A 72089-nucleotide genomic window follows, 5' to 3' on the forward strand; every position below is an offset into this window, starting at 1 on the left:
TAATGCCCATTTGAAAAATGTCCACATTCTATTTCTCAGAACCTGGGAATAGGATGGTTTGCATGGCAAAGGTGAATTAAATTTGCAGATGGAAACAAAGATGCATACCAACCGACCTTAAAATAGGAACATTACCTTGGATTACCCAAGTAAGAGTATCCTTAAAAGGGAAGGAGAGAGGTGGATGAGACCCAGAGGGATGGCAGCATAAAGAAGACCGAGCTTGAATTTGCTGGCTTAGAAGGTAGAAGAAGGGGACTGAGCCAAGGGAAGCAGACAGCATGTAGAAGCTGGAAAAGGCAAGGAAATAAATTCTCCCCTGAATCTTCCAGAAGGAACACAGCCCTGCCTGCACCTTAATTTTAGCCCAGTGAGACTGTTGGAATTTGGTTCTGTAGAAGACAATAAACTTGTGTTGTTTTAAACCCTTATGTTTCTCATCATTTTTCACAGCAGCAATAAAAAACTAATACCATCTCCATGTGGTTTGGCTAGAAATCAGAAGCCGTTTTAGAGAAGTCAGTTTAAAGGCCTCTGTAGAGGAGCTAGAACACATGGATTTATATTGGCTCCGAGGAAGATAACACTAAGGACACTTTCCCACTCCTCCCTATGTTTACTGCAGCTTCTTCCCCTAAAGAAGCAGTTTATTGATCTTTGACTTTAGAGCTGACTGACAGTGTGACTTGCTTTAGCCAATACGATGTAGCAGAAGTGAGAGGATGCTTGTTCAGACCAGGGCTTCAGAAGCCACGGATGTTTCCCTTGCACCCTGATATCACTGTGAGAAAGGTATGCCCCAGCTAGCCTGCTGGTCCCCAGGGGAGGACAAATGTCACAAGGATAAGAGGCAAAGAGCCTGAGCCAAGCTCAGCCTAAATCAGCCAACCCCAGCTGACCATCAAATGTGAGAAAAAACAAAATGATTATTGTTTTAAGCCACTGAATTATGGAGTACTGTGTTAGGCTGCAGTAGGAAATTCATAGAGCTCCAATCTAAGCCTTTTTGTTTTTGAGTGATAAAGCATCATTAGCCACTCTCATGCTGTAATGGCCACTTGGAGACCTAAATCTGGAAGCTTTTGAAGCTCAGTTTTTCCCACCAAGAATCTTCCCTCTGAACTGACAGTCTCCAGGGTCTTCTCATTTTCCTACTTTAGAAAGGTTAAAAAACAATTAAACATAACTGCCCTCCAACATACCCTGAGGATCTTAGATCTTATTTTCTGAGTTTTGGCAGAAAGGATGCTATTTTAGTCAGTATTTAAATGTCATATTTGTACCATAATCCTCTCTGCTGATATCCTGGATGTCAGCCTATGTTATATATACTCTTTCTGATAAGGTCTCTGAAATGAACTGGTGCCAGCAGAGGAGCAAATGCTTTGGCAATCACTGAGGTAAGCACTAGGAATTGAGGAACATTTTAAACAATTGCAAAGTTTCTTTTTAACAAGGGAGGAAAGAAAAGCCCATTACCATCAGTTTTTCTTCCTTCCAATGTTTTGCTCAGCTCTCAATCCACTAAAAGATATTTTTCATAAAGCCTGCTAAGTCACAGCTTCACCCCCAAATTTTGTAGTGTATCTGTAGTGCTGATGTTCTCCTGTTTCATTTGAGAAGGATGAAGAGAATGAAAAGTGAACAAGTAGATTGCAGAAAACTGAAAGTTTCTACATTTTCCTACTGTACTCATATATTCAAAGTTTAAAGGTTTGGCATGCTCTAAAACTGGTCTTATTAAATTACTAAACACTTTCCAAATTATACATAGAAACAGCAGAAATTGGGATGCATATAATGAGAAATGTGGCCAGGTTAGATTAACTATGAGGTTTTGAACTCCTATGCTTCTCTTCTACTAGACCATAAAATCCATGAAGACAGGATCAGATTTGTGTTGTTAGGTTGTTTTGTCCACAGTGACTAGAACAGGGCTTAAAGCTTGTATCAGTTATCAATAAGCATTTGGTGAATTAAACTTAGTGAATGATTGAGTTGTCCTTTAGGTACCATGACCTATTTATGTGTGATGCAAGACTATTTCCACCAAAATGGAGGTTTTTCTAACCATAATTTGTATATGTTTCTTTATTTTTTACTCAAGAAGAATAAAATGTGGCTGTATGAATGGAAAAGCTGAAAAATATATCAGAAAAGGATTTTGAATCAGACTTAAACCCTGGGAAGTGTTAAGCTACTCTCAACCTTTGCCCAAATTGTCCCTTTGAGGAACCATATCAAACAAAGTCACAGTTGCCAAGAGAGTTAGACACATAGTTGGGAATGGGTAAGATTCCATTTTTAGGGGTGAGCAGAGGTTTGCTATTTATGAGTTCAATGACAATAATTTTATAGAATGTTTTAAAAGTTCCTGGTTCTTTTTAAATGTAAAACTGGTTGGCAGTTATACCATATCATTTTAAACTCGAAGCTACAGATTATAGAGAAACAATAACAGAGAAGTTGGTATTTTTCTTTGACATTTTCTCTTCTAACACATAAAGAGACTCTCTCTGTGTATAGGATCCAATGATAAAATTGAGGCTTTTCTCATTGTCTATGGAGGGAAGATGAGATATCCTGAAAGACAGAGCCAGTGCATGGGCATTGCACCGGCTGACTGTGCATTAGATCAGACAGCAAATTAGATATTGATAGAACTATTTTGAACAGTCAATAAGCTTTCTGATGATTGATATCTTTATGCTGCCTGGTAATATCAATGCTGACATTTAGAACCTAGAGAAAGAAACTGTAATATAATATTCTCTTTGTGAAATCTTTAAGTGTAACCCAAGCTCACAAGTCTCATTACACAGATAGCAGGATTTACAGAGTTGACTTTCACAGCAACAAGGGAAAGAAAATTAAAATATCACCTTTTCCTTTTGTACAAAACTGTCCTTCCAACCACCCTTCAATCTAAATTAGAGGAGAGGATAAAGGAGTCAAGTTTGTTAAAGTTCTGGTATGAGGAAAACAAACAAACGAAAAAAATGATTCACAGAAGCAGTCAGAAAAAAGTATATCTTAGAGAATAAAAATAAACTAGATGTGGAGCAAATGGCACATTTCATTAGGTAACTGTGTCTACTAGGACATTCAGCTTAAAACTAAGTGCTCAGAAAACCACAAAATATATCACTGTCCACTTGTGAATAATATTTTCTGAAATGTAATCAGGAGAGTGGAAGATGAAAAGAAAGCACTCTGATTTACACAACAGACTCTGCTTAACCTTCTCCTATCTCCTCTCATCCTCCATTTTCTCTTTCAAAAAAAAACTTTCCTCCAAGGTTAATTAGACAATCAATTAATTAATTAAATGCTTGTTTATTCATTTAGTAAATATTTAGAAAATGCCAGTGTGTATTGGTATTGTTATAGGCACTGCAATACAGCAGTGGGAAAAACAGATGCAAATCTTCTCTCTTCTGGTGGGAGAAGACAGATTATTAGTGAATAAATAAAGTATTTATGAGGATGTCGATTGCTGATCAGTGCTATGTAAGTAAATAAAGTTGGTAAAGAGGTTAGGAAATGTCATGATATGTCAGGTTTGCTATTAAGAATGCAGAAAAAATATAGGATGCTCAGTTAATTTTGAATTTCCATTTTAAAAAATAATTATTTCAGTATAAGTATATCCCAAATATTACTAGGTGAACAAAGAAGAAAGTAACTGAAGATGAGGTTATGATGGATTTGGTGAGCAAATGATGTTGTGGCTGGTGTGGGTGTTGAAGAGCTAGAGGAAATATTGAACAAATTGAGACATAAGAGGATATAAAAATGCAAGTTAAATATTTCGACATGAAAAATAAAATGTCTGAGATTAAAAATACACTAGATGGGATTAATGACAGATAAGACATTTTGAAAAAAAGAGTAATGAACTTGAAGACACAACAGTAGAAAACATCCAAAATAAAACACAAATAGAACAAAAATAAATAAATGAATGAATCGAGAGCATTAGTGAGCTGTGGGAGAAATTCAAGTGACCTAACATAAATATAATTGGAGTCCTCTAAGGATAGTAGAGCAATTAAATTAAATTACATTAAATTAAAAAATGAGAAGAAACAATCAATGAACACTTTCCAAATATGATGAAAATTATTAATCTACAAATATTAAGGTTCTCAACAAAACCCAAGCACAAGAATCAGGAAAGGCCATTGTCATCAAAGTACTTAAAACTGGTAATAAAGAGAATATTTTTAAAGCACATGGAATAAAAACTACAGATTACATCCTTTGGGATAATGAAAAGAATTATAGCAGATTTTAAATCAGTAGTAATGCAGGCCAGAAGACACTGCATTGCATTGTTTCTGAATAGAAATCCTCTTTGTTAAGAGAAAATCAAAACAAAAGAAAATAAAAGAAAAATAACCTGACAACCTATAAATCTATACTCAGGAGAATACTTTTCAAAATATAAAGGAGAAATAAAGGTATTTTCAAACATACAAAAGCTTAAAGAACTCACCAGCAGCCAAACAAGCACTACCAAAAATATTGAATGAAGTAAGGAAAAAAAGGACATCAGAGGGAAATATGAGTATACATAAAGAAATAAAGATTACTGGAAATGGTAGCTATGTACATAAATATAAAGGCTTATTTTTTTTTATTTAAACCTCTTGGAAATGTTATTTTTAAGTGGAAATAATAACCATATTGTAAAACTCAACATTCCCCGTATAATTCATGTAGAAATAAAGTGTATGGCAAACATAGTACAAAGGCCAGGAGAGTAGAACACAAAGTATCCTATTGGAAGAGTCTTATGTTATACCTGAAGTGGTATAATGTCCTTTGAATTTTGATTGTGATAACAAGATAGGTTCCATGATAGCCCTAAAATAATCTACTATTTCTAGTAGACACAGGGATGATATTGCTGGAAAACAAACACAATTTTCAATCATGGAAGATGCTATATTACAATGACAGTTGAATTCAACCTCTCCTAGTTTCTCATGGGAAAATGATGGTATTAATCAGGAAAAAATTCTCAAACTTGCAATGGGGCCATCTCATTGGACCCAGGTGAAACTGTCAATCTTGAATCTCCTATTCATGCTGAAACTGCCTTAGACATAGAAGAAACTTTCCCTCCAAGGACCCAGGAGACTAGATATCCTCAAGTTGAAAACTGTGGTAAACATGAAAGGCAATGCTTGTTTTCCACAAGACCTAGTGCAACCATCCTGTTGCCACTATACCTGTAACTAGGGTTAAATGTCAGCACACTCCAGTAGCACAGGTACTCTTTTCCTTCACACTCCAGGAGGAAATGGAAATGGCTTATACCTGGAGAAGTGCGAGACCCTGCTAATATATATCAGCAGGAAAGTGGGAAACATATGTGCAAATACATTTTAAGGGTGTTAAAGCAAAGAGGGCATAATATAACACTAGATTGGGCTGGATTCATTGACATAGGTGCACTTAACAGAGATTCCAGGTTTAATGATTAGTTTGTGCAGCTGGGTGTGGCTCTTCATTGGTTAAGTGAATATGAACTCTATAGCATCCATTTAATAAGACTGAGAGGCCAGAGCTTCACTAACATGAAATGACAAGACAATCCAAAAACTTAGGGAGATAGACATGGACTAGATTTGTAAGACATGACCTGCACAGTCATCCCATAATCATATTCCATGAAAAGACATAGAAATACTCTCTTCACTCAGGTTTTAATAAATATATTTGTGACAGGAACATCTCTGAAAGGCTCTGTGGTTGCTCTCCACTGTAGGTCAGATGTGTCTGTAGGTCATGGCACCATTCAGATGGGACCCCTGATTTCAAAAAAGAATACTGGAATCCCAGAATAGCAGAGGCCAACCAGCAGCACTTAATCATCAAAGGCAAGGTGGCCACATCAACCATAAAGGGAAGCAGGGATGTTCCAGTAATTAGAATGCATTGACCTGCAGAGATCTTTAGTGGTGGCAAATTGATCACAGTGTCTCTAGGAATGAAATAAATGGACAGCCTACTAGTATATTGCTTGATTTACATAATAGGAAAAACTCTAAGTCTAGGAACAAGAAACCTGACTTGGGTTGCTAAAGTGGAGAATTATGGCCTCTCACTGTTTCCATTTGTAAGACAGTTCACAGACCCAGGGACCCTGACTGTCAGAATTCTGATCCCTTTTAGGGAGCGCACTGCACTATTGCTGCAAGAACACACTGTAAATCTTCCCTCAAGCCTTCCTCAGAGAGATCTTCAGCCATTTACTAGAATGTCTTTGTATTGGGGAAAAGGAAATACCTAGACCTTTCAGGGATTACTAGACACTGGCTCTGAACTGAGGCTTATTCTTGGTGACTTGAAATGCCGCTGTGGCCCACCAGTCACAATAGGGGCCTAACACTGGTAAGTAGAGTTTTTAAGTCTGAATCACAGAGGTCTCTGTAGGTTTGCAAACAACTTGTGGTTATTTTCCCAGCTCCCAAATTTATAATTAGAACAAACAAGCTTGACAACTGGCAGAATACCCACACTGACTCTTTAACCCATATGATGAGGGCCATTATGGCGATAGTTGTTGAATGGAAGCCCTTTGAACTTCCTACCAAGACAGAATAGTAAACCAGAAGCAATAACAAATCACTGGTGGAACTGAAGAAATTAATACCATCATGAGGACTTGAAAGAAGTAGGAGTGGTAATATTTATTACATCTGCATCTAATTTACCAGTTTTACCTGTGCAGCAGTCAAATGGACAATGACTGTGGACTACTATAAACTTAATCAAGTGGTGATGCCAGTTGTAGCTGCTGTACCAGATGTGGTGTATTTGCTGAAGCAAATCAATATAGCCCCTGGTACTTGGTATGCCACTACTGACTTGGCTCATGCCTTTGTCTCCATACAAATTTTTAAGTACAACCAAAACCAGTTTATTTTCACCTGCCAGGGTCAACAGTCTAATCGCACAGTACATTTGACATTTGAATAGCATAGGTTTGAACAGCACAAATCCACTTATAGATTTTTAAAAAGTAAACAGATCCTCTGTATCCCTGTGTTTTCACATCCATGGATTCAGTCAACTGTGGGTTAAAAATCGTATTTTTGATCAACAGTTGGGAATTTGCAGATATGGAGGTTCAACTATATGCATAGTCCTATGTTATTTTATACAAAGGGCTTGAGCATCAGCAAATTTTGATATCTGCACGGGTTCTTAAACAAATCTGCCATGGATACTGAGGGATGACTTCAGTTTCTTGGGGGTCAAAAATTATATGTGGATTTTTGATGGTACAAGGGTCGGTGACACTGACCCCCACATTTTCAAGGGTTGACTGTACTGCACCAGAGTTAAAGAGTTCCACTGCTTTGTACCATAATATTTTCTGCTGACATCTTAATCCTCTGGACATTCCACAAGCCCTCATACTGGTTTAATATATTGACACCATTATACTGATTGAACCTAATGAGCAAGATACAAGTAAGTTGCATGAGTAGGTGCTTTTGACAGCTTTGACACCAATTACTGCTGCATTGGCTCTGTTTCCTCAGAGCCTTTGGACTTATGGAGTGTTCCTTAGGACAAACAACTGGGGAAGGACAAAATTGAGCCTGTTTTGGGAGTGAGTTACATGATAAGCTGCTACCGTCCCAAAATGGAATGCTGTAGCACTATTAACCCATTCAAGGATGACCCTGAAAATTAGTGATAAAGAAAAATTTTCCCAATGAGTGAAACTTTAAGCAGTACATTTTGTTGTCCACTATGTATTGAATGATAATTGGAGAAAAGGACAGATACATAATAATTCATAGACAATTGATAATGGTTTGGGTCATTAATCATGAACTTGTGAGGAACAAGATTGGAAGATTGGTGAAAAGTAAATTTGGGAAAGAAGTATGTGGATGGACCTTTTAGTATAGACACTGATTGTAAAATTATCTGTGTCTTGTGTGAGTGCCTGCCAAAGGTTATCCACTGCAGAAGAAAATTTAATTTAATTATGGTGGAGAAAATAATAATCAGTGGACAAAATAATGTGATCTGTAGCTGTCAGTCAGTTTTGCCCAGCCATCCCAGTTCTTGCTCAATGGGCCCATGGACAAAATGGTCGTGATGGTGTAGACAGAGGTTCAACAGCATGGACATCCCCTCATCAAGGCTGATCTGGCTACTGCTATTGACAAGTAACAAATCTATCAACACAGAAACCAACATTGAATTCCTGATATGGCACAATATCATGGGGGTAAATGGGGAGCAAGCCCACCATCTGGTGGCAGATTGATTATATTTTACTTCTTCCGTAAAGGAGAGGGCAAAGATTTTGACCTCAGTGGAGTAGACACATATTCTGGATATAGAAATGCCTTCTTTTCTCATAATACTTCTGCAAGCACCACTATTCACACAGTCAGAAAGACTTATTTAACAGCATGACATTCCATATAGCATTGTGTCAAGTCAATAAATAATTTGAAGCTAAGGTAGTACTGTAATGGACTCATGTCCATGAATGAACTATCTTATCATGTAACCCATCATACAGAAATGGCTGCCCTTACTGAATGGTAAATGGCATACCTCAGAGATATTGCAAGTTTGATTCCAGACCACCACACTAAAGAAAATATTGCAATAAAGTGAGTCACATCAGTTTTTTGGTTGACTAAAGCATATACAACTTGTTTATACTATACTGTAGATTATTAAGTAGTAATAACATTATGTCTAAAAATTTACACACCTTAATTAAAAACAAAAATTTCATTCTTTAAAAATGCTAACCATTGTGACGTCATAAAAATGGCAGCATGAGGTGAGCCTCTTGAAATTTCCCCTAGAATTTGCAACAAATTGAACAACTATAGTTCCACAAAGGACTCCCTGCGCAGCAGAGAGGCAAGACTAAGAGGCGCACTACTTAAATCATCTAAAGGTGGGCAAATAGTGTGAGTAGGGGAGGAGGGAAAGGAGAAGTGAGGAAATAGGGCAGAATGGTCATGGGATGCAGACCTAGCTCAGTACTCTGAGCTCGCTGCATGTGGGAGAGGGAAGAACTCAGACTGCTAGGGCTCCACTTATGGTCCACAGGGCTGAGGGGACAGCATATGACATGGCTGAACCCAACGCTCACAGCAGAGACGTTGGAGCAAAGACTAAAGAAAGAAGACTGAAAACGGTGGTTTAAGCCCTTACTATGGAGCAGAGAACAGAAGCCTTAGGCACTAAGCCTAGCCGCCTCCTCACTACCCTCCCAGAGGTCACCCCATCCCCAGCTGCCCAGTGCTAGAAGCAGAACAGTAGCAGTGTCAGATCAGAAGAACAGAATATTTGCATTCTGAGAACTGTAGTCCACAGACACAGATTCACAGCCCAACTAGTTCCAGCAAAAGGGAGGGAACTGTGGAAGCAGGACTGGCTGTGTTGGTGGTCACCGCCATTGCTCTGGGCCACCTCTTACAACCCGCCCGCCCTGGCCCCACCTATCTGGGCAGATCCTTGCAAAAATAAACAGAGCTGCTGAAACACATGGACTCTGAATCTGGTGCAGGAAGAGCTTTGGAATTTCAGAAGCTCTCTGCATCCCCAAACGGAGGTGGCGTTCTGTGACCCAGGCGAACTGTTCAAAGAGGAGAAGCCCACCTTTTAGGAAATACCACCATTGTATTAGAAGCCAGAATAGTGCAGAGGAAACGTAACACTAAAGTATGGAAGAGAATAAAAGGCTGCAGTCAGAGGGAACATAAAACATTCTACCAACACTTACTGGAAAACAAAAGAAAGACCTCTATCTATCAACCTGTTGCATAACCCACTTGTGTCTAGGGAGAAAAATAGTAAATCATTATTTGCCATGAATAAACAAGGCAACAAGACAGCTCAGAAAGAAAATGAGAAGTCTCCACAAACTGAAACACGTGACTTAAATGACAGAGAATTCAAGATTGCAGTTCTGAAAATACTCAACAAGATGCAAGAAAACACAGACAGGCAGCTTAATGAACTCAGAAACACAATCAAAGAACAAAATCAACATTTTACCAAAAGACTGAAATTTTAAAAAAGAACCAAGTAGAATTTCTGGAGACTTAGAACTCAATAAAAGAAATGAAGAATGAAATAGCCAGCTTAGGTAGTAGAGTTGACCAGATAGAAGAAAAATCAGTGACATTGAAGGTAGAAATCTGGAAATGACACAGATGGAAGAAGAAAGAGACTTGAGACTTAAAAGAAATGAAAAAAACTCTATAAGAACTTTCTGACTCCATCAGAAAGAGCAATTTAAGAATAATGGGCATTCCAGAAGGAGAAGGTAGAACAGAGAGTATATCCAAACAAATAGTCGATGAGAACTTTCCAACCTGTGGAAAGAACTGGATCCTTGAATCTCAGAAGCAAATAGAACACCTAATTACCTCAACCCCAACAGGTCTTCTCCAAGGCACATTGTATTGAAGCTGTCAATAATCAACAACAAAGAAATAATCCTCAAGGCAGCCAGGAAAAAGAAGACAACCTACAACGAGAATATCAGCAGATTTTTCAGCAGAAACTCTACAAGCCAGGAGTGACTGGAATGAAATACTCAAACTATTGAAAGAGAGAAATTATGAGCCAAGAATAATATGTACAGCAAAGATATCCTTTAGATATGAAGGAGGAATAAAGACCTCTCATGACATACAGAAGCTGAGGGAATTTTCTAACACATGATCTGTGCTACAAGAAATACTGAAGGAGGCTATTCGACCAGCATCGATAGGGATAACTTGTAGCAACCAAAATACAAAAGGGGGGAGAGTAAAGGCCTGAACCCGAATATGGGAATGGAGAAAGTATGCATGCTGAAGAAAACGGAATACTCTAAATATCAAACTTTCTTTTCCATAAGCTTAATAGTAACGAATCAAAAACAACAACAAAAACAGAACTGAAATATACATTGTAATAAGAGAAGAAATAGAGGGGAAACACATAGAATACCACCACAGAGAAATAATAGACAACAACAAAGAGGCAAAGAAACAATGGAGATACAGTCTTACCAGAAAACTAAATATAGAATGATAGGAAATCCTCAAATATCAATAATCACCCTAAATGTAAATGGCCTGAACTCACCAATAAACAGGAACAGAGTAGCAGATTGGATAAAAAAACTAAATCCAACCATATGCTGCCTCCAAGAGACAAATCTCAGCTACAAGGACAAACATAGACTCAAAGTGAAAGGGTGGAAACTGACACTCCAAGCAAATGGTATCCAGAGAAAATCAGGTATAGCCATACTAATATCAGATGAAACAGACTTCAGGATAAAAAAGTACCAAGAGACAAAGGTGGACATTTCATAATGATAAAGGGGACTATACAACAAGAAGACATAACAGTCATTAATATTTATGCCCCCAATCAGGGAGCACCAAAATATACCAAGCAACTACTAACAGAACTAAAGGGAGAAATTGACCAAAAGACAGTTATATTAGGAGACCTAAACACAGCATTGACCACTATGGAGAGATCATCCAAACAGAAAATAAATAAGTCTTCAATATTTATGCCCCCAATAAGGGAGCACCAAAATATACCAAGCAACTACTAACAGAACTAAAGGGAGAAACTGACCAAAAGACAGTTATAGTAGGGGACCTAAATACAGCATTGACTGCTATGGAGAGATCATCCAAACAGAAAATAAATAAAGAAAAAGCAGCCCTAAATGACACATTAAATGAAATGGACATAATTGACATTTATATAGCACTTCATCCTAAAACATCAGACTATACATTTTTTTTTCTAGTGTACATGGAACATTCTCAAGGATAGACCACATATTGGGACATAAAACTAGCCTCGGCAAATTTAAGAAGATTGAAACCATACCAAGCATATTCTCTGATCACAAGACTTTGAATTTGGATATTAACTGCAAAAAGAAAGCAGGCAAAACCACAAATATGTGGCTACTAAACAACAGACTTTGAAGAAATAAGAAGAAATAAGAGGAGACATCAAAGAAGAAATAAGAGGAGACATCAAGAAATACATAGAAACAAACGAGAATGAAAATGCACCCTACCAAAATTTTTGGGATACAGCAAAAGCAGTTTTAAGAGGGAAATTTATATCATTACAGGCCTATCCCAAGAAACAAGAAAAATCCCGAATAATAACCTCACGTTACACCTTAAAGAACTAGGAAAAGAAGAACAACTGAAACCCAAGGTCAGCAGAAGAAGGGAAATAATAAAAATCAGAGCAAAGCTAAATGAAATAGAGAACAAAAAGACAATAGAAAAAAACAATGTGACAAAAAAGTTGGTTCATTGAAAAGATTGATAAAACTGGTAAACCTTTGGCTAGACTCACTAAGATAAAAAGAGAAAAGACACTAACAAACACAGTCAGAAATGAAAGAGGGGAAGTTATCACGGATGCCACAGAAATACAAATGATAATCCAAGAATACTATGAAGGATTATATGTCACCAAATTCAATAACTTAGAAGAAATGGACAAGTCCTTAGAAACATATTGACTTCGTAAGCTGCATCATGAAGAATTGGAAAATCTAAATAGACCCATCAGCAGTAAGGAAATTGAATCAGTTGTCCAAAACTTTCCCAAAAACAAAGTCTGAGACCAGATGGCTTCACTAGTGAATTCTACCAAACCTTCAAAGAGGATCTAATACCAGTCCTACTCAAACTCTTCCAAAAAACTTGAAGGAGTGACAATACTCTCTAATTCATTTTATGAGGCTAACATTACCCTGATACCAAAACGTGGCAAGGATAACACAAGAAAGAATATTACAGACCAGTATATCTGATGAATACTGATGCAAAAATCCTAAGCAAAATGCTAGCAAATCGAATGCAACAATACATTAAAAAGATTATTCATCACGATCAAGTGGGGTTCATCCCAGGGGCACAAGGATGGTCCAACATATGCAAATCCATCAATGTGATACATCACATAAACAAAATAAAGGACAAAAATCATATGATTCTATCAATTGATGCAGAAAAAGTGTTTGACAAGATACATCCATTTATGATTAAAACACTTAATAAAATAGGTATAGAAGGAAAATACCTTAACATAGTAAAGGCCATATATGACAAGCCCTCTGCTAATATCATAATTAATGGTGAAAAACAGAAGCCCTTTGCTCTACATTCAGGAACACAACAGGGATTTCCCCTCTCACCTCTGCTTTTCAACATAGGGTTGAAAGTCCTCGCCAGAGCAATCAGGCAAGACAAAGAGAAGGCATACAAATTGGGAATGAAGAAGTTAAATTGTCACTCTTTGCAGATGGCATGATGCTATATATAGAAAACCCTAAAGACTCCACCAAAAAGCTATTAGAAATAATAAACGAATGCAGTAAAGTTGCCAGCTACAAAATCAACATACAAAAGTCCAATGCATTCCTATATACTAACAATGAAATCTCAGAAAAAGAAATAAAAAATAATAATAAAACAATTTCTTGTGCAATTGCAACAAAAAGAATAAAATACCTAGGAATAAACTTAACCAAGGATGTGAAAGACCTTAAAACTGTAAGACATTTTTAAAAGAAATTGAAGAAGACACAAAAGAATGGAAAGACATTCCTTGCTCATGGTTTGGAAGAATCAACATAGTTAAAATGGCCATATTACCCAAAGCAATATACAGATTTAATGCAATCCCCATCAAAATCCTAATGGCATTTTTGAAAGAAATGGAACAGACTTGTAAAAAAAATCATCAGACTTGTATGGAACTACAAAAGACCCCTAATAGCCAAAGGAATTCTAAGAAAAAAGAACAATGCTGGACGTATCACACTCCCTGACTTTAGCTTGTCCTACAGGGCAACAATACTCAGAACAGCATGGTATTGGCAGAAAAATAGATACATAGACAATAGAATAGAATTGAGAATGCAGAAATAAAACCACATAAATATGGACAGATGATTTTTGACAAAGAAGCAAAAAAGATACAATGGAGAAAGGACAGCTTCTTCAATAAAATGGTGCTGGCAGAATTGGAAAGCAATGTGCAAAAGAATGAAACTGGACTCTTATCTGTCACCATGTACCAAAAGTAACTCAAAATGTTTCAAAGACCTAAGCATAAGACCTGAAACAATAAACTGCATAGAAGAAAACATAGGTACTAAACTTATGGGCCTGGGTTCAAAGAGCATTGTATGAATTTGACTCCAAAGGCAAGGGAAGTAAAAGCTAAAATAAATGAATGGGTCTATATCAAACTTAAAGCTTCTGCATAGCAAAAGAAACCATCGACAGAATAAACAACCAACTGAATGGGAGAAGATTTTTGCAAACGCTTTTGCAAACAGCATCTCTGATAAGGGGTAATATCCAAAATATGCAAGGAACTGATACAACTCAATACCAAAAAACAACCCAATTGAAAAATGGGCAGAGGACCTGAAAAGGCATTTCTCCAAAGAGGACAAACAAATGGCAAATAGACATATGAAAAAATGCTCAACATCACTAATCATCAGAGAAATGCAAATAAAAACAACAATGAGATATCACCTCACCCCCATTAGAATGGCTATCATCAACAAGACAAAAAGTAACAAGTGTTGGAGAGGCTGTGGAGAGAAAGGAACCCTCATACACTGTTGGTGGGGATGCAGATTGGTGCAGCCTCTATGGAAGGCAGTGTGGAGGTTCCTCAAAAAATTATGAATAGAATTACCATATGACCCAGTAATCCCTCTCCTGGGTATCTACCCAAAAAATCTGAAAACATTTATACATAAAGACACGTGTGCTCCAATGTTCATTGCAGCTTTATTTACGGTGGCCACGGCATGGAAACAATGAAAATGTCCTTCGACAGATGAATAGATAAAGAAGTAACATTACGCTAAGTTAAATAAGTCAGACAGAGAAAGACAGATACCATATAATCTCACTTATATGTGGAATCTAAAGAAGAGAATAAGTGAATGACCTAATCAGAAACAGTTTCAGAGACATAGAGGAAAACTTAGGGTTGCTAGATGGGGGTGGGGAGGGGATAGGGGAGAAGGTGAGGGGATTAGAAAGCAGTCAGTAACCACAAGATTGCCACTGGGTTACGAAAGTTAATTTGGGGAATGTAATCAATAATGTTGTAAAGATTTTGTAGGGTATCCGATGGAAAGTTGTCTCATTAGGGAGACCACCTCAGGGATGATGTAGATGCCTGATCACTGCACTTTACATGTGAAGCTGAAGCTGAACAATAATGAATGTCAACTACAGTTTTATATATATTTCTATTTCTATTTCTATTTCTATTTCTATTTCTATTTCTATTTCTATTTCTATTTCTATTTCTATTTCTATTTCTATTTCTATTTCTATTTCTATATTTATATTTATTTACAAGAATGGGAGTACAGCATCCAGGAATAGAGACAGTCAAAATGTAATGGTTGTATGTGATGTCAGAGGGGTAGTAGATGGGGGGAGGGGGGTTATGACTGTGTGAGGGATATAAATGATAAATGTCTATTACACTGTTTTGTACACCTGAAACTAATAAAAGTTAAATTAAATTTTTAAAAAAGTTGTGGTATACACAATGGAATACTATTTAGCAGTAAGAAAAGATGAAATAGAACCATTTGTGACAACATGGATGGATCTTGAGATAATGCTAAGCGAAATAGGTCAGACAGTAGAAGTAGAGAACCATATGATTTCAGTGATATATGGTATATAAACCAAAACAACAAAAGAACAAGACAAACAACTGAATGAACAAAACCTCATAGAAATAGAGAATAGTTTAGGGGTTACCAGAGAGTAAAGGGGGAGGGAGCAGCAGGGCTCTAGAAGAGGGTAACTGGAGTCTAATATATGGTGATGGAAAGAGAACTGACTCTGGATGGTGAATACACAATGTGAAATATAAATAATGTATTACACAATTGTACATCTGATATCTATGTAACTTTACTAACAATTGTCACCCTTATAAATTTTAATTTAAAGAAAAAAAAATGCTAACCACTGGGTGGCCAGTTGGCTCAGTTGGTTAGAGAACAGTGCTCATAGCACAAAGATCACCATTTCAATTCCCACATGGTCCAATGAACTGTGCCCTCCACAACTAGATCGAAAACAACGACTGAATTGGAGCTGATGGAGCTTGGAAAATCACATTGTTCCTCAATATATTCCCCAATAAAAAAAAAAAAAAAAAAAGAAAGAAAGAAATGCTAACAATCATTTTAACCTGTTGGTATAATGGCTTCCTCAATGCAGGGTTGCTACAGAACTTCAATTTGTAAAGAACAAATCATTTGTGAAGCATAATAAAGTGAAGCACAATAAAAGGATATATGGCTGTATTAAAGACACAGTTATGGCTCTATTTGGAAACAATACCCTGAAAGTATGGGGTCCTGTTTATGATATTTTTTATACCTAGAATCAGAGGTCATTTTATAATGTTACTTCCCCCATCACCAGAATACATAGTTCCAGGAATGAAGGTTGGAAGTGAGAGTGGCTACTCTCACTATTACAACTGGTTACACGTGCAGTTTTTCCTTTGTATTCATTGAGCTCTGCTGGCTTCAAAATCTTAGTCTCCAAGAGGAGAATACTTCCAATATGGAAAATAACCATGGTTTCATTGAATCAGAAGGTGAAGCTTTTGTTTAGCCATTTTTGGACTTCTCATACCGTTGAACCTAATGGATAAAAAATGAGATAATCCACTGGCTGGAATGATTGATTTGAACTACTAAGGACAAATCAAGGTTGCCAATTACACATGGAGGTAAAGATGACTCTGTTTGGAACCAACGGGATGCTCTGGTGTGCCTCTCAGAACTAACATGCCCAATAGTAAAGGTTAATGGAAAACCACAGTAACCAGAAGAAGCAGGGTGACTCAGGATTTCGATCATTCAGAAATGAATATTTAGTCACTTTATGAGCTAAAGGAAACACAAGAGCTGAGGTTCTGGCTGAAGGCAAGAAATATATTGCATGGGTGGTTAAAGACGAAAGCCAGAGAAGATCAACTATGCTCTTGGGACAAATTAGAGAAATGCAGACCAGGGTTGCTTTGCATATTTTTGTTATGCTTTTTATATGCATGTTCACGTTTGTATATATTAATAATTCTTTTCTCTCCTTCCCATTTTTTTTAAAAAATGTATTTTCTGCATGAGCTATTGAAGTTTAACTTTACAGTTTAGTCTTTACGTAACAGAATATTCAGTAGGCCCATGACTAAATTTGGGGAGTAACTCATATGGTCTGCTATGAAAACAAAATCTGTTGGGATTGTGTGGTCTCAATTTGTGGAAGAGTGAGCACTTCTTCACCTGAGAGATTTTATAGATGTGTGTGTGTGTATGTATGTGTGTATGTATATGTGTGTGTGTATATATATATATATATATATATATATATATATATATATATATATGTATGTATATGTATATGTATATATATGTATATATGTATATATATTATATATAATATACAATATATACATATTATATATAATATAATTACATATATTATATAATCTCCTTCTCTCAGGTGAAGAAGCACTCACTCTTTCACAAATTGAGACCACAAGATATATCTATATCTATATCTATATCTATATCTATATCTATATCTATATCTATATCTATATCTCTATCTCTATATATAGATATAGCTATATCTTGTATATATATATATATCATATATGATATATAGGTCATATATATCTCTATATATAATGTATATATATACAAGATATATAGATATATAGATATATTTAGATATATAGATATATCTTGTTAGTAGGGATATAATGGTAGGTTGTTTTGTGACTGCAAGTGTGTTAAAATGTGCATGGAAGAATGCATATATTAGCTGAATAGCCAAAGGAATAGGCAGCTCAGTTATAAATTTATTGTCTCTCAGCTTCAGTGAATCCTTCAATATATGCTCTGTGATAAACAAGGGGATTTCTTTCACCTTTTCTCCCTTAAAGTGGGTTTCTGTCTCTTGATTGGACTCAGATTACTATAGCCATATTAACAGACTAAAAAAGAAAAAAAATACATCATTATGTCAATAATTACAGAGAATGCATTTGAAAATGTTCAACATCAACTCCTAATAAAAACTTTCAGCAAACTATGAATAGAATGGAACTTCTTCAATCTGATAGTACATTCTACAAACATTCTACTTAATTATGGAAAACTGAATATTTTAACCTAATATCAAAACAAAGAGTGTACTTCTGCTCTCACTAATTTTATTTGACACTGTGCTGAGAATTCCAGCCAGTGTAATAAAACTAACTAACTAACTAACTAACTAACTAACTAACTAACTAACTAACTAACTAAATAAAAGACATCCAGGTTGGAGAGAAATAAAACTGTCTTTATTTTCAGGTGACATGATTATCTATGTGGAAAATTCTATGGAATCTACAAAATGACTAATGGCACCAATAAGTGAGCTTAACAAAGTTGCTGAATGTGAGATCAGTATACAAAAGTCAATGTTATGTCTACATTCTAGCAATGGACAATTAGATAATGTAATTTTAAAAAAGAATATGACTTATAACAGTATCAACAAAATTGAAGTAGTTAGGGATATATCTGACAAAAATTTCTAAGAATTATACACTGAAAACTATAAAATATTTTTGAGAGAACTACAGAAGACTCAAATAAATGTACAGATTGTTTACTCAGCAAATGTTGCGGGAGCAATTAGAAAACCATATGTAAAACAACACCTTAATCCACACCCATGGTTGTGTAGAAAAAAATAACTAAAAGTGGATCATGGACCTAAATGTAAAACCTAGCATTATATCATTTCTAGAATCAAATATAGGAGAAAATTTTGTGAGTTTGGGTCAGATAAAGATATCTTATAGACAACACCAAAGGCATAAACCACGTGACAAAGACTAATAAATTGTATTTCATCAAACTTTGAAAGACACTGCTTAGAGAATAGAAAGACAAAGTACTGACTGGGAGAACATATTTGCAAATCAAATGTCTGATAAAGGACTTGTTTTCTAAGTGTATAAAAATGTCTCACAACTATTAATAAGAAAACAAAGAAACTGCTAAAAATTAGAATACATATTTGAACAGCCACTTCACCAAAGATAATATTCAGATACAAGTGAGCACATAAAAAAGTGTTTAACATCACTAGTCACTAAGGAAATGTAAACTAAAACCACATCAAGATCACCCTATACACTTGTTAGTATGTCTAAAATTTTAAATGTCTGAATGCCAAGTGTTGGTGTGGATACAGAACAAAGCAACGTGGATACATTCCTGGTAGAATTTTAAATGGTATAACAACTTTGAAAAGATGTATGATTAGCTTTTTTAAAGAGTTGTCAAACAAGTAACTAACATATGATCCAGCCATTTCAAATCTTGATATTTACATAGGAGAAATGAAAGTATTTATCCATATAGAGACTTGTAAGCCAATGTCCTTAGCAACTATATTTGCAATAATCAAAAACTGGAAACAAATCAAATGTCATTCAACAGTTAAAAGCATAAACAAATTGTGATACTTGAAGTAAGAAGAACAAATTGTTGATACATGTAACAATATGGATGAATTTAAAAATAATTATGCTGTTTGAATGTAGCCAGATGGCAAAGAGAACATACTATATTATCCCATTTATATAACATTTTAGACAAAGCAAACCGATCTACAGTGATGGTATGCAGATTGATGGTTTCCTAGGAATGAGAGGGAGGCAAGGAGGGCCTGGTGGGAAAGATTACAAAGGGGCAGTAGGAAACTTTAGAGGGTAATGGATCTGTGCATTATCTTAATTATAGAGGTGTGTTACTGGTATGTACATAGGTCAAAACTTACGAATAGAACACTTTAAATATGTGAAATTTATTATTGCAAATTATATCTCAGTACAGCTGCTGGAAAGTATCCAGGGAATGGCAAAGTCAACATAAGATTTTCAGACAGAATGGCAGGAGAGGATTAGAAAGAAAGCTAAAAGCAGGAAAGATCACACTTGCTCAGGAAAGGAACTATTTCAAGAAGGAAAAGTGTCTTTAAAAATGTTGAGTATTGTTGAAAAATAAAGGAAAAAAAAAAAAAAGGATTAAAAACGTTTATCACATATAGAAACAAGGTCCTTAGAAAAAAGTGATCCAGTGACTGGTGGAAACAGAAGCCATGCTACACAGTGTTGAGTGATGAGGGGAGGCAACATAGCAAGTGGCTGTAAATGGAAAAGAATAATACCTGGATGGGGATTTTTAGTCCAAATGTGTTATCTTCAGTGCTGACGGAAAAAGCACGTAAAGAAACAGTCTGAAGATATAAAGAGGGGGAAAGTGAGCACAGAACCGGAAGAGTAGAAAGGTTGAATGACAAGGGTCAATGTGGTAAGAAAGCAGAAGTTAGGATGGAGGGAACTGGAAGGTGTTGAAGGAACCTTGATAAGGAAGCTGTTCCAGAGGGTGCAGCTTCCATAGCAGGACAAAGATCAGGGGATAAGGAAGGTTTGGGGTTAGGGTGGAATGAGGATATGTGTGCCCCTGGAGGCCTGCTGGGGCTTTGTAATGCCAAGTCCAGAGTTGACCCAGTGTATGACTGGGAATTGCAGACCAGCCTTTGACCTTACTCTTTAACTCCTGGTGTTCCAGTGCTCTTTAAGATTAAATCTGAAGCATCACAAATCTCTTAGCCGACACTTGTGCACATGTGTATATTATTCTGGTGTCTCAGTATTCCAACTACAACCCTGCCCTATTCCTCTTCCCAAACTACATTCTCCCGTCTCGTTTGTGGATAACATTCAGCAGACAGTAATTACTCTGATTGGACAACCTATTTTTTTCTTTTCTTTGTTTTCTTTTTTCTTTTTTTAAGTTTTGTTATTATTGTGTTTACCACATGATGTCTGGACTCCCAAAAAACATGCCAGTCACTTTCCAAGTCCAGTTCAAAGAAAACAAAACAAAACAAAACAACAACAATAAAAGCTTCTATAAGAAAGCCCTCTTTAGCTTTCTCAATCTTTCTACACAAATTCTCTTGTTATCATAATAACCAAAATAAACCATATCCAGTGAAAAAGCTAAAACCAAACAAAAACAGAAGAGGCAGGAATGGAATATTTTAAAGTTTGCCTTTTTTCTCTGCCAAAGTTTTTGAACTGTCACGATCTCACTAAATCTATATTAAATATCCATTCTCTACAGACTTTGGTGGCTGGATGTTACTTTCGGTACAGATATATCCTTCTAATATTTAACACCTTAAAGAACACACATTTTATATAATACATGGAAACATTTCAGCCCTAAAAAAGGTACAAAAGGATGATATAGAAAATGCATAATACAGCTTACAGATATGACATTGTTTTCTTACAATACTTAAGCAGCACTTAAGACACGGAAATCGTATGCCCTTAGAAGATCAACTCTGTTCAAGTAAGCTTTCGAGTGGTTCATTCTAAGTGTCTAGAACATTAGCGATTTCACAAATATAGTGAGAAACAGAATTGGGGATCTGAAGATTTGGGTTCCTGTATGGCTTTCAACATTAAATTACTGAGTGCCTGTGGACAGAAAATTGAACCTTAGTTTAATCATCTATAATATAACCATAGTTAAACTTGTGCCATCTTCTTGCCAGAGATCAAAAGGAGAAAATGTATTTGGGGGCTTTATAACTATAAAATGCGGTACCCTAATCATTCTAAATGTAATTTGTATTTTAATTATTGTTGTTAATAGGTATCTATAAGAAAACCAAGTAAAGATATCCTGAAAACAAGAATGGAAGGTCTCAGGTGAAGAGATACCTGCTCTTTGCATGCAGTTCTGTGCCCTTCACTTTTTTAAAGCTGGTCTGTTGAGGCCCATTGATGATGATATTTTAAAGCTGGAGAGACAGCTCTATTCTAAATTGGGAATATGTGCCTGGTTGCTTCAAATATTAATCATAAGGCAGTTATCAAATCAACTGAAAACTGTTGCAACCCCATTCTTTAAAAATGCAAGTTAAAATATGAAAAATGTTTTGGTAGATGTTAAGTTTTGCTTTTGCTATTTATTTATCTCTTTTATATTAATAAAGGTTATACATTATGGCAAGTTTATTCATTAGTTCTTTAGCTATCTTTTTCCTGGAGAGTAATCCATCCCAAAGCCGATTGAGCATATGTTTCACAGTCTGGAACTTAGAAAATAATTTGAAATATCAGATGAGCAATTTCTTTGACTCATGGTGGTCATTGTATACTATAATGTGTTTGACAAGAAGCTTTCACTAAATATATTTTTTCAGAGGGAAAGACAGATTTTGAAACACTTAATATATTAACATTTCCAAGATAATAAATTTGAAGTACCCTTGGGATAGCTGACATAGCCCTGTATTGTCTGACAGAGAACTGAAATGATTATGGCTGTTCTACTTTAGGATTTCATTAGATTTAAAATATATTTATTTCCACTCTGACTTCTAATAGTTAAAAGAGTTTTGGAAAGCTATCTACTCTCACAGCATAGGCAAAATCACCAAATGTTACTTTTAGGCATTTAGGTACTCTTTACCATAATTGCTATGCGGAAAGAAAATAATGTCATGTCTAGTACTGATACAATCAAAATGCTTTATTTAGTCTGCATGAAACTTTTCTTCTGGGAATTACAGAATGCTCTGTCCTATTTAACATAGCATATGGACATAGCATATACTATTATTGTAGTCTTCATTTTCTATTAAAATGCTAATGAATAAAAAGGGATTCCATTCTTATTAAGGAGGGTAGAGGTACAAGTGTGGGAGAGTGAATTAAAAACAAACCTACTGGGAGAAGAGATAAGGATTCTAGACATCTGCGTGATTCTTCCTCCCACACATCAAACTCAGAGTCATACATCCACAGGGAAGAGGGATAAAATATAAAAGAAAATGGAAACCATACTTATAAAACATAGCAGACTATGCCAAAAGGGTTCAATAAAAGCAAACGATTTTATTTTTTTCATAAAACAACATTGATAGTCACAAAATCTAGAGGCACACAAAGTGGGTAGTTTAATCTTTTGTTCTTTTGTCATTTTAAGAAAGTTAGTTAAGAAAAATGTAACAATACTAGCATTTTATTACTCTGGAATTTTCTTGTCATGGCCCAGCTTTTTCTTGCTGACTTGCCTTTGGCTAATTCAATATTCATTAATTTCTCCTTCTGCCTGCAAAATTGTTCATGAATCTGATCCTACCTTAATCTGTACCCCAAATCCATACCTCCCTTCCGGGTTCAGATTCATTCAAGCATTTCTCTTATAGAGCAGTTCAGATGATAAATAAGAATCCAGAAGTCATCAGATGATTTCACTTTTTATTATTTTCATCAAAAAATTAGAAATTAGAGCTCCTTCTTAAAATAAAAATGTGTTTGTGCTGACACTCAGCTGAGCTGTTTGAAAAACTTTTTTTATGGAAAAACGTGAAGAACTGAAAAAAAACAAAAAACGTACAATTTATGACAGTCTTAGAGGTGATAGGAAAAGAAAGCTATTGCAGAGTTGGATATCCCAAATGGATTTGCACAAGGCGGTTTACATTTTATATCTATATACTTATAATCATGACACAATAATACTTTTGAAAAAAATAATCAAGACATTTCATATTTAAAATTTCTACTTAAAAGCTAACACTGCTTTGAAGACTTAAAACTCTAGCTTTACCTACTCTTGTACGCTTGAAATTAGAGGTTTTTAAAATACAAATTGTAAAAAAAACAAAAAACTACATTTTCAAATGGGTTGTCATAGGGATGTCCCACAAATTCAAAATATCCAAAATAATGAAATACTGTCTTATGCCATATTAACTCTCTGGGTAGATAATATGTTGATTTATTCTAGTTCTCAAACAAGGAAACTGCAAGAACGATCTTAAATGGATCCTTCCTACTCCATAGCTGGCTATTCAGCAAATCTCTATCTCTATTGCTTTCTGTTACTTCATATCCCCACTGTCATTTCTTTACTTAGAAATCATCCATAATTCATTCTACTGCCAAGAGACCTCTAAAATTGAAGTCTAGTCTTTACCTCATCACTGCTGGAGAAGACACCAACTCCTGCCATCATGACAGCTAAAGCTTTCTTATGATTTAACATCTAGATCCCCGAACTGTATTCCACAGGCCCAATTCTTTATACTTTATTTTATACTTCAGAAAATCTGATTTTTTTTCCAAGTTTCCTACATGTTATGCTCATTTCCTATTTTCATATATTTGCATTGTTAGCTCTTTCCAGAATACAATTTCTACCCTTTCTACTTGCATTTATCACTCAGTACACACAAACATTTACAGCACCCTCTCCTACTATGAGTTCTAGAAGAACAACTTGACCTGCTATTCGTATTTCTATCTTCACAATAAAACAAGTTTTATGAATTAAATAAAGACAATTTACAAGGAAAAAAATGTGATTTGCATGATAGGGATAGGTAAATGTTAGTGCAGTGAAACCATGAAGAATGGCAGAATGACAATATCTTAGGATAGAAGAAGGAACGATAGTTATTGAAGGCTGAGTAAAGTATGATTTTAAAACATTAGGCTACCCTCTTTGGATTGTAACCATTCTGTGAGTTGTATGTATTAAGAAACCCATCTGCTTATCGCTGACTTAGCTAAGAAAAGTGAATTCCTTTCTTCTCATATCTTAGGATACCTTCCTATAGTAATTAGGGAAAGTCTCATAGTTAATGGAGTATTCAAGATTTTCTGAGTTGGATGGATGTGACCATTGTGTAAAAACACTTTAAGTGCTGTCTCAGGTTTTATCTTAGTTCCAGCTCATTTGACTTTTTTGTGTGCTCTCTCCTCTTTGATGACAGAAAAAAATCTTGATTTTTATTTTAATTTTATTCAATGCTACATTCCTAATTTTCATAGGCATGTTTTTTTGTCTGTTTGGTTTAACAGATGGCTGAGATGTTAAGATTTAATATTTAACCTATTTAGAAGTAGTCAGGAAAGTAACACTATTTATAGGTAAATGTCAGATTAAATAGGATATGCACTCAAATGAGAATAACTGCACATTTTTACAGGTATGTAAATAATGTTATATGTTATAATAGGAAATTTAAAATATATTAATTGTTGATACTTTCAATATAACAAACTCATTATGAAAGATCCACACTTGAAAGTAAAGTTATATTTTTCTCATCAGATTTGGTTTTAGAATTAAATTTGTGAGTGACTTAGAATTATAAATACAATATTGACCTAATAAAAATAATAATTTCTAACAATTCTTGGCACATAGTAAGTCCTATATGTGTTGTTATTAAATTATTAAATGAAGAACTGTAGTTTGTATTTTTCATAATTTTCACTGTGTTCAACACATCTGAAAACAAACATTTAAAAATATTTTTAAAGCTGAAGTTGCAGTAAAAGATAACAGCAAAGCAATGATCTTAGAAAAATGCTTTTTAATATCCCCCAATTATTTCAGGTTCTCGAGAAATTTTCAAAGAATTGCTATACATTTTCTAAGAAACTTTAATGCTCCATACATAAGGGTCTAATTCTTAAACAGAGTTCATTTTAATTAAACTTTGTTTTTAAAGATACCTTTAATTTTCTTTTGAACGTACTATAAAACTGCTATTAACTAACACTCCAGTGCTTGGTAATAAAACTACGTATTTTTGAATTGGAGATGTTGTTATTGTCAAATATATATATATTCGATCTATGTATCAATCATTTATCTGTGCAATTAGCCACCCATCTACCCATCTATTCACCTATCCAATGAGGTGACACTGTGTGATTTTGGTGAGTTGTTGCTGAAGGGTATATGAAAAAAAGTCAATCTAGGTTTTTTCCTCAAAATGCACCCACTCTGATAGATTAGATAACACGCATATATAATCATAACAGTAGGAAACATTTGTTAAACAGTAAATAAATGTCAAAATTTGGTGCCATAAAATTACCGAGAGGGAAACTCCTTTGTAATGGGAAAATAAATGAAATTTTAAAGGAAATTTTAGTAGCATTTGAATTTGGCCTTACGAAAAAAAATACAAGCTCTGAGTAGAAAAATATGGGGAAATAAGATGAGGCAAGGAAGACTTACAGGTATTATAAATGGATGACTGGTATCTGTTAGGATGTTCCATTCAGGTTGGCTGGTGTGCATTTTGGAATAGTGAAACTCTCAATAACAAGGTGGAAGAAAAGTTGTGACCAGGTTTTAGGATTATTTCTTTGGTAATTTCCTCACTATCGTACCTGTACTGATTCCAAAAAATGCACTCCTGTATGTTTATTTAGTACGTCCCTTTCCTTCTTTCCCTCATCTCAGTCAGATTTTATATTAATGACATTATACACAAGTTCCTTACCTTTGAATCTTTACTTCATGAAGACAAAAGAGTGACACAGTGAGAGGTGGACACAGAGATTCATTTTTTTCGAACATTTTTGAAGCGACTCATTTTAAAACAGGCAGTGTTTTTTGCTTTGTTTTGTTTTGTTGTTTGTTTGATCTATTAAGAGTTTAGCACTATGTCAGAAGAAATTGGAGAACAAAAAGAAGGCCCTGAATTTAATGGCTAGTGACTGCTACAAGGGGCAAAATCTACGCTAGAAGAATTTTCAAACAACGTTTTTGACACAGAATGAGATAGAGTTCCCAAATATATGGTTTACCAAGAAGAGATCCTAAGTTTATTATATTTTGAGTTAAACATGGAGAATAGCTGATTTATTTATTCACAAATATTTATTGAGTACTTCTCATGTGTCAGAAACTATTCCAACCAGGGAAGATAGAGTAGTGAATAAAACACATAAATCTATGCCTCCCTGTCTCATGAAGCCTTAATTGAAAAGGAGAAACTAAGACAATAAACTATAGACAAATAACCTTTATATTATGTCAAATAGTGATAAGTAGTATGGAGGCAAATTTTTAAAAGGTAAGGGAAGTTGGGAGTATAAAATGTCAGAAATGACAGTTTATAATGGAATAGTGGAGTAGTGGGGGACATTCTCTCTGATGTGGTGATGTAAGAAAATCCTTGAAGATGGTGAGAGAGTGAGCCCTGGTAACAGAATATTCCAGCCAAATGTAGTATTAAGTCCAATAGCCTTGAGATGGGAGCAGCTGGACTCAGGTGTACAGGGAAGAACAAAGAGTGCAGTATGTCTGGGGGGAGAGGCAGAGAGAGAGAGAGAGAGAGAGAGAGAGAGAGAGAGAGGTAAGATGATGCCAAGGAGGTGATGGAGGATGCTGGAGGCCTCAAAGGCCATTACAAGGATGATGGCTTCTACTCTAAGATAGAAGGTACTGGAGGGTTATGAGAAGAATGCCAGGATCTGACTTACATTTTAAGGAATCACCTTTCTTGACGATAGACCATGGAAAGCAGAGCATAGGGTAGGTAGTTGAGAGCAATTTTGAGTGAGAATAAATATTATGGCAAAGTGAACCATCTAGAGCAAGAGTTCAGAGCCAGTGGGTTCAAGTCCCAGAGGAAGAACATCCGACAGTTCAATGCACACTAAGCACTGCCATTCTGGTCTTAATTTAGCTCTAACGAAATATGAAGCATGAGTAATAGATATGGATGTGTGGATATTAATAAAATCTACATTCTTTAAATGCATACTGATTTTACAAAGAGTATTGTACCATTATGAAGTATCTTAAATAATGGATTCTAAAAGAATAACTACTACAAGACAGGGGGCCTATAATTTTGTTATTAAAATACATTTATGCTTTTAAAAATTGAAAGTCACTATGCTAAAGAAGGGAACTTGACCTCAGGAAGAAGTTGTTCTTCATTTTCCAAAGGAAGATATGAGAAGTGGCCAACTTCCTGAAGTAAGTCAGTAGGTTGGCCAATCCTGGCATATTTCCTGTTGTGTCAAAACTTTGTTCTTTGTATCCCTCTTTGCAGAGAATAAAGGTAATTGTAGAGGGCAAAGAATACCTATGGGGATACTGGGGAGGCTGGCTCAAATGTCACTGCTGTTGGGTCCCATTTTTCTAAACCTCAAGACCTGGTAGCACTTGAGGTCTTTCAATTTTCCCAAAGCAATAAAATACTTTTATTTAGATATAACCAATAGCCCCTCCATCATGTATCTTTATAGTGATAACCATGCTATATAAATATAAAGAAATAATTTAAATTAAAAAATACACACACATACATTCCTTTATATAGATATTGTTCCTGGCTGTCCAAACTATGCTTTATAGTTTATTGTGGACTTTATGAACAAAATATATTTTAAAACGGTGCTTTCTTTATTGTCTCCCATAACTATCAGAAAATTGGCCTGCTGATAATAAATAACACTGGACTAACATCATTTATTTTTCTCAGTTTGCAAAAACTTATCGGAACATGACAGAAATGATTAAACAAAAACTATCAACCTCTTTATCATTTTTAATAAATAAATAAGCATAGGTATGTGAAATTTTGTTAATATTTAAGTTAAACCATCAGGTTGTCGGTTAGAATGAAGTTACATTGTCTACAGTTGCATTTGCAATATTCCCAGCCTCCACCTTTTGCTAGTGTCCACTAAAATAAATCACACTGTAACTGGTATCAATATATTTTTGCTTCCTCAGAGAGCCCCCATTTACCAAGGCTTGTCCCTTATTTCAAGGTCAGTGCATTAATGACAGCACATTACTCTGGCGGGTCCAACCCCTGAGCTTGCAAAACGCTGAATTTTTGCTAAAAGCAATTCTTGAATTAATTGCAACTATTTGGCCAGTTCAGACACAAATAATCCCATCTGGATTGGCCAAACTGCACTGTGCAGAAGAAAGTAAAGCCCATTTTATACACTGGGCTATTCCACATTGTTCTAGAAATGGCCACAGAATACAGCTTTCTCTTTTGACTCTTGAATCACTGATGGCACAAGAGTAATCCTCCCTATTATTACTCAATGTCTCTGTTATTTTGGAAGCTTCTCTGTATACCGGAAGCTTCCCAGTATTTCTATTCCATGATCAAATTAATTTATATTCTCCCCTCAACTTGTCTTTTTTCAAAACTCCACTTTAATCAGAAACAAATCTTTATATTAGATAAGCAACAAAGACAGCACTGTAGAAGACAAGCTTGATGGGAATCTGTCTACATTATTTACCAAATTGTTCAGTATTTCCAAGCAGTTGATGACAGACCAGTCATCAATCCAAATTCATTTCCAGAGAGACACATAAAAACTTTACTGCTTAACAGAGCTCAAAATATCCACCTGTCTCTCTGACTAAAGTGCAAGCAGAGACTATTCTGCTGATGCCGGGGTCTTCTTTAATCTTTTACATTGGGTATCACCATCTGATGCTAATTATATTGTTGATGTTTCTAATTCTTCTTTAGACTGGAAATTTTTGTTACTTCAGGTTTGGGCAATTGAGTTCTGGAGGCACAAAAACAGATTCTGGGAAATGTATGTAAATATATATGTGCAAGTGCATGCATGAACTCTTGTATAACTGTAGTGGACTCTACAAGTTCCAACTGAAAATGCACTCGCATTGTCATGCAGAGACTCAGCTCTCATTCCCCGCACAAGAACGCAGGATATGGTGGGGACAAAAAGGAACAAAACAGAGCCATAGATAGGGGAGTTGTACCACTATATTCTCGATAGCGGCTGGTCGAGACATAAAAGCAAACATCTGCCTGTACCCAAACAAGGGGTCTTCCTGCACCAGTCTCGCTGGTGACCGGGTGAGACACATGAAGTAAACATTCGCCAGTTCCACTACAGTGTGGTACGTTACCAAGCAAACAGTCAAGCAATCCATCAAATCAGGGATGGGAGGCAATTCCCCGTAGTCCACAGTCATTAACCAGAGCTGTGTGTTGGCCTCACAACGTGTGCCCTCTCCTCAGGGTGAGGGCTTCAGGTCCTCCCCAACCTGGCGGTGAGGGACGACCCTGACCTCATCCGTATTCTCCACCGAGGACTCAGCAAGCATTTCCTCCTGGGACTACAAGTCCCGCATCTGCACTGCCTCAGCAAGCACTTCCCAGCCCACCGGGCCACAACGACCTTTGCTTTCTCTGGCCTATGTTGGTTGGAGAACCATCCACCTCCTCCCACCCCTCCACAGGGGTCTAGCTCCCTGGCAGCTGCACGGCTCTTTCTATGCTGGTTGGAGAACCATCCATGTCCTCCCATCCCTCCTCGGGGGTCCAATTCCTAAGAACATTGGCTACTGGGTACTACACACTGTGTGGGGGCCACATGTCCTCCTGCCCAGAGTCAGACACCATTCCTACCTGGCCGGAATCCTGCTCGCATCGCCAGGTGTCCAATTGGGTGGAAGCCTCCGTGTAAGATGTCCTCAAACGTCGGAGTCTATGGTAGTAGCAGACCACCAAAAGGAAGGGAACGCCTGTTATGGTCAACAGAGTGGCGTGCCATCTGGAGGCTAGAAAGGCCCACCAATTCACTGAGGGTTCACGTTTTCCCAGGCAGATTGCGTTTCCTGCTCCCGGTGCCGCTCCTCACGGGCTTCCTGAGACTGAGTGTTCATACGCAAAAACTGCTCCACCGCCCTTCGGAGAGTTTCAGCTGGCACCATACCCTGCTCACTGCACCAGGTGTCATACAGGGTCTCTGGTCCTGCTGCCCGCACAAGAACGCAGGATATGGTGAGGCCAAAAAGGAACAACAACGGAGCCAAAGATAGGGGAGTCATATCACTATATTCTCGATGGCGGCTTGTCGAGACACAAGAGCAAACATCCACCAGTACCCCAGCGAGGGGTCTTCCTGCACCCCAGTCTCTCTGGCAGCCAGGTGAGATAGAGGAAGTAGGATCAACCCGATCTGCAATCCACAACCCGCTTCTCTGCCAACCAACCAACTTGCTGGCTGCAATCCGCGCGTGCTAGCGCAGCCACGGCTGTTATATCAGTGGCTAATGGCTAACCGGCAACAGCTGATGGCCACCCAGCCACAGCGGATGGCCATCTGATTACAGCTGATGGCCATCTAATAACCAAGCCAGCACCTTTCTGCTGAGAGCCTAGAAACTGCTCTCTGGATCTCTGGCCCCACACACATCTTTTCTGAATTTCTACTTAATTGCTTGAGCACCCTACTTCTCATTAATAATATTTCTTGTTTTCTTTTTGAGGAACCCCTTTCCCTGTATTGCAAGCACTTACATAGTTTAACTAGGGGTTAATCTGAGCTTCCACAGTGAAATGCTGAGAAAACTGGGATCTGATTAGTTTGTCACTATCAGTTACTTGCTGCTACACAGTATGTGGCACAGGCTGGCTGAGCATGGTCACCTGTCACTTAGGCTCTCAAAAGGCAGTTTTTCCAGAAATACACCCACATGAATGTAGTCAACTAATCTTTGACAAAGGTGCAAAGGTAATACAATGGAGCAAAGATAGTGTTTTGAATAAATGATGTTGGAACAACCGGACAGCTACAAACAAAAATAAGTCTAGACGCAGACCTTACGTCCTTCAAAAATTAACTTAAAACGGATCACAGCCCCAAATGTAAAATGTAAAACTATGAAACTCATAGAAAATAAGACAGAAGAAAATGTAAACAACTTTGGGTTTGATAATGATTTTTTAGATATAAGAACAAAAGTATAATTCATGAAAGAATTTAAAAACTGTCTTACCTTCATTAAAATTAAACATTTCTGCTCTTTCGATAAACTCTGTCAAGACCATCAAAGGACAAGCCACAGATTAGGAGAAAATATTTGCAAAAGATGAATTCGATTAAGAATTATTCAAAATATATGAGGTCGGACAATTAAGGTCGCAAACTGTCCACCATGCACTTACACAGTGGAAAGTTCACAAACTTAATTGTCCAAACTTGCACAAAAAAAACTTAAAACTAAACAATAAGAAGCAAACAATGTGATTAAAAATGGACTGAAGACCTTAACAGGCACACCACCAAAAAAGATGTACAGAAGACAAATAAGAATTTCAAAAGATGCTCCACACCATATGTCATCAGGAAAATGCAAATTAAAATTACAATGAGATACCATGACACACATACTAGAATGACCCAAATCTAGAGAATGTGGAATAACAGAAACTCTCATCCACTGCTGGTGGGAATGCAAAATGGCAGAGCTACGTTGGAAGATACTTTAGCATTTTCCTACAATACTAAACATACTCTTACCATATGATCTAATAATTGTGCTCCTTGGTATTTACCCAAAAGAATGAAACTTTATATGTCCACAAAAAAATGTGCACATGGATGTTTACAGCGGCTTTATTCAAAATTCCCAAAACTTGGAAACAACTAAGATGTCCTTCAATAGGTAAATGGGTAAATAAACTGTGGCATAACAAGACATGGACTATTGTTCAGTGCTAAAAAGACATAAGCTATTAGGCCATGGAAGATTATGGGGGTAGCTCAAGTGTATATTACTAAGTGAAGGAAGCCAATTGAGAAAGCTACATTCTATTTGATTCCAACTACATGACATTCTGGAAAGGGCAAAGCTATGGGAAAAAGTTAAGATCAGTGGTTGCCAGGGGCTGAGGGTGGGAGGGAAGGTATAAACAGACAGAGCAGAGAGAGTTTTTAGGGCCGTGGAACTATTCTGACTGTTGCTATAATGGTGGATACATATTGCTATGAATTTATCCAAACTCATGGACTATGCACCACAAGAGTGAACCCTATGGTAAACTATGGATTTTGGGTGATAATGATGTGTCATTGTAGGTTCATCAATTGTCATAAATTTACCACTCTGGGGGGATGTTGATAATGGGAAAGGTTATGCTTTCATGGGGACAGAGGATACATGGGAAATCCCTGTACTTTCTATTCAGTATTGCTACGAACCTAAAACTGCACAAAGAATTATAATCTATTGTTAAAGTGGCAGGTTTTGTTATTCCATCTGTTCATAAATGGTGATACACTGAGATGGTGATAAGAGTGCAGGAGCTGGCCCAGCATTCTTACCTCTTCATCTGAGACTTAGTGCTCTCCTGGCCTCCATGGGTTTCCTACCTAGAACAGTTAGCATGATTTACTCTCCTAAGGAACACTCTTCATATGAGTCTGCAGTGATTTCCCCATACCTCTAAGCACATTAAGGCTATGTGTATGTTTGCACAAATGTTTATCAATTCTTATCTAAAAAAAATATGCTTTTGTATTATATGTGTACTCATACATTAAATAATTAGATCCATCATACCACTTGCATTTTTGGCAAGAAGTAAAGCATTGTGATGTGCATAGTACTGCAAGTGTTAATATTTTTTCTCCTAATTTACATCAAAGGAAACAAATGATTATTAATACTACTCAAATAAGTATTCTGAACTCTTGAAATGCCATCATATACTGCATGTAATTTTAGGCACCAACCTTATTTATATACATTTTTAATGTAATCACCCATTTTAAATTATTTGTGACCATTAGATGACAAGGGAAATGTGCAGCAAAATTGGACCCTGTCTAAAAATCCAGTAATGATTTTTAAAAAATATATATATATATTATGCTGTGATACATTAAGCTTTTATACAAAGTGAAATCACTATGCTGGAACCATAGACATTTAATAAAAATAAAGGAAAACCTGTAAAAGGCAAATATGTTAGTTTATAGTAATATCCTTTCACCTTTCCTTGCAATTTCTCCACTTGGCACAAGGAATCTTGATGCTTTTAAGTGGTTTTTTTTTGTAGCTGTGGCAGAATGGATTTTTCAATATATCTTGATTCCCAGAGGCTTTACAGGTTTTTGCAAACCTATATCAAACCATAATTTGTTTAAGTGTTATCTTCTTACATGAATTCCATTATTCCACAGAGATGGCCTTGATGAGTGGACAGAGTATTACATTTTCTTCTCTGTGGTATATTCACAATCCAGTGCAGTTCTAAAGACTAAAAAGTTGAATAAATGAAAAACAGGATGAAAATCAACAGAGCAGAGAAGGCCTGGCTGAGGGAGAAATAAATGGCTTCATAAACTTTGAATTGGTACAGCAAAAGAGGTCACATCCAAGCCTAAAGACACCTGCTAAAGATTTTTCTTCTGTCTCAGGATTTTCTATTCTGGTATCACAGAGTTCTTATGTTATCATTTGTGATACAGAACATGTGGAACTAATACATAACAGACCTAAATAGTGCTTTGTAACAAATTTAGTAATGCCTCCTAACTTCCGTTCACGCAATAATTAAATATGCATATTTCACCCTAAACCCAAGTACCCCAGAATGTGATCTTATTTGGAGATAGGTCTTTACAGACGTAATTAATAAAATGATGTCATCAGAATGGATCCTAATCAAATATAATTGGTGTCCTCATAAAAATGGGAAACTTGAAGATAGACACGTGTATAGTGACAATGTCATGTGAACATGAAGATGGCCATCCGTAAGCCAAAGACAGAGAACTGCAGCACATCTTCCGCTCACACCTCTCAGGAGCCACCCCTTCTAATACATTGATTTTAGAATTCCAGCCTTCAGAACTGCAACACAATAAATTTCTGTTGTTTAAGCCACTCTGTTTGTGGTACTTTGTTAAGGTAGCTCTGGAAAACTACTGTGTGACCAGTAATATTTTAGGTGCTAAAGAGACAGTATGTAAGCAGTGAAATGTCTATGACACTGTTTTGTGCACCTGAAACTAATTAAAATAAACAAATAAACAAAAAACAAAAAAACATAATTTTCTGAAGGAAGTTTCCTGTAAAAAGGAGAAGAAAGGCAACACACAAATGTTATCACTGTGACATTTGTTAATTAGAAGGATATCTAAGGCATCATAGGTAAATAGAAGAGGAGGAGACTCTAATTTGGCTATGGTAACCAGGAAAGTCAAGACCTCTAAGCTGAGTCTAAAAAGTCCAAGGGTACTAATAAAGATAGAAGAGACAGACTACAATCTAGACAGGCTGAATTGCATGAGCAAAAGCAAGGTGGTATAGTCCATTGTGGTTCCTTTCGAAAGTTCTAAGCAGGTTATATGATCTTGGTTCAGCTTAGAGATATTACAAGAGTCTTTGGAAAGGTAAGGAGAGGCCAAGGCAGAACAAGTTATTATTATTACTACTTTTAATTGGTATGTCATGTTGAAGGTTTGAATTGAAGGATGTAAAGTAAAGAAGTACAAGATATTTTAACATGGGGAAAATTTATTTTGTGATGATCTGGACATGGTGTTTGATAAAAGCGTACAGTTAAACTGGGAAAAGAACTAGAAATTTGGTTGCTACTACTGTAATTAAATGATGAAGCTATGACGAACTGGTTGCTGTACATCTGGAAAAGAAGTCTGTTGTTCTACAAACCAGGAAATGAGTTTACAAAGGTTCAACAGTTCATTCAAGCTTACATAGTTAATCAACATTTCATCGTTGATTATTTCAGATCCTGAACAATACCATCCTCAGAGTAAAACATTACATTTTACAAGATGTATTCAGGCATTCATTTGATGGAAAATCAGGATCTCAGGGATCAGTTTTGGACCTTGTATTGGTCAGTGCAGGCTACCTCTTGAAACAATCTTCAATAATCAGATACACTCATTATTTTGAAGTGATAGGCTACCCACACATCTCAAGGGCTTAGAAGAATATTGTTTTATTTCTCTGGAGACCGTTGCACCAGCAGCTAAATGCATTATGCATGATGGGAACCACACCATTTCTACTTTAATATCATTGGCCAAAGCAATTCACATGACCACAGCTAACTTTAAGGAAGAAGAAAAGAACATTTTCCAATCCAGCCAGAAAATGAATGCAATATTTGTGAGCATCAGTGTGGTCTATAGAAACAAACCAAATATTTCAGTGACTTAAACACGCATACAAACATTTCTTCTGTCACTATATCAAACGACTTGGGTTGTTTGGTTGGCATTACCAATGGGTGTGCATGTCCACACATGCCCATGTGAGTGTGAATGTGTGTGTGTTCCCAGTGTAGCTGTGTGTTCTCAGGTGAACAATTCCTTGTGAGCATTTGGAGACCAAGCCTTTTGCAAATTTTGGTTCCACCTTATTCCAAAGTTTTCACTCAGTTGTTGGATTGGGTGAAAGAGTGAGGACCACACATAGAAAGATGTCATGGCCCCGGGCTGGAAGTAGTGACACCTTTTCTACTTACATTCCATTGGCCAAAATGCAATCATTCAGCCACACCCAACTGCAAGTGGAGCTGGAAAACTTTCCTTACTGTGCCCGAGGGAAAAAAAAAAAGAACAATTTCTGGTAACCATTTGCAGAATGAATGGACTTGCCACTTCTTTCTGACTTCATAGAAAGTAGCCCCTTTAACAGACACAGAGAGGTCATTGGTCATTTACTCTAGAAAAATCACCAAAACATCTTATCACTGTGTTAAGATGTCAGAATGAATTAGCAAAGGGTGAATTGTCTGCTTATTGCTTTTGATTCCAGAGAAATATCCTTTTGTCTCCCTTTTTCAGCTATAAACCTTCCTGATAATCTAAGCATGTGGGAAAAACAACAACAACAACAACTTTTATTTTCCATTTATTGAACTAATTTCATTTTTATTTTAAGTAAAAACTATTATCTGCTACAAGGGCTTTTTGACTCAGGAAGAGAATACTAATTTCAGGGGTAAATTAATGTATGTTCCCTTTGTGCAGAGGGTCAGAAACCAGATGAATAGGAAGGCCATTTTGTTAAATAGTTTTCTAGACTATTGTAATCTTAGCAAAGCGTGAAGGAAGATTTGTTCATTTCTATTGAATGAACATGAGAATATAGGGGCATTGTATGTAATAAATGTTATTTGAGTAATTCCATATGGCAATTTTTGTCTGGTCTCAAAGGCAATGTGAAGACCATCTTCCTGTAGGAAATGTGATAAGAAAATGAACATTCTCTAGTATTTGCTATCTTTTGATTATAACAGACTGTGCCTCAGAATGAACAGGACTTCAATTTTCACTGAGTGTACTAAAATATATCTTGAGGTTACTGTTAAGAATTCAGGAATGCTTATAGGGAAATGTGAGGGTATTTCTCTGTGAATTGCTCTGCACCTAGGGTCCATATTAATTTTACATATTGTACAGAACTCCATTCAGGGAAGCTCATCTTATACATATCTGCTTTAGGCTAAATGGCTATGGGAAACAGTTTATTTTATAATTTTAGTAGTATAGCTCCAGACTGCTATAATTAGAAACACTAGCAATAATGTTTTGATGGTACAGTTAGAAGAAATAAAATTCTACTTGGAAGTTACATAGATTTCATCTGAGATGTTCAAAGTACTTGTTGATATTAATCAATCACATAACGATTATTTTGTAGGCCACAAACATAAAGATTGTCTTAGGCATCTGGATATTTTTGTTATTCCATATCCCTAAATGTTGGTTTTAGGAGTAAATGGATGTTCTAGTGTGTGGATGTATCCTATAGTCAAAATCACATAATCCTAATGGTAAATCAAAATGTCATTGAAGTGAATGTTTGTAACTACCATGTTTTGAGAACTCCCTTTTAGGTTGGCACTATACCAAAAACTAGGCACAAAACAAATGTAGGGATTAAGTACTATTTAGTTCAACTTTAAATCTTAGATAAATTAGGAGCTAAACATTTAATTACCAAACTCTATACAAGTATTAACGAAAGCAGTGATTGAAACCCAGGTCTAATTGACTGCCCCCATTCCTTTCCCAATTCACCACACACACAAAATAAAATACCACCATTTAAAATTTTGAGAGACAGCAGAGGAAGTTGACACTTAATAAATAGTGGTTTTCTTTATGCAGTTTTGGGAATTAGACTCTTTAAAGATCATGGCCCAGCAGTCTGAAGTACCTCTCGGGATCATTAGTTATTTGGTAACACTATCAAGCTGTAGTTTCTTATCTGGAAAGTCTTTCCTCACTCCTCTGCCTGAGAAACTCCCACTCTTCTTTTCTGTTTCTTCCTGTTTTCTTCTAATCCTTTGAATAATTCCTTGCTCCTATTGTGTTCTCTTTGCAGTCTGTATCTATTAGAAAATTGTTGCATTATTGTTTGTTATTTAAATGTTCATATTCCCAACTGGATTGTGAGTTCCTTGAGGAACTCCTCTGTGCCCTTCACAATTGTTGCTCACAATTGATGGTTAATTAAAGAGTGATAAATATCTCTCCTTTATATGGATTAAAGGAATGGTATGTTATAATGGAAAGCACACTATCATTGTGTGTCACTTAATTGGACCTCTATTTTCTCTTCTGTAAATTGAGGGTATTGGGCTAGAAAACTTCCAAAGTTATCTAAAAATTCACTTTTGTCTCATGTATCCAAGTGCTATGTTTTCACTGTCAGTAGGATGCATAGAAATCAACTGAGACCTTTTGCTATGTTTTTTTTTTCTATTTCTATTATGTCAAGCAATATAAGAACTCATACCATCTCTAACATGATAAACATCAAATGTCAGCATACATATAGCGTAGAGAATAAAGAGTAATTTTCTGCATGCAGTTCCAACTTACTTTTGCTATGATAATTAAGAATCCATTGGTAAAATAAAATAAAATAAAATCGAAAGAAAACTTTCTAATATAAGTATATATGTATAAAATTGGTATTTCTTATCAAAGGCTCATTTTAAGACATGAAAATTATTCTCTATATTGATATGTATATCTTAACATCTAAAAATAAGCTGAATCAGATACTCTATAACTGTTAGAATTATATTAGTTCCATCTTCATCATTTTCCTGCTCTAGGAGCTTGGGCAAATCATTTAAAACTAAGAGTCTGCTTCCTACTTGATACAGGTAAAATGAGTCAACCAGTTCTAAAGTCCTTTGACTGTAAAATTTCATTATTTATATAAAAACGTTAACTGATTCTAATTTATCAGTTTAGGGATTTCCTATAAAATTATGCTATAATTGCTTTAAAAATGAACTGAATAAAAATAATATTTTCATTCATTTTGTCAATAAAAATACTGATATATTGCAGATGATTTGACACATGTAGTAGAAAATAGAGTTTCACCTAAATGACCTAAAGTAAATAAACTATAATAACTTGCCATGTACTCATCTAAAATACTTGATTTCAAGAGCTCCAGGGCAGGGGTGAAGGCTACAATAAAGTACTTCTTTCTTGGCCACAGTAATGTATTAAACATATTAAAATGATTGTTTTTGCCACATGAACAAACCTCATATAATTTCTGGCTTTCCAGGTGCTTTCCTTATTCTATGATGGCAAATCTTCAATGCAGTCATAGAAAGGCCAAAAATTTGCAAGCATAAATATAATGCTTCCACAAATGTGCGTACAAGCCTGTTGGATAAAAAATTTGTCCTTGGTGACTTTTGGCAAAAAGCCAACTTGACCCAGAATATGTTGTTGAGGAACTTCTAGCTGTTGGTTCTCAGTTGAACAAACTGGATGCACACATTTTTGTAGAGTGCAAAGTGTACCAAGGAATAAACATAAGGAGACTTAGAATGTGTTTTTTATTACCTACCCATTATAGTGTGTAGAAATGTTTGTGATAGAAAAATGATAATATAAGTATCTCCTTATATTAGTACAAGTACAGTTGGGAAGGTTAGGAAATAGGACATGGGGAACAAAGGGCCAAAAATATTCTTTTCTTCATGAAGGCAATACCAGCTTGCTAAAGTGGCTATAATCAAGAGCTATATATGGTATAATATAAACCATATCACTGACTTGAGTTTTAGATTCAAAAGCTTTGGTTGTTATTACTGTCTGCATTCAAAGCAGAGCTCAGTGCCTAAAAGCTGGTCAATAAACATTTTAGTACTGCTCTTTTCCAGTGATCTGAATTCAATAATGCTACCTTTCCAGAAGCTGCAAAATAGAAAGTGAAAGAATGATTTATGAAGCGTGGCTATGCATGGCCAGCTAAGAAAGCCTTAACTGATGCTTTCAGGATTCTCTTTAATGAAGTACAATTTGCCAAGATAAGTTGAGGTAAATGAAGCCTCTGTCACATTATGTTATAGTGAAAGAAATGACAGACATAGCCCAGCAGATGGAAGTTAATGCAGAATGGTGGTGTCAAACAATGTTGTCTAGGTAACTGCACAATGATGAAGCAGATGCATTAGTGTTATTACTATAAAGTTCATAATAGCACAACGCATTCATGGAATCTGTTCAAATTAAGCATAGCAGCTTTCTTTGTTTAAGTTGTCACTTAGCACACATGCAGGTCATATTTCTGAGCCACCAATTCCTTTCAAGTAAAAGCTCCCATATTCAGTACCAACTCCTATTTTGATGGTACTGTTAACCTAAAACCCCTAGTGTTTTTCCTTTTCAATAATCTCTTAAGGTGATATCTAAATATTTTGTTGAAAATGTTACTTTAAGGGCTATGATTTAAATGAATGGATTGTCATCACTCCATATCTCCAGTTTCCTCAGTCTCATCGCAAACTGGAATCCTGAATACAATGAATTGGGAAAACTCAGCTGCGCCCCTTTGCAAAACAATAGGGTCTGTGTCTGGGAATTTAAAATGTAATTGTGATTTCAGTTCAAGAGGGTCTGGGGGTTCGACTTCGCTTGAAAAGAGTAATTGCTTTACATCCATCTTGGCTTTCCTCTGTGGGGGCTCACCACTACACATAGAAATAGTCAAGGATGGAAAGAGGGGGTTAATTGTTCTGTGACATTTGACATTGAACTTGTTTTACAAATAAATATTGGATTTCTCTCCATCATTAAACTGACACAGTTCTAGATTTCTATATATAATTACAATATAATTACAAAAAAACACATTGATAAATATATATATATACATATATACACATATATACATATGTGTATATATATTGTGTATATATATATACATACATATACATATATATATATATATGCATACACATGTTGAGAGGACAAAAATAACACCAAATTCAAACCCAAGTGTACTGGGCAACCATTATAAGAAAATATTCAAACTTTCATTTCTGACATTGAAAAGAGAAATTCTCCTAGGACTTCCTTGTACTGCAAACTAAGCTGTGTGTGCTCAGAAATGTATAGACTATTCTTCTTGCAGAGGACTTCAGAGCAAATACCTAAAGAGAAGATGTAAGACTTTTGTGACAACCACGAAGCAATATTTTTGAAATGGCAAGTGGTGCATGATGATGGGATGCACAGTTAAATTGTTCTATTTTAAATGTTATTTCTAAACATTATCTTAGTGTCTGAACTTTAAATGTAATTTTCTGTACTACTTTGACTTTCCTTATCCATAATTTTTTTTGTTTTGTTTTGTTTTCTTACTTTAGAACTTGGGCATTAGAACCTCCAAATCTTTTTTTATTTTTTATTTTTTTGGAAACTCCAAATTTTTTATCATGGGTTGGGGTAGAAGGTAGTTGGGGTATGTTATAAATGGAAATTAGGATCTAAGCTTATCCACAAATGCCTACATGATAGAGCAAAAATATACCATTTGAAAATCAGGCATTGCTTTTAGGTGACAGATGCCACATAAAGGGCCATCTGAACAAGGATAAGCCAAGGAGTTCAGAATATTTCATTTGCAAAATAAAATATGTGGGGAAAGTACAATGTCCAAGCTCTAAAATAGGAACAGTTGGCACTTGTAAACATTTCACCACTCTCTTTCATTTCCCAGTTTTAGAAGCCCTTGACCCAGTTAAATCTTAGTTTGTTAATTGCAGGTATCGAGTATCTTCTAGAACAAAGTTTTTCCATTAAATCATTTAAAGGACCAAAATGCAGACGCTAGCATAAAATAAAGAAAAAATCCTCCACCAGCATGTGTTCGGGGATAGAGCACCATTCACTCCAGACTCTTACACCACCTCTGAGAGGCCTCTAGGTCCCACCTAACTAGTAACTCTGACCTTTAATATTTTACAAAACAGCTCATGATATATACATATATACTATGCTTCATAGTTTTCCCTCATATTCTCTCATCCCAATGTCTTAGATATAATCTCTATGGTGCTGTGACCTATGCCTCTTTTGTTGTAGGATCACCTAATTTCTCTTCTGCTGTAGGCATGTAGTTGTCCAGAGGGTTTCAACTAAGACACACTGAGTTTCTAAATAATCGAGATCAGATTAGAAAGTATACATTATATTTCCAGGTCCATTGTGGCGCCTTTATAGCGTTAGGCACATGCCTAGACCCACCAAACTTACTGATTTATCGTCTCAAAGCTCTTGGGCCCAGTTGCCAGGAGGCTTCAAATCTCCATATGCCCTGTTTGGCATCAGTTCCTGACCTGTGAAAGGTTTTCACTCTGCCCAACTGCTCATTGCAGCTTCGCTTGCTCCAGGTGCAGTGCCTGTTTCCATTCCCCTGAGCTCACAGGCCCTTCCATGCTATAGGGTTTCAGTTATGCTCTTAATTTTGATGGAATGAGTCATCTCCCTTCATCTAGTTAACTCCTGCTTATCTTTCTAGTTTCCGCTTAAATTTCACTTCCCCTTCTTTGATAATCCAGACATATTTAAGCCCTCTGAATTTCTTCCTAATAGCAATTGTAACAAGTTATTAAAAATAAACAAACAAACAAACAAATAAATAAATAAATAAACGTCTGTTTCTTCCATTAAATTTTAAGCTTCTTCGTGTCAAGGAAAAATGTTTGTCATACTCACTGCTGCATTTCTAGTGCTATAAACTCTTAGTATTCAAGAACATTGGATGCATGAAAGAAGGAATGATTATACAAATGAATGAGTACTATGATCTTTTAAATTACCAAATTACTTTCTAAACTATTTTAACTCAATCTGTACTTTTTTCACATATTTGAAAATGCCCATTAATCTAGACCCCAAACTATAATGAGTGCTAGCATTATTAAAATGTTTATTACATAAGTGAAAAGTGTGTAATTTCTCTATATTTTTTTAATCACTAATTATGTCAATATTTTTTATGTTTGTTATTGATTTATTTATCTATTTATGTCCTTAGTATGTTTGAAATTTTAGTTATTTTAGTCATTGACTTATTTTATCTCCATTTGTTAAGGATATCAATCATTCATTATCAATTTCTTACAAATATTTCATCCAGTTTTTAATCTTAATTTAAAATATACTTGATTTCTTCAAGTGGTTTTAACTTTAAAGGAAAATGAGCATAACGTTCAGATAATTCAATTGCCCCCCAATCCCCATCCACAGTTTCCACTGTTATCAACATCTTGCATTAGTTTGGTACATTGATAGACCAATGTCTATACAGTATTATTAACTAAAATTTATAGTTTGGAATAGAGTTACCAAATATATAATGACAGCATCCACTATTATAGTATCATCTACAATAATTTCACTGCCCTAAAAACTCCTGTGCTCCACATAATTGATTCCTTCTCTTGACCTCTCCCCTACTATTTTACTCAGCAGGTAAAGTGAAGCACTATAGTATGGACATCTGCCATTTTCAGTTTTATTTTGTTTATACTTTAGGTGGAACATAGAAGTTTTAATGTTTAATATCATATGAGACTTTCCTTCCACACACCTAATCATTAAATTTAATAAAACATTCAAATAGAAATGAAATGGTTTTTATTTCCTATATACTATATTCAAGTAATTTCCCTAATTAGTACATAAGCACTTTGGCAGAAGGGACTTGCCATAATACACCAAATATACCCAAGCAGGAACAATATTTTTGTACACACCAGAGATCCTAGAATTGTAACCAAACCTATGTATTGTGTATAACACAATAAAGAGAATATTTCAGACAAGCGAACAAAGTGCATATCACTTTGAGAACCTTGATATCTCCCACCGAGATCTTCCTTGGAGAGCCAAGAAAGACTAAATAGCTCAAAATATTCTTTACCTCACTCTTCTGAGCCAAAACACTGAAATTAAATCCTAAAGTGCTGTTCCTCAAAATAGTAATGCAGAATGCATAGATACTCAGGTTTAAAGGATTTTAAGCATCTCTTGACAGGGGAGGGTTTAAAATAAATGCTGGGACTTGTCTTCTAGCTTGTCTTTAGGATTCTTCCATGATGATTTTGGTGACTTTTCTTTGGAATGACTTAGACCCATCCTACTAGTCTCCCATTTTTTCCCAATTTTGCAATCATTCTATGTGTGTGCCTTTCTCCATTGTTAAAATAAGAGCTCCTTGAGGGCTGAAGTTATTGTTAATTCAAATTTGCTTCTTCTATGTTTCCTAGCACTGAATATTACACAGAGCAAGACCTCGATACTTTGGGCTCTCCATGTGAGAAACAAATACAATAAAAAATATGAAAGAAATACTGAAGTACATTAAGCATAGAATAAATTTCATTTTTAGTCATTGGCATTCTCTCAAAATATTCATGTAACACCTTGTATTGCATTTTTTTCAGCTTCTTCAGAAAAATAAGGAGGTAAATAGAGAGGCAATTATGTTAGACAAGGCAAGAGTGTTTAGGAGAGAGTTCTAAATTTATTATTTAAAAAATTATGCTTTCACAGTCATATTTCTATGTAGCAGCTTTGTTTCTTTCAAACTCACTAATTTGTTAGCTGCAGTTTGATTAGACAACATGAAGTGATCCCCACACATTCTTGGAAAGTATGATTATAATGATATAAAAACACCACAGTTCTAAACATTAGTGTTCATATGAGACTTATTATAACTTATAAACCCAGAGATTTTTCTTTATTTCTCCAGAGGAAAAGCATGGTAAAATACACTGCATTAAACAAATATGCTTTATTGCTTTATTGGGATTTCTTCCTTTTACAAATCACTGTTTTCTTATCTATGTACCTATCTACATACCTATAATAAAATAACTGTTCTGTATTGATTACTTATAAGCAGTAGGCTAAATAGGTCTTTGCTTTACTTCATTAAATCCCCACAACAAATCTATTAAGTAAGGTTGTTATTTTTCATTTTACAGATAAGAAAACCAAAGCTCAGAGAGACTAAATTGCCCAATGTCCCATGGAAAAATGCATAATAAAATGGAGATTCCGAATGGAATATGTTTGATTCGAACACTTTTAAAACAAGACTCTCTATTTGACTAAAAACACTATTGACTGATTGTCCAGCACAAACTCTGACTTAAAATAGACATTGAGGAATTGAACATTGATTAATAAACCAAAGCTATAGCACACAGACTGTAGATCTTTATTTTAATTGTATGGGATGAATGTCCTGATTTAGTCACTGATGAGGTTGTGGTACTACATATTTTTTTCCTTATTTACTGTACATATTTAAGCTGTCCTTTTGCACTTAAAACTGTTCAGACCTTTGTGGGATTTTACTGTAATGGCTACTAGTGATGAGCATGGACCATGGAGCAAGTGTTCCTGGCTTGAATGTCAGTTTTGCTACTTATTGACTTGACTGATTGACTTAAGGCAAGTGACTTCACCTCTTTGTGCCACAATCTCTATATCTATGCAAAGAATATAATAATAGCACTTATCCTATAATGTTGTTTGAGGTTAATTTAATTTAATTTTTATATTTAAAGTGCTTAGAATATTACCAGGGCACAGAAAAAAAAAAAAAAGATAAACAAATCTAAGCTTTATTTTTCTTATCCGAAAATAGCAAAATCCAGTGTTGTGACTGTACATAGCATGTATGGCAGAAGGAAAGGATGGAGAATGAAAAGGAAAAGAAGAAACACCAAGTAGACAGAAAGCTTCAGCAGAAGGAAATAATTCAATTAGACCGCAAAGGTATAGATTAGTTGATTCTGTTTCTAATTTGAAGTGTTCTTGTCCCCCAGCAGTGGCTGTCTACCAGGAGTCCTCTCAATTCTCAGTCCCTAGCTGTGGCCCCATTGGCAAGTGTGCCCAGGTGAAAAGCCATTGCAGACCTTCATTAGCAATTCACCACCTCCCGAGGTCTTTCTACTCTATTTGCTCTGGCAGACCTTTGTTTCCCAAGTACTTCCCAAGAAATTCCATTCTGCTTACCTGCAGTTTTGCCTCAGCTCTGCAGTCTCCAGCTCTATGCACTTGCAGAATCTATCAAAAGTCTTGAGGTGGTACCATCTATGCATTTGAGTACCCTCATTTCTCTCGTTTTATCACTCCAGCTGAGTACCACTGCAAAGATTCTCAACCTCTAGCCTTAACCTGGGCTAAGAAAATGTCCTCTAAGAAAGCTAAGGATCCTCAACTCACCTCTCAGAAATTTTACTCCCTCTAGTCCTTGTTTCTACAGCTTCTGTTGCCTTTTATATTTAAATTTATCAGACTTTTTAGTTATTCTCGGTCAGAGCATTTGCCCTCCATGACCTACTTTAACCAGCCCATTAGATTTTACTTCATTTTTATCTTCAGCTATATATTTGCTATGTACTTTCCAGTCTATATGCCTCAGTTTCACATCTATAAAATGGGGCTAATTAGAACAGCAGTCTCATAAAATGGTTGTGCACATTGAACAAGTTGATAGACGATGCCAAAACAATGTATACACATTTTAAGACGGGAAAACTGTATTAAAATTGTAATACTTAATATATGCCAATCACAAAAGAATACAAGTCATGGTTGACTTCTACAATTACAAGAGGTGCTCAAAGTGGTTACCAGCATCCAGACACTCATTATGGCAAACTACTGCTTGAGCAACGTTGACCAAAGTGTCCACTTATATACATTTTTTCTGGCATGCCTGGTATATATGAAATGCTTACAATGGTGCTTGACACATAGAAAAGGATAAGGTAATAAGCATTAACTATTATTATTGAAGATGACTTCAGAAGACAGAAAATCATATTTTTCTTATACATTCGAGATAATCTTTTATTTCACATACTAGGGAATGCTTTGGCTTCTAATAACTTACATTATCTTTGTAGTTCTTATAAAGTTTTCCTAGTATTTATCTCATTAGACTCAGTATTACCTCATTCATTTAAAACAATTTCTAATGACCTATTTACTAACTTACATAAATAATATAATCTATGTCTAAACATAATTATAGAAAAAATATATAGTGTCCTAAACAGAATATAAATATAAAATAAAAAGGAAGTAATTTATATGGATATGAATTTTAATGTAAACAATCAGGCATGAGTATAACAGAAGACAAAAATGTAGTCAGATGTTTTTATCCAGTTGTAGTGAGTAAATTTGGATTTAAAAGAGCATCAGGACCCTTTTCATTAAATAATACAGAAGAAGAACAAGTGTAGTGGCATAGTAGATGAAATAAAATTAGCACTATAAGTAATAATGTACTACATTTATAAGAGATAGAGGAATGCAACTATAATTGAAGTAAAACTTATATGCAAAGACACATTACTTGAAGTGGAGAAATAAATGAGGTATCATATTCATGCAAATGTGCTGGGTGGTATCTATCTGTAGTTTCATTTATAAATTACGTTCTGTTGTAATGTGGTTGTAATATTAAAAATATGAGGTGTGATCAAACAATATAGTGAATTTTAAAATAAAAACATGTGTTACAGTAAAAGACACATTGCCATTAATCCCCCACAAAATACTCTCCCTTGCTTTGAACGCACTTATCCCATCATTCTTGCCACTTTCTGAAGCAGTTCTGGCAGTCCTCTTTAGTGAGTGTGTTTAGTTGCCTTGTCATGGCGTCAATGTCCTGAATTGATTCAAAACGTTTTCCTTTCATGGTCATTTTGACTTTGGGGAAAAGCCAGAAGTCACACGGTGCCAGATCTGGTGAATAAGGTGGATGAGGACACACCATAGTGTTTTTATGTGACACAAATTGCCACATATGAGAAGTGATGTGTGACACAGAGCATTATCATGATATAGGATGGTTTACAGCACACTTTAAAATGCACCTTCTCGCAACCACAGTTCACACCTGACTGACTGCCCTGAACAAGTTGAAATTTGTCACACACTGTTAATAAGGTTTGAAGTGCGGCTTCCCCATAGATCCCTGCCTTTCCTTTGGATGGCACTCCATAGCAGCATTCACTGTAGCTTTTTATCATAATGGAAAGGCTCCGTGTCACACATAGCTTCTGGTACACCAATTTCAGTCAAATAAAAACATTACTGTGTGTCCTCATCCACCTTATTCACCAGATGTGGCACCACACAACTTCTGACTGTTCCCCAAAGTCAATATGACCATGAAAGGAAAACGTTTTGAATTGACTCAGGATATTGAGGCAGCCACGACAGCACAACTGAAGACACTCACAAAAGAGGACTTCCAGAACTGCTTCAGAAAGTGGCAAGAACTATGGTATCAGTGTTGGAAGCAAGGGGCAGTATTTTGAGGGGGATTAATGGCAATGTGTAATAATATTTTTTAATTTAAACATTTACTGTAGTTTTTAATCACACCTAGTATATTGCAGAAAACCTAACATAAAGCATAAATCTGATCTCTAAATGGCTGACGAGACATTAGAGTGTCATCACAGGTGGTGAAATATTCTTTTTCAATGGGTGAATATTCAAATTTTTTGTCATTTTATCGAGTCAGAATTGACACTAGACTTAATGCTAGAGTTGGATAAAAGAGACTCCTCTTAGGCCAGATACTCACCATTAAGTAGCTAGATTGTCAAATGCTGATGGAGCAGAAGGGCCTGGTAGAGGTGTATGTTGAGAAGACTTAGATAAGTTTTTATCTACCTGTAAGGGAGAACTACAGTATTATTAGAACCAATATGGCACCACTGAGGTGAACCACTTGAATATTACTCCTTATCGTATGGGCCTGTTGTAAGCACTGTAGGCATCTAGGGTCCTCATCCCCTGCCCAGGGAATGACAGTAATGACTTTTCAATTATGGTGACTAAACAAATATGACCCCAGAAATTTTCATAGTAATCCTGGAGAGAAAGGGGAAAGCATAACACCTTATTCCAGTTACAGTAAAACTATCTTGCATAATGTCTATTATTAACGAAAAGCAATATAAAAAGTTGGTAGAGAAAGTACTACCCCTTTAATATAGAATACACTACTAGTAGTAAAAATGTTTATGAGAGAGAGGCTTTTAGTTTTCTTTTCATAAGAAATATTCATGTGCTCAGATTCTACATATATTGACATATATGATCTGGTGATTACAGCCTAAACACAGAAACTGACAATAACCCCAAACTGTCTTATGCTATCTGAGCAAAAATCATGATATTAGATATATGTTTGCTGTGATATTTGAAACCCCATGACCATTAGTTACTTTTAAAAAATAATTTAGAAACTGGGAAATAATTACTAGTGTATTATTTGAATGCTAGATACATTTCACAGATTAGATGTACAGAGCTAAAATGATCTAATCATCTGCAATGTATTACAACACAGCTCTCTTAATAATTTGCACATGGCGTGGAAGATGTTATTTCAAGTTCATTTCCAAATTAAAATTGTAACACTTAAGTGATTTGCTTATTTTGTCTTTCAGGAAAAGGTAAATATTTATTTTCATATCCTTAATATATTCACCTGTAAAATTAAACATTTAAGATAATTTTGAGACATATAGATTACTTTCTATATCTTTACATGGACACACTGACTTTATTTGTTGTCAAGCAGTACCCGATTCACCTACAATATGTTTAATATCTTTACCAAAAATATAGAATAGGATATACTTTTTATAACAAAAAAAAAGATATCAAATTTTCTAAATAGAATTAATACTTGAAAATTTTAAATGATTAATTACTTCTGGTTATAAATGACATTTTAAGAGATATTTACTTCTTGTGTGTGAGGGTTATTATTAATTATTTTATTCTTACTATATATACTGTTAAAATTTATATAATTTTTTTTATTTGGATTATGCAAAAACTGATTATTTTATTGCATACCTTAGAGGAATATTTCAGTAAATTTATATAGGAAATGAAATTAAGTAATTAATTTAGTCTTGTATTTTTAGAATAATAATTCAAGACAAGGATAAAAAATTCAAGCAGCACAAAAAGTGTTTCTCCAACTCCTAAACCTAAGCCCCTCACTGATCATACCTAGAGATAGCTATCACTTCTAGACTATTTTTAAATTATTATTCCAGAGATACTTTTTGAATATGCAGGATATTAATAAAGGCATTAACAAAAGATGGCTATCCAATTTATGTCTGAGTTACGCTGTTTGCTTTTTCTGTCTTTAACTCCTGGAAATTTGGTAAATGATTTTATCAACACATCTTCCCCATTTGGAAGAAAAATATCATTGGATGAAGTTACTTGTTTGTTAGAATTTTTGATGAAAATGTGGGGAAGGATATGTTGGGTCATTGAAAACTAAAGTTTGCCTAATTACCGAGTTATGAATGAATATCTATGAATGGAATTAAAACATAAAGAAGTAAACTAATATATATATATATATATATGAAGAGATGCAAGTTATATACCCGAGTAGTCTTTTGGTGTTTTGTTTTGTTTTGTTTTTTTAATTTATGGAGCTCCTCCAAAGAATAATTGAAGCTTTAGGTGTTCAGTAAATATCATCGCATGATGAATGAATGAATGAGTTGTTCTGAACTTCAAGAGAGAGTACTGAAACAATCTTCTTGGTGTTAACATCTGGTCCAATATGTCTATAACTCAAACATATTCAAAAGTAAAATCTTTCTCTGAGGATGAAGGATAGGAAGTTGACAAGATGAAAGCCTTTACCAAGCAAATAGAAAGTCAGAGATTTGTAATGGTCATAAAAGCCTTGATATCTGGGTTAAGAGTTGCTATCACAAAATATGTGAGAGCCACAAAATACTATTATCGGGTCTACATTTTAAATTATAGACTTTTCCTAAAATTTATGGGTAACTCCAAGAGAAGTATTTTCAGTGGTGGTTCTCGGTTTTTCCTCTTTTAAGATAAAGATTTTATGTTTAATATCAAAGCACCAAAAATTTTTCCCTGCTGAAATGATATTTGCAGGTGAATTTATTGTACTCGACACGGACCAGATTTATAGCCCTGGTACCTGAATCATTTTGTTAAACCCAGATATAACACAAGTTTAATAGTAACTCCTACCCTTTGTTGATAGCCTCGAACTGTTTTTTGGAAATATCCTTTATAACACCGCTATTTTTTGTAAAATCTTTGAATAAATGGCTTTCTACACCTATCACTGTTATATATCTAGCTACATGGGAATAAAATTGACTACACAGAACTCTCATTTAGCATTTTTTGCTTATACTTTACAAAATTCACCTGTAGGTTTTTTTCACAAGATGTGCATGGAGGAGAGGAATAGATTGTCTCTTTTGCTTCTGGTTCTCATTTGGGATGTAATCGAGATAACTAGTAAAGGGTTTTGTCTCTTGAGTCAGGAAGATCTAAGTTTAACCCAATCTTTACCACATATTAACAAATAGTTAACACTGTGCTTCAGTTTATCTATAAAATGGACATAATCGTATACTTCACATATATTATTTGTAAAGATTAAATTATCAAATGTGAAGAGGTTAGGATAAGACCTCATACAAAATAAGGACTTAATAATATAAATAATTATGACGATGATGATGACGGCTTTGTGGGTGAGAGTCAATATTATATTTTGCAACACATAAGCTAAGGTTAGATTTGTTGATTCCCTTATTGGTTGTGAAATATTTTTAGCATAATCCTTAATAACAAATGATGATAATAGCCATTATTTATTAAATATTCTATATCAGAGTTCCAGACCACCCACTGTTTGATCACGTATTTATTGTTTAGTTCTGAACTGTGGAAGATCATGCAGTGGTTTTTGGCAGGCTAGGTGTGGAGAGGCCCTAGGGAGCATCAGATTAATAGGAACCATAAACTATTAGTATTGTTAACAATAAAGTGTTAAGTGTTTCAATATTTTAACAGTGCATATTAATTGAATGTCCGTCTTGGCCATAGGATAGCAAGATTATGGTTGGTAACTTGGGAGTTGAAATAAGAACAGAAAATATCCACCCAATCATACTTAAATAGAGGGAATGTTTTTCAGTCACTTTTGTTAAATTTCCTCGAGGAAGAAACACATTTGTTGTGTTTTATGGATTGAATGTTTGTGTCCCTGCCCCAATTCATATGAAACCCTGATCCTCAATGTGATGGTATTGAGAGATGAGGCTTTTGGTAATTCCATTTCAATGAGGGTGTAAGGATCTTATGTTGGGATTATTCCTTATAATAAGATGGAGATTGGAGCTGTTTCTTTAGCTGCTATGTGAGGACATAGTGAGAAGGTGGGCATCTACAAGCCAGGAAGATGGCCATGATCAGGAAACAAATTGGCTGGCACCTTGACTTTGATCTCCCAGTATCCAGAACTGTGAGAAATAAATATCTGTTGTTTAAGCCATCCATTCTATGGTGTTATATTAAGTTATGGCAGCCTGAGTTAATTAAGACACAGTGGTTCAGAGTTATTTTAAATGAGGTAATCTTTCTTTCCATTCTTTTCTGTGTCAGTTTCCTTGATTTTTTTCAAGAGCATGTCAGTTTTCCCAATATCGGTTCTTTAGCACATCACCTACAGGTGAACAGCAATCTTAAACTCATTGCCTCAGTAGTTACGAAGGTGCCCGTGAAAGATGTGCCTTGCTACCTTAGCTGTCCTAACATCTACCCTTAGAAAGCCAGCACAAAGAATGAATCCTTCTGGGTTCACTATGAAATTGCTCTTAAATAATTGAAGTTTGGGGTGATGGTATCAATAAATATTTAAGTCTCTTGCGAGAAATAGGTCTGTACATTCATTGCTGCAGTTATCACAACGATTATATAAATATGATTGTAATTTATAACTCATTCATCTATTCATTCATTCATTCATTTCAAATATTATTATGGGCCTGGCACTAGTGTCGACAGTGTATATTGAAAATTCCTCCCCAATATTAGTCAGACAATAATAATACTGTCCTGAAAATTTAATATGTGGTTTTATATTTTATAATTTACTGGTCTTTTCTAGGTTGGCTGCTAGAAGCTCATACTTAAAGTTGAGGTTTACTTACCTCAAACAGACATTTTGGTCTAAGGTTACATTCTGGCTCTGTTACTCTTTCCCAACTTTATTTTCCTTTTGTCTTATTTTTAATGCTTTTAAATATTCTTGCTAATTTATGTATTTATTCATAAATAGATAAAATGAATTCCAGATAGGAATGAACATTGTATGAGTTCAATTGATAGCTCAAGTTCTGGTCTCTTATAAAAAACTTGGCTATTTATTATCTTCTGATGTTAAAACTCAAATAAATGTAGTGAAAAAATATTTGTCAAAAACAAATAGCATGAAAAAATACAACTTGCTTAATAAAACAGGGCTGAAATAGAACCATCACAGAGAGCATAAAATAGGTCAAGATATAAAAAACATGATACAATTTTATGTATAAATAAATTGAAATACACATAATGAAAGATGTAATTTATGGGAGACAGTCTTAAGCAATCGTAGCCATGAGAGAAAAGTAGAAGAAATGTCCTTCCAATTGAGGAAAGTATTGATATGCTTACTTAAACATGAAAATTTAGTACTTTTTTGTTTGTTTACAGAAAAAGTTAATTGTTACATGAAAAGTATAATAGGCACCCAGAATATGTGAGGTCAAAATAAAAAAGTGTAAATAAGAGGAAAAGAGAATTAAGAATGTTTAATTAAGCTGTTAAAATCTAAAAGTATAAGATACGAAGAGTGTCTAGCATAATTTTTGTCTTTAATTTTGAGCGCTCTTGAGGTTAATATGATGCCAATTTTTTTAAAAAAGTAAAAGGCATCTCCATGAAATTACATAATAAAATTTGGAACAAGAAATCTAAAATCCCAGTTTCAAACACCTGGACTAGAATGATGTACTGGGAAACAGACTGGGCTTTATAAAAGACAAATCCTGTCACAGTGGTAGCAGATATCTTTCTAGGAAATCAGGAACAAGTATTAGACTCAATTTATTGTGACTTTAGAAAATGTTTGATTTAGTCTTGTATGAAGCATTAATCAAGAGATGGGGAAAAATGTGTTGAAGACCTCACTGCTGTCATGTGGATAAGCATCTGGTCCATTTAGTCAATCAGAGGCACTCAGATATTGCTATTAATAGCTCAATATGTCAGGAGCTATAGAATACATGGAATCATATGCAATTAATGCTATAATATAAATATGGCATGAATAAAATAGAAAGTAAATGTGAATCAATACCTGCCCTATCAATATTAAATACTAACATTAGCATAATTACCTATGGATATTTTACTTCGATTCTGTGGTTTATCTATTTCAAAATTTCTTTATATTATGTCATTTTAAAATTTGGAAGATGGAAAAAATTATCAAGTTTAATGGATAATGCAACCCTGGACAGATAATTGGTGTGTTGAAAAGAGGGCATATGTTTTCCACAGTGTCTGTACCAATTTACATTCCCACCCGCAATGTATGAGGGTTCCTTTATCTCCATAGCCTCTCCAACACTTTTTACTATTTGTCCTGTTGATGATAGCCATTCTAACAGGTGTGAGGTGATATCTCATTGTGGTTTTAATTTGCATTTCCCTAATAGCTAGTGAAGTTGAGCATTTTTAAAATATATCTGTTGGCTATCTTCTTGGGAGAAGTGTCTGTTCAGGTCCTCTGCCCATTTTTTAATGGGATTGCTAGATTTTTTTTGTCGTTGACTTATAAGAGTTCTTTATGCATTTTGGATATTGGCCCTTATTGGCAGCATTGTTTGCAAATATTTTCTTCCATTAAGTTGTTCACTTCTTCGTTTTGTTGATGGTTTCTTTTGTTGTACCGAAGTTTGCTATTTAGATGTAGTCTCATTCATTTATTTTAGCTTTTATTTCCCTTGCCTTTGAAGTCAAATTCATAAAATTCTCTTTGAACCCAAGGTCCATAAGTTTAGTACTTAGGCTTTCTTCTATGCAATTTACTGTTTCAGGTCTTATGTTTAGGTCTTTGATCCATTTTGAGTTAATTTTGGTATATGGTGACAGATAACAGTCTAGTTTCATTCTTTTGTATGTGGCTTTTCAATTTTCCCAGAACCATTTATTGAAGAGGCTTTTATTTCACCCATTGTATGTTTTGCATGAAAATTCCTCAAAAAATTAAGAAGAGAACTACCATATTATCCAGAAATTTTTCTTCTGGGTATCTACCCAAAAAATCAGAAAACATTTATCTGTAAAGACATATGTATCCCAATGTTCATTGCAGCATTATTCATGATGGCCAAGACATGGAAACAACAAAAGTGTCTTCTGATAGATGATTGGATAAAGCAGACATGGTACATATACATAATGGAATACTACTTGGCTATGAAAAAGATGAAATACTGCCATTTACAATAACATGGGTGGATCTTGAGATTATTATGCTAAGTGAAATAAGCCAGACAGAAAAAGTCAAGAACCATATGACTCACTCATATGTGTGATGTAAAACCAAAAGAAACAAAGGAGAAAGACAAACAAAGACACAAAACTCATAGACACAGACAACAGATTAGTGGTTACCAGAAGGTAAGGGAGGAGGAGGGAAGGTAGAAGATGGTAGAAGGGTATCATATATATGGTAATGAAAGGAGAATGAGTCTGGGTGGTGAGCACACAATGCAATATATAGGTGATGTATTATAGAAATATATACTTGAAACCTATATAATTTTACTAACTGATGTCACCCCAATAAATTTAACCAAAAACAAGAAAACAAAAGAGGCCACGTGATAATTTGGCACAGTAGGATTGTTCAACAAAAGAAGGAAATAATTTATATCCATTAGTGAATTTGGTAGATAATAACAGTAATAATCCTACCTGTCATTTATTATATATGAAATATGTGCCAGGCATTTTATACACATTGTATTTCTGAAGGTATACAACAAGCTTATAAAGTATTAGTATCAAATATTGCCTAATCTCACAAACATCCAAAAAGAACACAAATATAGAGAAACAGAGAACTCAGGATTTGGAAAGAAATTTTAGGATTCTTTAATCCAGCCTCTTTTGAGGTAAGAGCACTTTATAACATCCTTACATAAACAAATTGTTGAGCAATGGCACAAATAGAGGACAGGACAGTAAGAGAAGAATCTATTGAGAAATGTGTAATAATATATTTTTGTTGTTGTTTGTTTTTAATGACAGGGAAGGGTCACTGACTGAGTGACATGGACAACAGAGGGAAAGTAGGATAAGCCATTTAAAAATATTATTAGATTTGCTGAATGGGCTTAGGTTATGACCTTGAACAGTTCCAGTTTAGTGGGTGGGAGAAGAAGACATTTTACATCTGTGTGTGTGTGTGTGTGTGTGTGTGTGTGTGTGTGTGTGTGTGTGTAAAGTTAAAGGCAATAAACCATCAAACTGTCTGAGGAGTTAAGGCCATGAAAAGAATAAAAGTAAGAGACGAGAAATGTTTAGTCATAGGAGAAAAGTGAATTTTAGTATAGGGCTCCCTTGAAAGAAGAAACTCTCTAGAGACAGGTGAGCTTTTCCTTAGATCTGACTGGACAGATCAGACAAAGGCTTAGAGAAGGAGGTTGGCATGAAGGAAGAGATAACTGGGGATAAAAAGTGCATGGATGCAGATTTAATAAGAACATAGCCACTGTGGTAAGTCACTCATAGAATTAAAGACAGATACTGAGAAGGGCTTGCAAACTTTATTTAACATATATTTAGTATAATAATTGCTGCCCCATTCTTCTAGGTCTTCATAGTACCATAAGTAGTGGCAAATGAGGGGGGAGGACAAAGTCATATTGTGAACTAGAATACCGAGGGCTTTTTGAAAAAGCAGTTTCTTTGCTTACTGTTTTTTTTTTTTTGTTGTTGTTGTTGTTGTTGTTGTTTTTAATCTCATACTTTCCTTATGGAATACTTTTCTTCCTCCTGAATCACATTCTTCAGAAATTCCTGAGGCTGTATAGATAGTGAAGAGAGAAAGTTTAAAAAGGGAATTAGGCATAAAACTGCAGACTGTTTTTTATTTTTTCCTTAGCACTTGGAAAATATTGTTGCATTCACTGTTGTTTTTGAAAATGTAATTGACATTACTTTGTAAGTTGTGTTTTTGCTATTCATAATACGTCCCATTTGCTTTTGACCTTATACTATCTAGCTATGTAATTCTAGATATAGATTATTAATTTATTAGACGTTTGGACTTTTTAGTGTGTGCTTCCTGAAACTGAACATTCTGTCCGTTGTTCAGTTACTAGCTACACCTACAAATAGTTGTCTTTTCCATTCACCATGTTTTTCATTCTTTTTTTAATTTTTGCATTTTTTTTTCTTTTTTAATTAAAGTTTATTGGGGTGACAATTTTAGTAAAATTACATAGGTTTCAGGTGTACAATTCTGTAATACATCATCTATATATCACATTGTGTGTTCACCACCGAGTCAGTTCTCCTTCCATCACCATATATTTGATCCCTTTTACCTCATCTATTGTGGCCAAGACATGAAAACAACCGAAGTGTCCTTCAATAGATGATTGGATAAAGATGATGTGGTATATATATACCACCATTATGGAATACTAATCTGCCATAAGAAAAGATGAAATAATGCCATTTGTGACAACATGGATGGATCTTGAGATTATTATGGTAAGCAAAATAAGTCAGACAGAAAAAGTAGAGAACCATATGATTTCGCTGATATGTGGTATATAAAATTGAAAACAACAAAAGAACAAAACCAGATGAAACAAAACCAATGGGCTTTTTTTCTACTGGAACTCATATTCCATATATGATAGCAAAGGTGACTCATGAATCAAGTGTTTTAGATATCAGTCTCAGTAAATAATGTTTCTTTCCTCTGAAACTACATCATAAAAATAAAAAAAAGTATTCATCCACAAATTTAAAAAAATAAAACAACAACTTCTCGATTTTAAAATTTTAGTGATAAAATTATTATTTGCCTCTTTGTCAAAATATCTAAGTTGTTGGACCATTATTTGACAAAGTAGTTATTGATTCTATATAAATCATTGGTCAAAAACACTATAAATATTTTAGAAATCTTTTTTGCACAATTATTGGATGTTCTATTTAAAAAAGGAAACACTATGCATGTGTTTTGAATGTGTGATTTTTTAGGTTAATTATTTACTATTTTGTAATATCTTTGTAGTATCTAATAAATGCAAGTTAGGAGGAGGGTGAGAAATATATACAGAGGGTGCCAAAAAAATGTATACACATTTTAAGAAAGGAAAACTGTATTAAAATTATAATACTCAATATACAGACAACAAAAGATGAATACAGGTTATGTTTCATTTTTGAAATTACAGGAGGTGCTCAAAGTGTTAACCAACAGCATCCAGTCATTTCTGATTACGCACGGTGAACTACTGCTTGAGCAACATTGACTAAAGTATCCACTTGTATACATATTTTTGGCAACCCGGTACCCTGATATATATATATAAAATATCCATGTATATCCACATATACCAATATGTATATGAATCAGAATTATATTGATGAAGTTTAAGGAGATGGAAAAAGAAGTATACAGAAGGTGACAAAAAATGTATACACGCTTTAAGAAAGGAAAAAACTGTATTAAAATTACCCTGATGGTAACTACTTTGAGCGCCTCTTGTAATTGCAGAAGTTAAATATGACTTGTATTCATCTTTTGTTATCATTATATATTAAGTACTACAATTTTAATAAAGTTGTTTTGTTTTCTTAAACTGTGTATAAATTTTTTGGCACCCTTTATATGCGAGGTCTGACAAGTTTGTGAACTTGTTGCAATGATGTAGTTAACTTTTTTTGATATCAGAGGGATTATTCGTTATGAATTTGTACCACCTGGACAAACAAGTAACCAAGTTTACTATTTGGAAGTGTTGAAAAGGCTGCATGAAAAAGTTAGATGACCTGAACTTTTCACCAACAATTCATGGCTCTTGCATCACGACGATGCACCAGCTCACAGGGCCCTGTCTGTGAGGGAGTTTTTAGCTAGTAAACAAATACTGTATTGGAACACCCTCTCTACTCACATGATCTGGCCCCCAGTGACTTCTTTCCTTGCCTGAAGATAAAGGAAATAGTGAAAGAAAGACATTTTGATAACATTCAGAGGACAGCTCTGATGGCCGTTCCAGAAAAAGAGTTCCAAATTGTTTTGAAGGGTGGGCTAGGTGTTGAAGTTGCTTCATAACTTCCCAAGGGGAGTACTTCAAAGGTGACCGTAGTGATATTCAGCAATGAGGCATGTAGCACTTTTTCTAGGATAAGTTCGGGAACTTAGTTGTCTGATCTCATATATATTATACATATGTATACATATCCATGTGTGTATGCTATAAAATCTGATTTTTACTCTAAATGTTTATTATCTCATGCTAGGATTCCCTACGAGAATCTTTGCACAATGTTGCCCTACATTTTCATATAATTAAGACAATCTCTTTACCTGTCACAGCATGATTTCTAATACAAAGCTTAGAATCATGAGCTATACAGTATTCAGGTTTGACCCAGAAAGTTTTGACATTCAAAATCAGAGTGGTCTGAATGGTTCAGTCAATATGCAAGTCTGAATTATTTGGGAGATTTTATAATAATGACCTTTGTGGAAAAGGATAATATATTGTATTTTCTTAAAAAAAATTCAAAAGGTAGTTATGTAATTTAAATGAATAACTGTTAATGAAATAGCAAACACTAAAATGTGTTCAGGTTAAATAAAGTAACTTCTTCAGCTGCAAAATCAAACGCATGTAAAAATCAGTATGCCTTAGTACAACCTTAGAAAACATATTATAATAGCAAAGGGAAAAGGGAAAGGATGAAACTTTTCCAAGGATGTTGGGCATTTCCCTACACATTAGATAGGCAAACTTTTTCTAACTAAAGAAAAAATACCAATGAAGCAGAATCATCTGATTATTCATCCGTCAGCTCGAAATGTGGCTCTTATAATTACCAGTTTGAAGTGAAAAATTAAACCATCTGTTTTAATGTTCCTCTCTCTTAGGGGATTAATTTTATTAATATGTTACTGTGTTTCTTTGTTTATTTTTTCCTATGGAAATAAATTTAAACCTGTGTTCTAGAGTCTTTTTAACTCTGTTGAAATTTCTAAGGTTTAGTGTATTCTGGTAGCTTTTTCAAGTTTTAATAAGAGTGTTTTATTTCCTTGGCTTTTTATATATACATATTGTATTAAAATTATATATTTTTCCTTATCTTTTACTACATTTTATACTCAATCTCAATTTTCATCTGACACTTCATTTATTTATTCCAGAAATGTTTATTGAGCATCTGTTATGTACCAGATACTTTTCTGTGTACTGAGGATATAGCTAAACAAAACAGACAAAACATTTGCCTTCGTGGAGCTCAAGTTACCATGAGGGTGGACAGACAACATACAAAGAGCTAGTAAATTATACAACATATTGGAAGCTATTATGTAATATGAATGAAAATATAACTAGGAAGGAGGATAAGAAGTGCTGGTGTATGGGAGAGGAATTTATAACTTAAAAAGCATTTTTGGGGGAATCTTCTTGGAGGCATTTGAACAAAAACTTGAAAAAGGTGAAGGAACAAATTGAAATGATGGGAAAAAAGTAGAAGATAAAACCTTCAGTAGAACCAAATGAAGATCAGAGGGTTTAGCTGGTACAAAGGTCCCGAGGCAGAGAAACAGCTTGCAGGCCAATGTGGTTAGAGTGGAGCTGAGAAGAAAAGGAAAATAAATGATGGGACTGAAGAGTTAATGGAGAGAATGGGGGAGTAGTGTCAATAATTTTAGATTTCTGCATAGTGTAGAGGGGGCGGGATCTCTAATTATACTAGCTCAAGGAGGTGAGCATCCTTCTCCAAATACAAATATAGAATTCAACCACCCTTATCTCCTACTCCAGTCACTTACCGTGCCACATTAAGCTAACACTTTAGAAAAGCCATTCCCAAGTAACGACTACAAAAAGCATTACATAAAGTACAGAGATAAGAAAGTTAATTTCCTTAGGTTTTGTCATTGCTGCAAAGCATTATATGCTTATCATTATGACTTCAATTGTCAGCAAGGAAGACAGACTGTACAACTGAATTTTCAAGCTTGAATTACTAAGGCAAGAAGAAAACTAAAGTCATGCAGCTTGTATATTAGACATGGTACAATGATATGACCAGAAGGACATTTAACACAATTAACGTTGACACAAAAATGAAAAATAATAAGCTCTGTTAGGAATAGTGATATACAGGTAAAACTTACTTTTTTATCCTCAATGACTTGTATTTGGTTGTTAATGTCAGGACAACACTATTGATATTACCTATAGTTTGATATAAATATGTTTAAGTTAACTGTTTAGAACACTACATACAGTTTGTTGCATAGACTGGATTTTTTGGGCTTGTTTTCATTTTCAAATATGTGTTCTGCATATCTTCTTTGAAATTCTAGAGTGAAGTCTTTCACATGTTATTGAAAAGAACCTGCACAGTTTCAAACTGTCTGGATAATTGCGATCAGAATGGTATCTGGAATAACTTTGGTGGAATAATTTCTGACTAAGGACTCTTCAGTCCATGTGTGCCTGTTAGTGTTTCCAAAGACAAAATAAACCTCACAGTTTCAAAGATGAAATGTTATTTGTCAGATTTGTATCGTGAAAGCTTTTGTTCTAAAAATGTAGATCTCTGGAGATAGAAATGGTTTTCTGTCATTTGGAGCAATTTTCAGAGGAGTTATTAATTTTTGAAGGGCTGGAATTCTACAGATACTTTTCCCCCCAATAATTGGTGAAGTAATAAAAGAGACACAGGACAATTTTTATTGGGTGGGTGTTATGCTACTAATGGGAACAGAATTGCTCTCCTCAAATTGAGAAATAAGTCTGTAGTGAGTGCCTGAACCAATTAAACCAGATAGGAAACATCACGTATAATGTTTCATTATATTACATATGTACTACTTCTGTGTTCAGCCTCCTATAATCCTGTTGGTAGAGAAGATCCCTCCCATTAGACAATTTATTTGCTATATCTAGTCAACATTTTTATTGAAACACGAGTTAAATGCAGAGAGTGCCTTTTCAGCAAGATTTTAATGTAGTTCTTGTTATGGAAGAATGAAAACCACATACTTTACCTGCTACTAAGTACAATTAAAGTATAATTAGAATCTAATGGATTTGCTAAATCATTTAATGCTGAATAACATTTAATTCTGCACACTGTGAAAGGTTTCATGTTGATATACCTAATTTTAGTAGTCAAATAAATACACTTAATATGAGGTAGCATTTAAGGATTGTCATGCAAACCACAAAATAATACAATAGTTTCAAGACTGATTGTATATGCTCACATATCTTTTTACTTATAGTTCTACAATTTAGGATGGAAACTATGATTCTTAGAGAAGAAACTAATATAAATCTACCATAGGATGCCTTCAGTTTTATGGCAAAAACATGCTTTCCAATGCTAGGATAAAATGTTTATTAAAATCGTTTAACATCTTCTTTATAGGGAGCCTAATCTTATTTGTAATTTTAATGTTATTATATTTTACATTATAAATTGTGAAAGTCATTTAATCACTAGGGGTAAATGAAAATACATACAAAATAGACACAAACTCGACATTGCAGTTTTGCAGTGTGAGACATTAAACATGCAAAACTACTTAGCAATATGTTTCACACAATAATAAATAGACAAAGTTAATGTTTTATGCTAATGAACATAGGACAAGGGAGTCAAATAGAGCAAAGTTGGAGATGTTTCTTCAGTTTTGTTTATTAATATTATTTTATCTGTATTTTTGCTATCAGAACCCAAGCCATAGATATAATAAATCTTGCATGGATAAGTGGTCTGTGGAGAAACGGTGCTGACCCAGGTGCTAATTTGAAATGAAATAGGCATATGGTCTCTGTATGAAACATTCCTTATGAATTGACTTAGATTCTGTCTCCCAACATGCTCCTGACCTTCTCAACTTCTGACCTTGTGAATAATATTTGTACCTACAATCTTAATCTCCCCAGGGTCCTGTTGCTTATCGTCACTTTTTTGTTGCAAACTTTGTATCCTTCCATGATCATACTTCAGATTTTACTAATGCCATGAGCAACTATCTCAATCAACTTAGATGTTGCCAGGATGTTATGTCTCGATGAAGCCCTTGTGAGAGGAATGTAGCAATGTGACTGGTACCAGGATAATACGTGGATCAATAAATCAAGGCACATCAATGATGAACGCCTAGGTGTTAGAACCCTTCAAGGAATGTGTGTGTGTGGGGGAAGTAACCTAGAAATCTATTTTTTTTTGTTTTTTTTCCAGTCACAATGACAATTTTAATGAAGCAAACACTGATGATTTTCAGCAAATTTCAAGACATATTTATGGCTCAACATCAACAAATTGTAGTTTGGCTTTTTTCACACGTTTACTCCATAAACACATACTGGAATATATTACAAAGACAGTGCTATGGTGGTTTCCAAATAATATGCCAGGCTTCAGATCCAGACAATATGGCCTAGATACAGTTTCCCCTGCTCTTCCCCATAAAGTACAATTCTAAACCTGGAAACAATGTAAGAAGCAACTGAAAGAGATTTCTGAATTTTATAAAGAGGAAGGTGGGAATGGTTAGGGACCCCAGACTAGAGGAATAGCAATGCAGTGGTGCATCTTCCAACTCAACAAAATAAGGTGACCTAGGCCCGGCCTCCCCTGACTTCCCATCTAGCAAGAGGAGGAAACCCAGATACGCTCATTTCTGTCCCAGACCAATGGGGAGCACTGTCAGCAACACTGGGTAACATGGCCACACTGGCATGGAGCACACTGGGGAGTACTGCTGATAATAAGCAGTCAGGGAAGAAACTCGCCTTCTTTGCCAGGATGGGCACTGAGGTCATCCAGGGAGCTGGGCAGCATCAGCGAGGAGAATTCCACCTCAGTAAGCTCCTAGCTTAGCAAATCTCTTGTCCCCATGGGCTTGAGAGCATCTTCCTTTATCCAAAGATACCCGACAACGGGGTGGCAATAGAAGGGCATGCAACCACAAAAAATGTTCTAGCACAGAAAACCTCCTTATCTCCGTGGGATGGTAACACCCTTCCCTTTCATAGAGGTATTATGGCTTGGAGAAGCCCGTACTGTCCTCTTGGGCAGCGCTAGAGGGAATAGCAGGAGTCCCAGTGGCACCAAATAAATCAAGCAGACCACACGAGAACCATGAAGGCTCAGAAAATTAAGTTGTGACTGGAATCCTCCGGGTAGAAATGCAAAATTTTACTCTGTCCATAGCTTTTATTTTACTTTCTACTATTTATTATGAGGGAAAATGTGTTGCTTCTCCCCAAAAAATAATGAATGTATTCTGAATTCATATTATTTTAGCTGTCATGGATTTGAAATATCTGTAAATTTAGAGTTATGGAATCTGAAAATAAATTTCAAAAGAAAATAAACACATATATAAATATTCAACATGTTTAAGCTTTGATAATTAAGGGATAGCTACTATAAAATTTTAATAAATAGAATGAATTTTTTAACATTTTAAAATAAATGCTAGTACATTGAAAATATTGAATTTGGGAACATATTAAGAGGAGACAAAAGTCTGTAGCTCCTTTCATTGCCCTTTGGGATTCTGCTAGTCTGTGAAACAATAGCCCCAACAGTTCTATAAAAAACAACAACGGGGAGGAATTCAAACTAAATCCTCCCTTCAGAGTTACATGGTGTAAATTAGTATATTAGCAGGAATAATACAATAAAGGAATCTGTTTAATGTTGTTCAACCAAGTGTGTTGAATTCCTTACACACAAACTGTTAAGATTCTGATGCACTAGTATTTTGTTTATATATATATATATATATATATTTGGTATCTAGTTTTATGTTTATAGATCTTTGCATCTTTTTACATAGAAAGTGTCACCCCATACGGTGCTCTGCAATTAGTGAATGCTCCATTAGTGTTACTAATGGTTCATGATAACTGAAAGCAAGTGAAAGCAATTACCAAATGCACTTACCATTCTGTATTATAATGCATTTGTTTATATTTCTTCCATAGACCATCAAATTTTTCAGAGAAGGAGTCATCACTTATTCACCTTTTTTTACATTACCCTACCACAAATATGCATGCATTATTATTCAGCCATAAATACATCTACAACGTCCATGCAGTATCCAAACAGCACCTTTAACTCACCTATAAAGAGAACGTTTTCAAGGTCTTTTCATTTTTTCAGTAGATGGGAAGACTGGTATATTGATGTACACTGTCTTTTATACAAGTTGAAGACTAATAACACTCAAAAGTACTACATTAGTAAATGGTTGTGAAGGTAGCAAAAAGTATGTGTGTGTGTGTATGCACACATGTGTATGTTACTCAACATATTTCTCAATCTTGACATACTATCATCATTATTATTATTATAAATATTCTTTCTGTTGTTTGCCAGTGATCACATACAGGGACTTAAAACTCTCTGCTATCAAAACATCCTAGTAGAAACTGAATATTTATCTAATATGATATATTAGAAACTGAAGTTATCTAATATGACATATTTTTAGGTCAAGTTTCTCAAGATCAGAAAAAACAAAACAGGTTTCAACTGTACCAGAGACGTCTGGAATTTCAACCCTAAAAAAAAAAAAAAAAAAAAAGGAAAAAGAATATGACCACTCTATTGTCTTTACTCCAAAGGAGAATATGTTTAGATGTTTGAATAAGATGTCATTTTATTGTCTTCCATTTCTTTCATGTAATGAAATATTCACTCAAAGCACAATGTGAACTGTTCATCTAGAAAAAACAAGTAGTATATTCTCTGATAAGAGACTTAGAAATTCATAAGCTTATTACAACAATGGTATATCCATAAATGTGTATACATTTTCAATGAGGTTATGAACTATAACATCTGAAGCTAATGCTAAGAGTACTCAATTGATTTTAGAACACAGACTTTTGTATTTGTCAATATCATGTTTTTGCATTAGCAATTTTCATATTGCATGAGTTGTGGTTTCATATTTATTTCTATAAACGCACATTTCAAATAGTGGGTGGAAATTAAGGCAACCAGATGGCTCAATAAACGAAGTGACAGAATGGAACCTCAGAGACACAAGTTCCCTGCTTTGCTTCTCTTCCACATAGCCTCAGATCTGGGAGGATAATCTAAATTTTGTTGGTTGCTGTTAGGTAAGTGTTCTAAATTCAGGATTTCTCTAATTATTCAATAAATATCAGAGGTGAAAATTGTGTCTTTGCCCAGAAGATAAAAATTTACTTTTCCCAGATCCATCAGAGGAATCACTGTCTATGACAGCTATCGCCCTACAAAATATATTTTTAAAATATTTTTTAAATAATAAAGTTGAAAGTATTACTTGATCCACAGGCTGCAGAATGGATGTTGTGTTTGCAAGCATGAAAACAACAGAAATCTTGTTATGTATCTCCATCCATGCTCTTGGGTGACCAGATGCACTGTCCATGAGCAACAATATTGAGGAAAAAGGCTTTTTTTTTTTTTTTTTCCTTAGCAGTAGGTCTGAACAATGGGCTTAAAACATTTAGTAAACCATATTGTAAACAGATGTGCAATCATCCAGGCTTTGTAGTTCCATGTATAGAACACAGTCAGAGTAGATTCAGCATTATTATTAAGGATCCCAGGATTTCCAGAATAGTAAATGAGCATTGACTTCAACTTAAAGTCACCACCTGCATTAGCCCCTAACAAGAGTGTCAGCCTGTCCTTTGAAGTTTTGAAACCAGGCATTGACTTCAGCTCTCTAGCTATGAAAGTTCTAGATGGCATTTTCGCCCAATATAAGGCTGTTTCAGCTACATTGAAAATCTGCTGTTTAGTGTAGCCACCTTCATTTATTATCTTTCTAGATCTTCTGGATAACTGATTGCAGCTTCTACATTATCACTCACTGCTTCGCCTTGAACTTTAATGTAATATAGATGGTTTCTTTTTTAAAATCTCATTCATCAACCTCTGCTAGCTTTAAACTTTCCTTCTGAAGCTTTCTCACTTCTCTCAGACTTCATAGAATTGAAGGAAGTTAGGGCCTTGATCTAGATTAGGCTTCAGCTTCAGGGAATGTTGTAGATGGTTTGATCTTCTATCCAGACCACTAAAATTATCTCCATGTCAGCTATAAGTCTGTTTTGTTTTTTTATCATTTGTGTGCTCACTGGAATAGCACTTCTAATTTCCATCAAAAACTTTTTCTTTACATTCAAAATTGGGCTAACTTTTCGGTGCAAGAGGCCTAGCTTTAGGCCTGTCTCAGCTTTCAATATGCCATTTTCACGGAGCTAATGATTTCTTGCTTTTGATTTAAAGTGAGAGACATGTGACTATTTCTTTCACTTGAACACTTAGAGTCCATTGTAGGACTCTAATTATAAATAAGTAAATAAATTAGCTTAATTTCAATATTATGTCTCAGGTGTTAGGGAGGCCCAATGAGAGTGAAATAGATGGGGGAATGGCCGATTGGTTGAGCAATCCGAATACATACATTTATTGATTAATTCACTGTCTTTTATGGGATGGTTCGTGACACCTCTAAACAATTACAATAGTAACATCAAAGATCACTGATCATAGATAAACATAACAAATACAATAATAATAAAAATGTTTGAAATTTTGTGAGAATTACCAAAATGTGACACAATGACATGAAATGAGTAAATGTTGTTGGAAAAATGGTGCCAATATACTGTCTAGACTCAGGGTTGCAACAAACTTTCAATTTTGAAAAAAAAATGCAATATCTGAAAACTGTGATAAAGCAAAGCAAAATAAAAAGTGGTATGCATGTACTGAGAATGGCAAAGCCACAAGATAAAAGAACCTTGGTCCCTGAAATCTCTGTGAAACCACTGTACCAATCATAGACTAATGTAACATAAAAGTGTTCTGTAACATGAAAGAAAAATGTACTACCATTCTTAAGTATTCTGTGTTTTCTCTTACTGCTGCTAAACCCACCTTACCTGATGCTTTGAACCAGATAAAAACACTTCCTGTTCTCATATGGCACATCTAGTAAAGAAAAAAGGAAATAGAATAATTCAGCTTGCCTACTTCTAGAACCCACACTCTTGTGTGGTCCGAAGACCTGTGTTAGATCCTGTGGTTGGTAAAGCATTTTACAGGACCCAACATAAGATCTATTGAATCCAAATACTTCAGAAACAGATCTCTAAAAATTTGAAATTTTCACTAAAGGCCAGTCTTAGCCACCACACAACATGACTCTATGGTGCCTCCGCTGAGTCTCTGAGTGAATGGACTTTTGCAGTTTATTCTACGAAATGCCATGGGACTGTCTATTCAATGTGATAATGGTATACAGAATGTAAGGGCTGGTGGCATTTGAAGCTATGGGAAGTAGTTTTGGAACGTGCTATGTATTCTTTTAAGACGTCTAAAGAGAAGGCAGAAATTAGTAGGTTGATAAGTGATGTCAGAATGTTTTATTAACTGAACACAGATACTACAAAATGGGAAGGGAGTGAAGTTGCAGGAAGCAAATAAAGAGGCAGTTGCAGTGTCTCTTCATTGCCACAAGTGATGGAGCTCTTTCCCTTTATATTGTATGGATCAACCTCCAAACTAACCTCTAGGAGAAAACAATTATATAAAAAGTAATAATTAACTTTGCAGATTATTACTGCAATTAATTCCCAGAAGGAAATCAGCACCTAATAATCTTGGACAGGTTGTTTCAGCAAAACATAAAAACATACAAACAAAAACCAGTAATCTTGCAATATTGAATGAACAAAGATAAAAGCAATTAAAATACTAGAAAATGAAGAAGAAAGCAATCGCCAAAGAAACATCTATTTCAGAGCTTCTGCTGAAAGCTTTAAAAGAGATACAAGGTTTGTAGGACATGGGTTAGGTATTGGTTCGCTCAAGTTTATCGACACTCAGCTTAACAATACAGATGACACATTCCTGAGCCCAGCCATCAAAGGAATTCATATTGATATGGGCCAATCAAGTGTCCCCCCCCACCACTGAAAAACTTTTAGGTTTCTTTCCTATAGGGATCTTAAATTTCCCTTTCCTTAAGTTTTCCATCCCTCAGTTTCTTATCTCCATAGTTCCTGATCTTAATCACCTTTCAAATCAGTTTTTAAATCTTAAACAGAAGACTGTTCCTAGTCTGAATCATAGGAAGTCCCCTGCCCCCTGTTCGAAGCCATTCCGGGCCCAAGCTCCTCAGTGAACCTGCCACCTGAATGACCGGATTAACCAGAGACTCCATGAAGCTAAACAGAATTTCTATCACACAGCCACCTTGTGTTGATGGCTTTGGTCTTGCTTCTTGGGCCAACACTTTTAATTCTGTTTAACCAAAATCTATTTTCTTCATTCAGGGGCCTTGGGGATACAGATGATACCCCAGCGAGATTACTAGTTCCAACCAAAGAAGTCAATAGGCCTTCCAAGCAGACCTCAGTCTTTCAGGCGGATCTTGAGACCCCTTCCTCTCATCTGAGATCAGATAGGGTGAGAGTTCCATGAATCCCCCAATAGGTAGGGACAGCTCTGTGCCCCTGCACAGCAGGAAGGAGATAAAGAAGAAAAGACCTATCCCTCAACTTCCCATAGAGATGTTGTGGGGATCACGTCTCTCAAGGGGAAAACAAGGCATCAGTTAGAGATAGGCATTGGGTCTCTGCATTCTTGAGCATCCAACACAACCCACAGAATGCTACCACCTGAAAGACCTCACGTCTCAGCCCAAAACTTCCCCTTCTCACTATATTTATCTACCCCTATGAGGAAACAAAGGGGTACAATATACCCAACAAGAATAAACTGGTCACTCACACTTGCACAGTAAAGACCACAATAGCCTTCATTTCACCTGGGCCTCATTATACCATTATTATAATATCACTCATATGCCTGGAAGTTCATTAATATCATTATAACAGACTGAATTCTGGGAAGGAACATGCGCAGTTTAAAAAGATGGGGTAATAGCCTCTTGTCGATCACAGGTGTCAATCAAGTTGTCCCACTCCCAGAAAGGAACAGCCCATTCCAGTGAAACAAAGAATAAAAACTCCAAGTCCTCACCAGTCAGCACCTCTTTAGCTTTGCCTTTGTTCGGGGGCCGTTCCAAATCCTTCAGAGTATACTTTTTCTCCTAATAATGCCACCTTCGGGACTTTGAGCCTTTGAAAACTTTGAGCCCATTCTTTTGCTTGAGCCCGCTTCTACCTCTTTGAAGTGTACTTTTTCTTCGAATAAACTTCTTTTTCACTATTTTACCTCAGTATCTCGTTCAATTCTTTGCTTAAGATGCCAAGAACTTGGACACTGCACTAAGAAGGGCCCACTCTCCAGTAACAATGTCTTTCCTAAAAAAAAAAAAAAAAAAAAAAATTGTTCACAAAGTCTTTCTGAACATTAATTTTATACTCTAAGAACCTAGAGAGAGGGGATGTTATCGCTAATTCTCTTTTTTTTTAAATTTATAAAATGATCATGGAGTAGGTGCCCAGAAAATAAAAATACAACAACAAATCTTCTCCAACCTGAGCTTGTGCTTCTTTCCCCCTCACTCTTATCCATCTTAGCCTTCTTTCAGTTCTTAAATATGCAAAGCGTTGTTGTTGTGTTTTTTTTGTTGTTGTTGTTGTTCTTTTGTTTTGTTTTGTTTTGTTTTTTTCAACATAGTGCTTTGCACAAGCTGTTCACTTTGCCCGGAATGGTTTTTTCTCTGACTCTTAGGTGCTTCATCTCCTCATTGAAGCTTTAGTTTACCGCCTTCCTTCTAGCTTCATCTCTTCTTTTCCTTTACTGTACCTGTTTGATATTTTTCCTCTCCTCCTAGGACATAATATTCTATTTGTTGTTTTCTCTTCATTTGATTTTCTATTTTTCTTAGCAGTGCATACTCAGCATCTAACAGTGTCTGGCAGAAAGTGGCCTTCTAGTTATATTGGGTGAAAAATCACTGCATTTCCCCTTTGCTTAACTTATCTGAAAGCAGTTTCTAAAATACAAAACCATTTAGTATATAGTGATAAAAAGTACTTTGTGTAAAACAAAATATTGTATTGAAAGCATTTGTCATTATGATGATCCTAAAATATATGCAGCAGTCAGTATCTTTTCTGCGGAAACTAATAATACAATGACTTTTCTTTTTCTTAGAAAAATGCAAATTTGTAAAATTTATTTCTAAAAAGCAAGTTAGTCTTTTCTTTAAGCAACATTTACAAAGCAGACTGTTTATAGTTTGACATTAGCACAGTTTACTTCTAAGATACTGATGTGAATTATGTCTTTTGCTATTTGACTTAGGAAAAACTGTATGCATATGGGTGAACAAATATTCTGAAAATAATATTCTATCAAAAAAATTTGGTATGGTCACTCTCTATAGATCAAGTTGTCATCATGCAAGTTAAATACGTATTCCTAGTAATTGAGTGAATAAAATTAGGTTCAAGGGAAATGGAAGGGGTTGACAAACGTTACTAGAGAAATTAAAATAAGTTATAACATTCATAATTTTCCTTTAATATTCATGTTTAGAAATTAACAGATGACTATATCAATAATTTTAAAACTATGAGGGACTGGTGTCTAATAAAATAAATTGAATATCACCTGTGAACTTTAGACAATGGTTTAGGTATCATATTAACTTCTAGACATTCTATAATATGGATGTTAAATTTTTTTAAATAAGACAAATTTTGTGAGTCAGGAAGCAGTGAAATACCAATTCAATGTTTAATTCACAGTAAAATATTTCATTAACCTTAAATAGAAAGCAATATTAGCAAACACATTCTTTAACTAGT

This window comes from Rhinolophus sinicus, chromosome 1 (assembly GCF_057876585.1).
Source record: "Rhinolophus sinicus isolate RSI-liver-muscle chromosome 1, RSI-T2T, whole genome shotgun sequence".
Lineage (NCBI taxonomy): Eukaryota > Metazoa > Chordata > Mammalia > Chiroptera > Rhinolophidae > Rhinolophus > Rhinolophus sinicus.